Here is a 72,089-nt window from a genome sequence, read left to right as displayed (position 1 = left end):
AGGCCAGCCGAGGGGGCCAGACGCTAGGGCGGCGCGCCCCCTCCTGGGCCGCGCCGGCCTAGTGTCTGGGGGCCCTGGGCCTCCCCCAGGCTTGCCCTTCTGGCTCCGTGAGTCTTCTGGAAAAATAAGACCTTTCGCATAAATTCCAAGGATTTTCCTGAAAGTTGGATTTCTGCACAAAAACGAGACACCTGAACAGTTCTGCTGAAAACAGCGTTAGTCCGCGTTAGTTGTATCCAAAACACACAAATTAGAGGCAAAACAATAGCAAAAGTGTTTGGGAAAGTAGATACGTTTTGGACGTATCAACTCCCCCCAAGCTTAGCTTATTGCTTGTCCTCAAGCAATTCAGTTAACAACTAAGCGATAAAAGAACTTTCACGAACACATTTGTTCATATGATGTAAATATTCTCATGCTATGGCTAATACTTAGGCAGTTCATAATAAGATACATGCAAATAAGATCATCTAATAGCTATGTCAATCATGGGAAGGTACCAACAATTAATAATAAGCATCATGAATCATGTCTATAAGCAGGATTGCAATGCTCATAAAAGAGTATGATAGGGTGGTATCTCGCTTGCCCATATTTGATCAGCAAAACATAAATGCTCAGGCACCTCTGAAGTTCATAGAAAGACTAGAAATAGTGATTGTCAAAGATAAAAGCATCAAAGTTATACCACAATCAATCATATTTTGAGACAAGCATATTATACTAAGAATGACAGTTGTGCTCTCAAGAAAGTGCTCAAAGAAAGGATGGAGACACAACATAAAAGTAAAAGATTGACCCTTCGCAGAGGGAAGCAGGGATTAACATGCGCTAGAGCTTTTCATTTTTAAAACAGGAGTAAAATTATTTTGAGAGGTGTTTGTTGTTGTCAACGAATGGTAATGGGTACACCAACTACCTCGCCAACCGGATTTTCAAGAGCGGCTCCCATGAAGGACGTTATCTCTACCAGCAAGGTAGATCATCCCTCTTCTCTTTTGTTTACACACGTATTTTAGTTTTATTATGGGTGACACTCCCCCCAACCTTTGCTTACACAAGCCATGGCTAACCGAATCCTCGGGTGCCTTCCATCAATCACATACCATGGAGGAGTGTCTATTCGCAAAATTAAGTTGCTTACTGATGAATCAAAGCAAAACATGTGAAGAGAATTATTAATGAAGTTTGATTAATCGGGGCTGGGAACCCCATTGCCAGCTCTTTTTGCAAAATTATTGGATAAGCGGGTGTGCCACTAGTCCACATGAAAGTCCGTCAAGAGTAAATGACAAGGTTGAAATTTAAACACCACATACTTCCTCATGAGCTATGAAACATTAACACAAATTGAGAAGCATTTTGAAGGTTTTAAAGGTAGCGCATGAGAATTTACTTGGAATGGTTTGAAATGCCATGCATAGGTATTTATGGTGGACACTTTGGAACAACTTGGTTTTCAGGTGTTTGGAAGCACGAGCAGCGTTCCCGCTCAGTACAAGTGAAGGCTAGCAAAAGACTAGGGAGCGACAAATCAAGAGAGCAATAACTGTCATAATCATGCTTGCGGCAAAATAAATTAACGGAGGCATAAAAGTGATACGAGAACTCTGAAACAATGTAAATCATAGAGGCTTAATTGACTTTTGTTTAGTCATATGCATGCGTGAACATGTGCCAAGTTAATTCAAATGAATTATTCAGAGGAGGATACCACAATATCATACCTACTTATGAATAAAACAATGCAAGCAAACATCCATGACATGCTACTCATATTAATAAATTGGAGCTAAACATGAGAGATCATGAACTACTAGACTTTCTTAAATGACATATACCTCACATGAACCAACTAAGCATGCTCACATGGATGAGTATATGTACAAAAATGAAAACAAATAGAGTTCATACCAGCCTCTCACCACAATCCAATTGTCGTAGATCGTCATTATTGCCTTTCACTTGTGTAGATTGGATAATATGAAATGAAAACCACGCTCCAGCCACCGAAGACCATTGAACTCATAATGAACTTTACAAACCGAAGAAGAACAGCAAATATTTTTGGTGTTTTCGAATTGGAGACAAGAACAAAGGAAAACAAACAAACAAAGCAAAATCTTTTTGGGTTTTCTTGTAGCAAACTAACAATAGCAAATCAAGCAAAATAAATGCAAGAAACCAAAGCAAACAAATGATGAAGAGAAACAACAGAAATATTTTTGGTCTTTTTGTGTTTTGGGAAGGAAACTAAGCAAAAACAAGAAATGGCAAACTATAAAAGTCACATAAACACCAAGCAGCAGAAATTCGTAAAACTTGACAGCAGTACAATACTCGATTTTTAAGAAATTCTTCCACTGCTCAAATCGAAAAGTGTTAAACTAATGAAAGTTAGATAACAACCTGGGGAACATGCACAAATATTGGCTTCGCAAAATATCATTCTGGCTATTTTTGAGAATTGTTTTGGTAACAGCCCAGAATCTGTTTTCAGGCAGCACTTCCCCAAATATCATCCTCCTCTCATTAGAAAACCACTCAAAGAAACTAAACAAGTATATACAAGTATCCAGCAACCATAATATGCAAAGAATGAGTGATGCCGGTATACCTCCCCCCAAGCTTAGGCTTTTGGCCTAAGTGGAGTTCAATCCCATCGAGGCCATGAAGAAACACCTCCGCAGTACGAAGATGGATCATATTCCGGGTATGTGCTAGAAGAAGCACCCGGATACGTGACGGTGTAGTCGTAGGAGGGCTCGGCGTCCTCGGAGTCATGCTGCTGGTGGAAGCCTTGTATCTTCATTTTCTCTTCCACCTCCTCCTTAGAGCGCGACCATGGTTCCCTGTCAATACTGAACAACTCTGGCTGGGGAAGAGGGATTTCCTTCTCATCCCCGTCAACAAACAACATTCTATAGACTATATTATCTAAAGTGGAATCAGCGGTAACAAAATGATGGTTCTTCATAGCAGCAATGTCAAGCCTCCTAGGAGTTAATGGCACATCATTAGAGTCAAGAGGAAGTCTTAAATGTGCTAAAATGCGCGATGCAATGGTTCCTCCAAAAATAGGCCCCCTGTTAGACAAGCGGCGAGCAATAAGAGAACCAAGATGATTAAGTGTCCCTCCGGTGAGTGCAGCAATCAAGAAAGCAAGATGGTAGCTAGAAATATTGCTAGTGTTCTCCCTACCAAGAATGCTAGTAGCAATGTAATATGCAAAATACTTAATGGCGGGGAGTTGGATGTTCCTTATCTTGCCACGCTGAATGGTGCGACAATCATCATTGGTGATCCCTCGATAGAGCTCCAACAGGATCCGGGGGTTGTCATCAATCTTCCTTGATGTACCTACAGGGGCAATATCTAATGCAATACAAAATTCTTTCAATGTCATAGTAATAGGATCACCATAAATCTTGAATGCAACTGTCGGGCCATAGTGCTTGTTGTGGAACTTGAAGCTCTCAACAAAGATTTTGGTGAGCATGTAGTATTGCTCCCTTTCATCTCCCACGTAGGCGGCTAAGCCCGCCTTGTTAACGAGGGTAAAGAAATCATCCAGCAACCCTGCATTACCCAAGAAATCATAACATGGGAAAGATGTAGCGTTAGGAACCCCATTGTCTTCTTCGGGTTCAAAGCTTGGTGCGATGACATCCTCGTTGTAGGATCGCCTAAATCGGGTGGCGGTCCTAGAGGGCCTTCCGGTGCTCGTCGTCTCTCTCTCAAACACTTCTCCAAAGTTGAAATTATCCATCTTCCTTCTCTGAAATTTTTCAACAAATGATATAAAACTTGATTTGGTGACATATAATTGATGGAAACTACTATAGGAACTTGCTAGAGTACTAATCATGCATCAAAACTAGTTTATTCATCTTAGAACAAGCATGCAAGCTCACTAAACATGTTACCTACAGCAGCAAAATATTCAAGATATACTCAACCAAACAAAATTCTACTTGGATAATCGGAGGAGTCACATACCGGAGAGCAAATGTGCCAAATTTCAGACAGAAATCTGGGCTGAGCAAAGAGATCGAGAAATCCTGAGCTCTTGAGCAAAAACGCGAGTGAGAGAAAGCTGGTGTTGATTTTTCGGGAGAGAGAAGAGTGTGGGAGGAAGAGATGCTGAAGTGGGGTAAAGGGGGGGCCCACACACCAGGGTGGCGCGCCCCCCTTGCTGGCCGCGCCAGCCTATGGGGTGCCACCCTGGGGTGCCCCACTGGTCATCCCCAGGTGCTCCCAGGTGCATTTTCGAAAAATAGGACCAACGGTATAATTTTTGAGAAATTTTGAAAACTTTGAAAAATGCACATTTCTGGGCATTAAGTTTATTATTACTGGACAGGAAATTTTTTGAAATCTCTAATTAACTAAGGAACTTTGCAAATCAAAAGTGCTACAGCAAGTAAAACAAGTGGAGGAAAGAAAGAGATGTTTTTTTACCTCCTATATGCATATAAAAAGTATTCGTTAACAAGGTTGATCAAGTCTTGCCACCGAATAATTTTTACATAGCATAAGAAGAAATAAACCTCAAATCAATCATGTTACCTTGAATTGTATTGATATGGATCCAATCATAAGATTTTGATATCCTTCTTTAGGCTCATATATAGGACAATCGATAGTTCCAACTTTGATAGTTCTCACATTAGAAATAGTATTAACTCCACATACTTTATCAATCCTCTTGGGGAAATAGATGGTATGCTCCTTATCATCAACATTGAAAGTAACCTTTCCTTTATTGCAATCAATAACAGCCCCTGCGGTGTTAAGAAAAGGTCTCTGATACGTCTCCGACGTATCGATAATTTCTTATGTTCCATGCCACATTATTGATGTTATCTACATGTTTTATGCACACTTTATGTCATATTCGTGCATTTTCTGGAACTAACCTATTAACAAGATGCCGAAGTGCCAGTTCCTGTTTTCTGCTGTTTTTGGTTTCAGAAATCCTAGTAACGAAATATTCTCGGAATCGGACGAAATCAACGCCCAGGTTCCTATTTTCACCGGAAGCATCCAGAACACACGAGAAGGACCAGAGGGGGGGCACTGGGCCCCCAGACCATAGGCCGGCGCGGCCCAGGCCCTGGCTGCGCCGCCATATGGTGTGGTCGCCCCTTCGACCCTCTGACGCCGCCTCTTCGCCTATTTAAAGCCTCCGTCGCGAAAACCCTGATACGTTCGACGAAACCCACAGAAACCTTCCAGAGCCGCCGCCATCGCGAAGCCAAGATCTGGGGGACAGGAGTCTCTGTTCCGGCACGCCGCCAGAACGGGGAAGTGCCCCCGGAAGGCTTCTCCATCGACACCGCTGCCATCTCCACCGCCATCTTCATCACCGCTGCTGCTCCCATGAGGAGGGAGTAGTTCTCCATCGAGGCTCGGGGCTGTACCGGTAGCTATGTGGTTCATCTCTCTCCTATGTACTTCAATACAATAATCTCATGAGCTGCCTTACATGATTGAGATTCATATGATGATGCTTGTAATCTAGATGTCATTATGCTAGTGAAGTGAGTTTTACTTATGTGATCTCCGGAGACTCCTTGTCCCACGTGTGTAAAGGTGACAGTGTGTGCACCGTGTGGGTCTCTTAGGCTATATTTCACAGAATACTTATTCACTGATGAATGGCATAGTGAGGTGCTTATTTATATCTCTTTATGATTGCAATGTGTTTGTATCACAATTTATCTATGTGCTACTCTAGCAATGTTATTAAAGTAGTTCTATTCCTCCTGCACGATGTAATGGTGACAGTGTGTGCATCCGTGTTAGTACTTGGTTTATGCTATGATTATGATCTCTTGTAGATTATGAAGTTAATTATTGCTATGATAGTATTGATGTGATCTATTCCTCCTACATATGCATGAAGGTGACAGTGTGCATGCTATGTTAGTACTTGGTTTAGTCTTTTGATCTATCTTACACTATAAGGTTACTAAAATATGAACATTAATTGTGGAGCTTGTTAACTCCGGCATTGAGGGTTCGTGTAATCCTACGCAATGTGTTCATCATCCAACGAAAGTGTAGAGTATGCATTTATCTATTCTGTTATGTGATCAATGTTGAGAGTGTCTACTAGTGAAAGTCTAATCCCTAGGCCTTGTTCCTAAATACTGCTATCGCTGCTTGTTTACTGTTTTACTGTGTTACTACTGCTGCAATACTACCACCATCAACTACACGCCAGCAAGCTATTTTCTGGCACCGTTGCTACTGCTCATATATATTCATACCACCTGTATTTCACTATCTCTTCGCCGAACTAGTGCACCTATTAGGTGTGTTGGGGACACAAGAGACTTCTTGCTTTGTGGGTGCAGGGTTGCATGAGAGGGATATCTTTGACCTCTTCCTCCCTGAGTTCGATAAACCTTGGGTGATCCACTTAAGGGAAAACTTGCTGCTGTTCTACAAACCTCTGCTCTTGGAGGCCCAACACTGTCTACAGGAAAAGGAGGGGGAAGTAGACATCAAGCTATTTTCTGGCGCCGTTGCCGGGGAGGAAAGGTAAAAGGTACTCACACTCCGAACCTTGGCTACTAAGCTATTTTCCGCCGTTGTAAGTACTCGAAGCTATTTCCTTTAGATCCTGCAATTGCATCTTTTTGTTTCTTGTTTACACTAGTTTGGCATAATGGACAAGAATGAGCTTCTTATTCTATTTCCTGATTTAAAACATGGATTGTTTGATGCGAAAATTAAAAAACCTATGGAATCTTATTTACATGCTGGTAGTAATATTAGTATGAACGCTTTGAACACCATTGTTGATAATAATATAGAAAGTTCTAAGCTTGGGGAAGCTGGTTTTCATGATCTTTTTAGTCCCCCAAGCATTGAGGAGAAAATTTTCTTTGATGATACTTTGCCTCCTATTTATGATGATTATAATGATAGTGGTCTTTTGGTACCACCTACTATGGAGAGTAAATTTTGTTGTGATTATACTATGCCTCCTACACTTGATGAGAATAATAATGATAGCTACTTTGTTGAATTTCCTCCCACTATTACTAATAAAATTGATTATGCCTATGTGGAGAGTAATAATTTTATGCATGAGACTCATGATAAGAATGCTTTATGTGATGGTTATATTGTTGAGTTTGCTCATGTTGCTACTGAAAGTTATTATGAGAGAGGAAAATATGGTTGTAGAAATTTTCATGTTACTAAAATGCCTCTCTATGTGCTTAAATTTTTGAAGCTATACTTGTTTTATCTTCCTAATCTTGTCACTTTGCTCTTCATGAATTTATTTGTGTACAAGATTCCTCTTCATAGGAAGCATGTTAGACTTAAATGTGTTTTGTATTTGCCTCTTGATGCTCTCTTTTGCTTCAAATACTATTTCTTAGTTTACTACTGTAGCAACCTCTCCTTATCTTAGTTTTGTGTTTTCTTGTGCCAAGTGAAGCCTCTAATCGAAGGTTGATACTAGATTTGGATTTCTGCGCAGAAACAGATTTCTATCTGTCACGAATCTGGGCTGTTTTCTCTGTAGAAAAATCAGAAAAATATGCCAATTTACGTGCGTGTTCCTCAGATATGTACGCAACTTTCATTAGTTTTGAGTTTTCTGATCTGAGCAACGGAAGTATTTATTAAAAATTCGTCTTTACGGACTGTTCTGTTTTGACAGATTCTGCCTTTTATTTCGCATTGCTTCTTTCGCTGTGTTGGGTGGATTTCTTTGTTCCATTACCTTCCAGTAGCTTTGAGCAATGTCCAGAAGTGTTAAGAATGATTGTGTCACCTCTGAACATGTGAGTTTTTGATTATGTACTAACCCCTCTAATGAAGTTTATGAGAAGTTTGGTGTGAAGGAAGTTTTCAAGGGTCAAGAGAGGAGGATGATATACTATGATCAAGAAGAGTGAAAGCTCTAAGCTTGGGGATGCCCCGGTGGTTCACCCCTGCATATATCAAGAAGACTCAAGCGTCTAAGCTTGGGGATGCCCAAGGCATCCCCTTCTTCATCGACAAATTATCAGGTTCCTTCTCTTGAAACTATATTTTTATTCGGTCACATCTTATGTGCTTTACTTGGAGCGTCTGTATGCTTTTATTTTTGTTTGTGTTTGAATAAATTGGATTACATCATGCTTGTGTGGGAGAGAGACACGCTCCGCTGTTGCATATGAACACATGTGTTCTTAGCTTTTAGTATTCATGGCAAAGTTTCTTCTTCGTTAAATTGTTATATGGTTCGAATTGGAAAATAATACATGTAGTAATTGCTATAATGTCTTGGGTAATGTGATACTTGGCAATTGTTGTGCTCATGTTTAAGCTCTTTCATTATATACTTTGCACCCATTAATGAAGAAATACATAGAGCTTGCTAAAATTTGGTTTGCATAATTGGTCTCTCTAAGGTCTAGATAATTTCTAGTAAGGTGTTTGAACAACAAGGAAGACGATGTATAGTCCTATAATGCTTGTAATGTGTCTTTTATGTGAGTTTTGCTGTACTAGTTCATACTTGTGTTTGCTTTAAACAACCTTGCTAGCCTAAACCTTGTATCGAGAGGGAATACTTCTCATGCATCCAAATCCTTGAGTCAAACAACACTATGGCATTTGTGTCCACCATACCTACCTACTACATGGTATTTTCCGCCATTCCAAAGTAAATTGCTTGAGTGCTACCTTTAAAATTCCATCATTCACCTTTGCAATATATAGCTCATGGGACAAATAGCTTAAAAACTATTGTGGTATTGAATATGTAATTATGCACTTTATCTCTTATTAAGTTGCTTGTTGTGCGATAACCATGTTCACTGGGGACGCCATCAACTATTCTTTGTTGAATTTCATGTGAGTTGCTATGCATGTTCGTCTTGTCTGAAGTAAGAGCGATCTACCACCTTATGGTTAAGCATGCATATTGTTAGAGAAGAACATTGGGCCGCTAACTAAAGCCATGATCCATGGTGGAAGTTTCAGTTTTGGACATATATCCTCAATCTCATATGAGAAAATTATTAATTGTTGTTACATGCTTATGCATAAAAGAGGAGTCCATTATCTGTTGTCTATGTTGTCCCGGTATGGATGTCTAAGTTGAGAATAATCAATAGCGAGAAATCCAATGCGAGCTTTCTCCTTAGACCTTTGTACAGGCGGCATAGAGGTACCCCTTTGTGACACTTGGTTAAAACATGTGCATTGTGATGATCCGGTAGTCCAAGCTAATTAGGACAAGGTGCGGGCACTATTAGTATACTATGCATGAGGCTTGCAACTTGTAAGATATAATTTACATGATACATATGCTTTATTACTACCGTTGACAAAATTGTTTCATGTTTTCAAAATCAAAGCTCTAGCACAAATATAGCAATCGATGCTTTTCCTCTATGAGGACCATTCTTTTACTTTCATTGTTGAGTCAGTTCACCTATTTCTCTCCACCTCAAGAAGCAAACACTTGTGTGAACTGTGCATTGATTCCTACATATTTGCATATTGCACTTATTATATTACTCTATGTTGACAATATCCATGAGATATACATGTTACAAGTTGAAAGCAACCGCTGAAACTTAATCTTCTTTTGTGTTGCTTCAATACCTTTACTTTGAATTATTGCTTTATGAGTTAACTCTTATGCAAGACTTATTGATGCTTGTCTTGAAGTGCTATTCATGAAAAGTCTTTGCTTTATGATTCACTTGTTTACTCATGTCATATACATTGTTTTGATCGCTGCATTCACTACATATGCTTTACAAATAGTATGATCAAGATTATGATGGCATGTCACTCCAGAAATTATCTTTGTTATCATTTTACCTGCTGGACGACGAGAACTAAGCTTGGGGATGCTGATACGTCTCCGACGTATCGATAATTTCTTATGTTCCATGCCACATTATTGATGTTATCTACATGTTTTATGCACACTTTATGTCATATTCGTGCATTTTCTGGAACTAACCTATTAACAAGATGCCGAAGTGCCAGTTCCTGTTTTCTGCTGTTTTTGGTTTCAGAAATCCTAGTAACAAAATATTCTCGGAATCGGACGAAATCAACGCCCAGGTTCCTATTTTCACCGGAAGCATCCAGAACACACGAGAAGGACCAGAGGGGGGCACTGGGCCCCCAGACCATAGGCCGGCGCGGCCCAGGCCCTGGCCGCGCCGCCATATGGTGTGGTCGCCCCTTCGACCCTCTGACGCCGCCTCTTCGCCTATTTAAAGCCTCCGTCGCGAAAACCCTGATACGTTCGACGAAACCCACAGAAACCTTCCAGAGCCGCCGCCATCGCGAAGCCAAGATCTGGGGGACAGGAGTCTCTGTTCCGGCACGCCGCCGGAACGGGGAAGTGCCCCCGGAAGGCTTCTCCATCGACACCGCTGCCATCTCCACCGCCATCTTCATCACCGCTACTGCTCCCATGAGGAGGGAGTAGTTCTCCATCGAGGCTCGGGGCTGTACCGGTAGCTATGTGGTTCATCTCTCTCCTATGTACTTCAATACAATAATCTCATGAGCTGCCTTACATGATTGAGATTCATATGATGATGCTTGTAATCTAGATGTCATTATGCTAGTCAAGTGAGTTTTACTTATGTGATCTCCGGAGACTCCTTGTCCCACGTGTGTAAAGGTGACAGTGTGTGCACCGTGTGGGTCTCTTAGGCTATATTTCACAGAATACTTATTCACTGATGAATGGCATAGTGAGGTGCTTATTTATATCTCTTTATGATTGCAATGTGTTTGTATCACAATTTATCTATGTGCTACTCTAGCAATGTTATTAAAGTAGTTCTATTCCTCCTGCACGATGTAATGGTGACAGTGTGTGCATCCGTGTTAGTACTTGGTTTATGCTATGATTATGATCTCTTGTAGATTATGAAGTTAATTATTGCTATGATAGTATTGATGTGATCTATTCCTCCTACATATGCATGAAGGTGACAGTGTGCATGCTATGTTAGTACTTGGTTTAGTCTTTTGATCTATCTTACACTATAAGGTTACTAAAATATGAACATTAATTGTGGAGCTTGTTAACTCCGGCATTGAGGGTTCGTGTAATCCTACGCAATGTGTTCATCATCCAACGAAAGTGTAGAGTATGCATTTATCTATTCTGTTATGTGATCAATGTTGAGAGTGTCTACTAGTGAAAGTCTAATCCCTAGGCCGTGTTCCTAAATACTGCTATCGCTGCTTGTTTACTGTTTTACTGTGTTACTACTGCTGCAATACTACCACCATCAACTACACGCCAGCAAGCTATTTTCTGGCACCGTTGCTACTGCTCATATATATTCATACCACCTGTATTTCACTATCTCTTCGCCGAACTAGTGCACCTATTAGGTGTGTTGGGGACACAAGAGACTTCTTGCTTTGTGGGTGCAGGGTTGCATGAGAGGGATATCTTTGACCTCTTCCTCCCTGAGTTCGATAAACCTTGGGTGATCCACTTAAGGGAAAACTTGCTGCTGTTCTACAAACCTCTGCTCTTGGAGGCCCAACACTGTCTACAGGAAAAGGAGGGGGAAGTAGACATCAGTCTCCCAAGATTAATAGACATATTATCATCTTCAGGCATTTCCAACACAACAAAATCAGTTAATATCAAGCAGTTATTAGTAACTTGAACTGGAACATCCTCACATATACCAACAGGAATAGCAGTAGATTTATCAGCCATTTGCAAAGATATATCAGTAGGTATCAACTTATCTAAATAAAGTCTCTTATAAAGAGAAAAAGGCATAACACTAACACCGGCTCCCAAGTCACATAGAGCAGTTTTAAAATAATTATTCTTAATAGAACAAGGAATAGTAGGTATACCTGGGTCGCCCAACTTCTTTGGCACTTTGCCATTGAAAGAGTAATTAACAAGCATAGTGGAAATTTCCTCATTGGGGATTTTCCTTTCGTTAGTAACAATATCTTTCATATACTTTGAATAAGGAGGCAATTTAATAGCATCAGTCAAAGGGATTTGCAAGAATAAATGTTTCATCCAATCACAAAATTTATTATAGTGTTCTTCTTCCTTTGATTTTAGTTTCTTAGCAGGAAAAGGCATTTGCTTTTGCACCCAAGGTTCCCTTTCATTACCATGTTTCTTAGCAATAAAATCTTCTTTAGTATACTTTTTATTTTTAGCATGCTTTTCAGGTTCATCTCCAACTTCTTCTTTATCAGAAGCATCATTCTTATCATTATCATTATCATTATCATGTTCATTACCACTTTCGGTTTCAGCATCAGAAATAGAAATATTATTAGGATCATTAACAGGTTCAGAGGATTCTACAACATTTTTATGTTTCTTCTTCTTTTTATTAGAAGGAGCACTAGGTTCAATGCGTTGAGAATCTTGTTCAATTCTTTTGGGATGCCCTTCAGGATATAGAGGATCCTGGGTAGAGACACCACCTCTAGTTGTTACTTCATAAGCATGTTTCTCTTTATAATTATTTTTTAACAAGTCATTTTGCACTTTAGTGAGTTGATCAATTTGAGTTTGAACCATTTGAAAATGTTTAACAAGCATCTTAACATCATTGGAGGTTCTCTCCACAATATCATGCAAATTGCTAATAGCTTGAGAATTTTCCATTAGGTGATTCTCTACTCTCATATTAAAATTTTCTTGCTTAACAATATAATCATCAAACTCATCTAAGCATTGCGCAGGAGGTTTTGAATACGGAATATCTTCCCTAGTAAAGTGTTGAAGGGAGTTTACCTCAATCATGGATGAAGGGGTAATTATCTCACATATATCTTCTATGGGAGGTAGATTCTTCACAACTTCGGATTTAATACCTTTCTCCTTGAGAGACTTCTTGGCTTCCCTCATATCTTCATCATTCAATTTAATTAAACCCCTCTTCTTCAATATTGGCGTTGGAGTTGGTTCAGGTGTAGTCCAATCATCATAATTCGGGCCTATTTTAGCCAATAATTCTTCAGCTTCGTCTGGAGTTCTTTTCCTGAAAACACAACCAGCACAACTATCTAAATATGCCCTAGACTCAACGGTTAGTCCACTATAAAATATATCAAGTAGATCATTCTTTTCTAAATCATGTCCGGGTCGAGCTCTGATAAGAGAACAAAATCATGCCCAAGCCTCAGGCAATTTCTCTTCATCTCCCTGGTCAAATCTCTAAATTTTCTGTAAAGCAATATGTTGAGCACTAGCAGGAAAGTATTTTCGAAAGAAAACATCACGCAAATCAGTTGGACTTTTAATAGAACCAGGAGGCAAATTATTATACCAAGTTTTAGCATCATCTTTTAATGAGAAAGGAAAAAATTTAGCGAGGAAGTAAGTACGCATCTTGACATCATCAGAAAACAAGCTACTCATAGAAGAAAGTTCAATCATGTGTTCTACAGCACTTTCTTTTTCAGTACCACAAAAGGGTGTTTTCTCTACAATAGCTATATGAGATAGATCAAGAGAAAAATCATAATCTTTATCCTTAATGCATATAGGAGACGTGGCAAATTTAGGATCAGGAGATAGCTTATGTCTAACAGTATATTGTGTGAGAAACTTTTTAATTTTACTTGCATCAGCAGTAGCATTGCATCTATTAATAAAATCATCATTAAGCTCCACATAATCCTCATCAGGATCATCACTAGAATAATCAAGTTCAGCTGAATTAACAGGTGTAGTGGCATTAGGAGTTTCAGTATTTTCAATTTGTCTAGACCTAGCAATTGTAGCATCTAGAAAGGATCCCAATGAACCACTATCATCAAGCACAGCAGAAACATTATCAATATTATGAGAGTTTTCAGATTCAGCAGAAGTACCAGCAAGTGAAGCTTGCGGCGGTGAAACAAGTTGACTTATCACAGACGGTGAATCAAGAGTGGCAGAGGTACTCAGAGTTGTACCTTTTCTTGTAGTGGATGGTAATATGGCGACTTTAGGATCGCGAGGTTTACCCATGATGGAGAATTTGCAGCGAACAATATCAATCCAAGTGAACTTCCAAATAAAGCTATGCCTCCCCGGCAACGGCGCCAGAAAACGGTCTTGATAACCCACAAGTATAGGGGATCGCAGCAGTCTTCGCGGGTAGTAAAACCCAATTTATTGATTCGACGCAAGGGGAGACAAAGAATACTTGAAAGCCTTAACAGCGGAGTTGTCAATTCAGCTGCACCTGGAAACAGACTTGCTCGCAAGAGTTTATCAGTAGTAACAGTTTTATAGCAGTAGCAGTAGTGAAATAACAGCAGCAGAGTAACAAAGACAGCAGTAGTGGTTTTAGTAAACAGCAGGATTAAAATAATGTAGGCACGGGGACGGATAACGGGCGTTGCATGGATGAGAGAAACTCATGTAACAATCAAAGCAGGGCATTTGCAGATAATAATAAAACGGTGTCCAAGTACAAAGCAATCAATAGGCATGTGTTCCATATATAGTCGTACGTGCTCGCAATGAGAAACTTGCACAACATCTTTTGTCCTACCAGCCGGTGGCAGCCGGGCCTCAAGGGAATCTACTGGATATTAAGGTACTCCTTTTAATAGAGTACCGGAGCAAAGCATTAACACTCCATGAACACATGTGATCCTCACATCACTACCATCCCCTCCGGTTGTCCCGATTTCTGTCACTTCGGGGCCATTGGTTCCGGACAGCGACATGTGTATACAACTTGCAGGTAAGATCATAAACAATCAATATCATGATGAAACAATAACATGTTCAGATCTGAGATCATGGCACTCGGGCCCTAGTGACAAGCATTAAGCATAACAAGTTGCAACAATATCATCAAAGTACCAATTACGGACACTAGGCACTATGCCCTAACAATCTTATGCTATTACATGACCAATCTCATCCAATCCCTACCATCCCCTTCAGCCTACAGCGGGGGAATTACTCACACATGGATGGGGGAAACATTGCTGGTCGATGGAGAGGCGTCGGTGGTGATGATGGCGATGATCTCCTCCAATTCCCCGTCCCGGCGGAGTGCCAGAACGGAGACTTCTGGCTCCCGAGACGGAGTTTCGCGATGTGGCGGCGTTCTGGAGGGTTTCTGGCGACTTCGACTTCCTGGTCGCGATTTTTAGATCGAAACCCCTTAAGTAGTCCAGAGGAGGGCGTCGGAGGCCAGCCGAGGGGGCCAGACGCTAGGGCAGCGCGCCCCCCTCCTGGGCCGCGCCGGCCTAGTGTCTGGGGGCCCTGGGCCTCCCCCAGGCTTGCCCTTCTGGCTCCGTGAGTCTTCTGGAAAAATAAGACCTTTCGCATAAATTCCGAGGATTTTCCTGAAAGTTGGATTTCTGCACAAAAACGAGACACCAGAACAGTTCTGCTGAAAACAGCGTTAGTTCGCGTTAGTTGTATCCAAAACACACAAATTAGAGGCAAAACAATAGCAAAAGTGTTCGGGAAAGTAGATACGTTTTGGACGTATCAACCCCCCCTCTTGTTCGCTACGATCCATTCACTTGCTGCGTCCTGCTGGTGGCTGGCGACCAAGCAAGCGCGGACGACGGAGTCACGCATCCCTCCTAATAAGGTTCGCATCAGGAGTTTGGAGCTGGGGATCTTGGGCCAGTCCCTGCTCTGCGTGGCTGCTTTTCTCGTCGTGGTGGTGCTCCCATGGAGGGAGACGAAAGCTGCGGCGTTGAAGGCTTCAGCTACCTCCTTCAATAAGGCTCGTCTTGGCAGATGGGGCTTGGAAGCGGGCAAAGCTTCGTGGTGTTCTTCAAAGCGCCATGGTGGTGATACGAAGAAGGGGCAAGCTCTGTTTCGTGACCAAATCTTGTTTTGCCTTGGAGTCATGATGCTGCAGATTCACGAGGAACACTCTCGGTGGCCCAAGTTTTGGCCGTCGACTATGAAGACCAGCAGGTGGTCAAACTCGAAGCCGCCGACAATAGTTGCGGTTTATTTTACCTCCAGGTGGAGGCCCCTCTTCAAGCTCGCGGCAGCGTCTCTCGTCCTCGCGGTGTCAAGTGGTATCGTCCACGTCTCCGATGAGGATGGTTGCGGTTGGAGCTTGAGTTTTTCCGGCGAGTGCAAGGGACCCTGTAAAAGCTAGGGACCATGTTTTATTTTTCCTGTTCTTTCGAGTCCCTGTTGTAACTTGTACTTGCACCGTTTAATATAGCATCCTGGCCCTTCCGGGCCTCTCCATGTTCAAAAAAAAGGTTGTAGGAGACAGCGGCGAGTTCGGTGCACGGGGTCGAGAAGAGAAGGGCATTGACGGTGTATCGCTAGCTCTCATCAATCCAGAGCTCGAGGATAGGCACGATTGTGGTTTCCTTTTATTTTTCATGGAAGTACTGAACCGGTACATCTCATATACTCCCTCCGTACAAGTATAAGGGGACGTTTAGTCTCAAATTTTGCCCCATAAAAAGTGTACTTCTATCTCCTCAATACACCATAACCGTTTTTCCTCTTCCGCTCGTGAGCAGTGGCGGCGGAGGCGATCCAATCTTCCCAATCTCCGGCCAGGGCGTTGGGCCTGATTTCCTCTCCCTCCGCTTGCCGTTCTGGCGGTGGCATGAGGGAGGGGGAACCTCGTTCCTCCGTTCTGACCTAGTAGTTAGGCTTAGTTTTTGTCTCCTATGGTGCGTCGTTGGGGTGGTGGGAGCGGCGCCCGGGCAAATAAATCTGCCACAACTCCACTCCCACACCGGCGGCGACCTTCACGGCGGCGTCTCGGAGTTGTTGGCAACGTGTGCTAGTCGATCTTTCAGGTCGGTGGCTTGGTCTTCTCGCCGTTCTTTAGATCTGGCGAGATCTGTTTCTCAACGTGTCACTGGCGTTTGTCGTTGTCCACGACGGCGCTGGGGGCCGGGAAGAGGTGGTTCTTCTGGAGCGAAGATGTTGGTCCGGAGGTGGTGGTTATGTCGTTCTTCTCCGACTTCGTCGATGGGAGGCGGCGTATCTTGGTCCAAGACAGCACGGGGACATCCCCCGGTCGACGTGCCACAGCGACATGTGCCTCGCTGCTTGCAGCAGGCCTGTTCATCGACTCACAAAGCCTCGTTGGCGATGGTGCTTTTTTGGATTTTGCAATGGTGGAGGCTCGGCGTCTCTTCCCGCGTTCGTCTCGACGGCGTTGGAATTGGACGGCGGCCGCTGGCTACGGTGGTTGCAGGAAACCCTAGAGATCGTTTTGTATTTCTCGATCTTTTAGGTTTTTATCTGCAAATTCAGGATAATCATTTTATCCCGGTTTGTCTTTTAGTTTCCACATATGTTGCTTCATGTAACTTGGTGTTCGATTAATGAAATATGTGGTTTCTCTAAAAAAAATACATTTTAAAGGCACCCCCAGTCCACTAGAGTTCAAATCCCAGATTTGCCACTTTGGTGTCTCATAAAGACAGAATATTCTTCAGTGGGAGGTGACGTTCCCGTCGACAGCGAGGCACCTGTGGTGACTTCGTCAATCTCAAGACCCGTAGGATCAGTTCTTCGATGCACTATCTTGGAGGTGCTCATAGGGGTAGGGTGTGCGTGTGTGTTAATAGGGGTGAGTGTGTGCGCGTATGTATGAGCGTCTTTGATTGTACTGTGTTCCGAAAAAAAAATCTCAGCTATCGCACGGAAATCAAATCCAATAATATTCAATACATGCTATCTTAATTTTCTACAAGCACTTAGCTTATTGAAGGTAAAAAAATTAAAGAAGAAGAAATGTTGTTTTGCTTGTTTCCAGTGCAATTTTCTTTCTACTTGATAATTTGTTTTGAAAAACCCGCACGTCCATTTATTTATGGACGGAAGGAATAGCGGTGCTTGATAGAGTATTCCGTTCCTTGCAAACAGACAGCGACGACGCAGGAGGTAGAATTTTTTCACCTATTTACTAGTAAAATACTTGATTTTCTCAATAATTTAGCTTAATTACAACACTTGATACAAAGTTGGCCCAGGCTTTAACTAGATCCTGGATCCGCCACCGTAAACAGACGTGTCATGTTGGATGAAAGGCACCACCGGGATTTGTCCGGTCAAGACACTTTTTCACATGTGCCGGACATTATTTTCCCTAGAATTAGTACCCGAATATTTCCAATCCGCAACATGCCCTGGACTCTATTTCCCTAGAATTAGTTTTTTTACCATGAGGTTGTCGCTGGTCTTAATTGAACACGAATATTTGAACAAGCCCTTCTATACATGAAGCAAATAGTAGAAAAAAATGTATCAGCTTGCCCTGGGATCCATGGTGATAGTAGGACATGGTATCGTGTGTCCTTTTTTGTTCTTTTGTTTCTTTTCTCTTTTTAAATGCAAAAATATTTCCTAGCGATTGGAATGAGTCGCACGCCTGATGGATTTAGAAACATTTAATTTACAAACATTTAGTAGGAGTAGCATTTTAGTTGGACCTGGCCCGGGAACCCGTCGGTCGCTCAGATGGACCTAGCCTCAGTGTGCGTGTGGTTTTACTTGTCTGGCTTCGATGATTGTTTGAGATCCCAACCATACCTTCTTCCCCGTCCTCTTCTCTTCCCGATTTTTCCCCATCGCTGCCATGGACATCGATGACTCATGCCCCTGCAAGCCATTTTCCGGCATTTCCTCTTTAACGTTTCACCCGAACTTACCTGGCGACGCGAAGGTTGGATTCCTTCATCGAGCGATAGGTGGGCCGACCCAGTAGTATTCCAAGCATCCGGTTTGGGAATGTTCTAGAACCTTCCCAGCTCGGTTCAGTGGTCTGGCGGTTTAACGGTTGGGTTTGCAACGTTTTTTTCTTTTTTTTTCTATTTTTTTGTTTTTCTTTTCCTCTAGTTTTGAGTGTTTTCCAAATTATGAACATTTTCAAATTTTGAACTTTAATTTTTTTGAATATTTTCAGAATCAAACAATTTTTTAGATTTGAACAATTTTCGAATGTGAACATTTTAAAATCTGAACATTTTGTAAATTTTGAACAATTTTCAGGATTGAACAATTTTTGAATCGTAAATTTTTTCAGTTTTTGAAAATTTTACAAATTTTGAACTTTTTCGAATTTGAGCATTTTCTTCGCTTCCCGTGAATGGCTCCTAAATTCTCCAATCATATATAGTAAAAGACGTATTTTTTGATTGGTCACTGTTTAGTGTACGCTCAGTTGCTCGCTGCCATAATAGGTTTTCTGACCCGCAAAAAAATATTAGGTTTTCAGAATATATTAACAAACCAGTGCGTGGACAAATTGGCGGCCTCAGTTTGCAACCCTTTGCTTCGTCTAGCTAGAATTATTGGGCGAGTCGCACTCAGTTTGCAACCCTTGACTTGTTTGAACCTACAGTCGTCATCTCATCATGGAGGACCACGCATTCATGTACGGACAGGGACAGCCTCTTTCATCTTGTGGTGACAAGCCAAACCGAGAAAAGTCCAGATATGCATCTAGACTCAAAACGACTGCTAACATTCCATCAGATGGAAACTTCGTTCAGAGAGAGCCTGCTTCCCTAGCACAAGGAAATGAAGTGTACCGTACTGTACATGTACGTGCCCTCATCCCAGTAAGACACAGGCCAGGGCACGTTTTGTTGCCGACAGACAATAAGGGCACGTTTGGTCGCCCACAAATTTGCATACAGGCTATACATACGGAGCTAAACTGGGCATGTTTTTGGCCGTTTGTTTGTCCAGACTCCACACTAAAAGAAATCTTTGCATAACACATTTTTCAAAACAGCCCAGAGCCTGCATGAGGGGTTTTGAGGCGTCCTCTTCGTTTGCAAGGAGGGGAAATTAAAGCGGTGCCGAGCTCGTGAGAGGTAGAGATTGCGGGAGAGCACAAATGTTCACAAAAACCTGCAGGACATATTTGGCTATCTCCTCCTGAATCCTGATTTGCACCGTCTATTTACTCCACTTCACCTCACCATAAAATCACGCTCTCCATTTTAGAAAGCTTCTTGACCAACGAGCAGATAAGCATCACTATGGTCAGTGAATGTTATACTCTGATCTTTTCAACCCTGTGGGTTTCACCATCAAACAAGAAGACTTTTCCTGGTAGAGAATCGTAGTGCGCAGCTGGTATTTTTTATAAATTATAGAAATTGATATGTGACATTTATAATTAAATTATGGTTATGTAGGATAGGACGCAGCTCCGACACGTTTCCTGGTAGAGAACCACTGGCCGTGTGGAAAAATTTGCAGGTAGAAAATCGTTTAGTAGCGAGTACAAGTGGCAATTCACAAGTCGTCGTTTAGTCTTGCAGACTTTGGACTTGACTTGGAATCTGCGTTTTCATGTGGCTATGAGCAAGCAGCAAGCGTTAGGCATCTCCGGCGGGCTGACGTAAAGCAGATAGCAAGTCTGTTTGCCGCGGGCCGTGGACACCAAAATGGTTGTTCGATAAAGTTTTTCCGTTTAGGTTGAGGGTAGCCCAGCGGTCCGATGTAGTTTTTTAAAATAATATATTAATCGATAGAAAGAAATTACAAAGTGCAGAAAAAAGAAAAAATAGGTAACAATTAAAACCGTAGGTTAAGTAGGGTTGTTGTTGTCGTTGATGCCTAGTCGTCGCTGTCCTCGGTGACGACGAACACAAAAGGCACCCACGTTAACGGCACGTACAAGGTGCCATGTGTTGGCGGAGCCGGTACCGGAGGGGCCCTGCTGATGGCGCCGGTGCTGATGTTGTCGGGGGACGAGGTGGCGCACGCCGATTGCTGCTCAGGGGTGTCACCGGAGGGGTGACTCGCTCGGCTAGACGGCGAGGCCATTCCAGTGAGCGAGTTCTCGCTCAGTTGCTCTGCGCAATGGCCATCTCCAACGCCTCCTCCTCGGTGAAGTCCGGCGGCTGGACCTTTGGGTCGACGAGGGCGCATAGCCACCGCCATTGTCGTCGTCTCCACAGTCCTCATCCTCGTCGTCGATGGGGCCGCCTCCGAACTCTCGGGTGAAGAAGCAGACGTCGCCGAGTTAGCCTGCACGCCGGCGTCGGTTGAACTCCCAGGACCCAAAGGTGTCCTAGTTCGGGGAGCTCATCCCGTACACCGGATCATCCCGCATATCCAACGGGAGGAGTGACCGGCGGCAGCAAATCTCGTCGCACTTCCACGCCCTTCGCGCGGGACGGTATGGACCGACACCCTCATCAAATTGAGGAGCCATCCTAACGGAAGGTTGACGTTCGGCCATGTCACCGGGCGTCCCTCGTCGAAAAACTGGCGCGTGTAGTCCACCGACACGTACCGGCGCGGTCACACTGCCTGCTTCTGGTCGTTCTTCTTGCTCTGAAATGGCGACCCATTTCCCATGGTGGTGGCGGCGCTGGCACGGGCCTTGGCGCTGAGTGCGGGGAGAGGAAATGTCGTTGGGACAGAATGGCCGTGGCTTGCGACCCTTTTTCAATGCCTAGCGGCGGCCTCAGCGGAAGGTGAGACGCTCCATTAACGCGGTGCAGAAAGCCGCAACGACGCCTCCCCTGCCAATACTGGCACGCAGAAGGTGAAGCGGGGGTGGTCGCTGCCAGGCGGGCCCGAGGGAGAACTGCGCAGATGTGTACGCTGACTACTCTATGTCCGCGACAGCGCAATCCAAACATAAATTTAGAAAAAAATGCATCAGTGCGGATAAGTCGGTCACTTTACGGGCCGCTGGAGCAGATCTTTTTTATCCGCACCCGAGGCAAAGCGGAGACTGAGAGCATCTCCAGTCACGTCCCCCAAATGACGTTTGGGGACGGCGGACAAGAAATGGAGAAAAACGCGTTCTAGTCGCGTCTTCCAAAGCTAAATAACACCTCATTTTATGTCCGGCGTCCCGGTAGAGACTCTATGTACAGAGTCTCTACCGGGGACGCTGGACACAAAAATAGCGTCCGGACGCATGCATGCAGCCCCTTCTCCCCACATGTCATTCTCTTTTTCCACACTTTCTCTCACCTACTTTTCCCACATGGGGTGGTCCCCTCTATTAAAATGCATGCATCCGTACGCTATTTGAGGGACGCGGCTGAAAATGGTCTCTTTTTTGTACAGATTTTTAGTCTCTTTTTGTCCGGCGCGGTCCCAAACATGCTCCAAATCATTTGTGTGGGACGTTTTTTTAGGGACGCGACTGGAGATGCTCTGAGATTCCTTTAGCCTTTGAGCAACAACGACCATCACATCTGATGGGAATAGTGGCCCTGGAATTCCTAGCTACATTTACATTTTTTTGTTGGCGCTATAGTTGACTCGTAGCTGGGGTCTCCTTTTAAAGGCACCCCCAGTCCACTAGAGTTCAAATCCCAGATTTGCCACTTTGGTGTCTCATAAAGACAGAATATTCTTCAGTGGGAGGTGACGTTCCCGTCGACAGCGAGGCACCTGTGGTGACTTCGTCAATCTCAAGACCCGTAGGATCAGTTCTTCGATGCACTATCTTGGAGGTGCTCATAGGGGTAGGGTGTGCGTGTGTGTTAATAGGGGTGAGTGTGTGCGCGTATGTATGAGCGTCTTTGATTGTACTGTGTTCCGAAAAAAAAATCTCAGCTATCGCACGGAAATCAAATCCAATAATATTCAATACATGCTATCTTAATTTTCTACTAGCACTTAGCTTATTGAAGGTAAAAAAATTAAAGAAGAAGAAATGTTGTTTTGCTTGTTTCCAGTGCAATTTTCTTTCTACTTGATAATTTGTTTTGAAAAACCCGCACGTCCATTTATTTATGGACGGAAGGAATAGCGGTGCTTGATAGAGTATTCCGTTCCTTGCAAACAGACAGCGACGACGCAGGAGGTAGAATTTTTTCACCTATTTACTAGTAAAATACTTGATTTTCTCAATAATTTAGCTTAATTACAACACTTGATACAAAGTTGGCCCAGGCTTTAACTAGATCCTGGATCCGCCACCGTAAACAGACGTGTCATGTTGGATGAAAGGCACCACCGGGATTTGTCCGGTCAAGACACTTTTTCACATGTGCCGGACATTATTTTCCCTAGAATTAGTACCCGAATATTTCCAATCCGCAACATGCCCTGGACTCTATTTCCCTAGAATTAGTTTTTTTACCATGAGGTTGTCGCTGGTCTTAATTGAACACGAATATTTGAACAAGCCCTTCTATACATGAAGCAAATAGTAGAAAAAAATGTATCAGCTTGCCCTGGGATCCATGGTGATAGTAGGACATGGTATCGTGTGTCCTTTTTTGTTCTTTTGTTTCTTTTCTCTTTTTAAATGCAAAAATATTTCCTAGCGATTGGAATGAGTCGCACACCTGATGGATTTAGAAACATTTAATTTACAAACATTTAGTAGGAGTAGCATTTTAGTTGGACCTGGCCCGGGAACCCGTCGGTCGCTCAGATGGACCTAGCCTCAGTGTGCGTGTGGTTTTACTTGTCTGGCTTCGATGATTGTTTGAGATCCCAACCATACCTTCTTCCCCGTCCTCTTCTCTTCCCGATTTTTCCCCATCGCTGCCATGGACATCGATGACTCATGCCCCTGCAAGCCATTTTCCGGCATTTCCTCTTTAACGTTTCACCCGAACTTACCTGGCGACGCGAAGGTTGGATTCCTTCATCGAGCGATAGGTGGGCCGACCCAGTAGTATTCCAAGCATCCGGTTTGGGAATGTTCTAGAACCTTCCCAGCTCGGTTCAGTGGTCTGGCGGTTTAACGGTTGGGTTTGCAACGTTTTTTTCTTTTTTTTTCTATTTTTTTGTTTTTCTTTTCCTCTAGTTTTGAGTGTTTTCCAAATTATGAACATTTTCAAATTTTGAACTTTAATTTTTTTGAATATTTTCAGAATCAAACAATTTTTTAGATTTGAACAATTTTCGAATGTGAACATTTTAAAATCTGAACATTTTGTAAATTTTGAACAATTTTCAGGATTGAACAATTTTTGAATCGTAAATTTTTTCAGTTTTTGAAAATTTTACAAATTTTGAACTTTTTCGAATTTGAGCATTTTCTTCGCTTCCGTGAATGGCTCCTAAATTCTCCAATCATATATAGTAAAAGACGTATTTTTTGATTGGTCACTGTTTAGTGTACGCTCAGTTGCTCGCTGCCATAATAGGTTTTCTGACCCGCAAAAAAATATTAGGTTTTCAGAATATATTAACAAACCAGTGCGTGGACAAATTGGCGGCCTCAGTTTGCAACCCTTTGCTTCGTCTAGCTAGAATTATTGGGCGAGTCGCACTCAGTTTGCAACCCTTGACTTGTTTGAACCTACAGTCGTCATCTCATCATGGAGGACCACGCATTCATGTACGGACAGGGACAGCCTCTTTCATCTTGTGGTGACAAGCCAAACCGAGAAAAGTCCAGATATGCATCTAGACTCAAAACGACTGCTAACATTCCATCAGATGGAAACTTCGTTCAGAGAGAGCCTGCTTCCCTAGCACAAGGAAATGAAGTGTACCGTACTGTACATGTACGTGCCCTCATCCCAGTAAGACACAGGCCAGGGCACGTTTTGTTGCCGACAGACAATAAGGGCACGTTTGGTCGCCCACAAATTTGCATACAGGCTATACATACGGAGCTAAACTGGGCATGTTTTTGGCCGTTTGTTTGTCCAGACTCCACACTAAAAGAAATCTTTGCATAACACATTTTTCAAAACAGCCCAGAGCCTGCATGAGGGGTTTTGAGGCGTCCTCTTCGTTTGCAAGGAGGGGAAATTAAAGCGGTGCCGAGCTCGTGAGAGGTAGAGATTGCGGGAGAGCACAAATGTTCACAAAAACCTGCAGGACATATTTGGCTATCTCCTCCTGAATCCTGATTTGCACCGTCTATTTACTCCACTTCACCTCACCATAAAATCACGCTCTCCATTTTAGAAAGCTTCTTGACCAACGAGCAGATAAGCATCACTATGGTCAGTGAATGTTATACTCTGATCTTTTCAACCCTGTGGGTTTCACCAGTTGAAAAAGGTGATTAGGGTTTTCGTGGTAGACATACACGTCTCCACCTCTTCTATTTATATACACGGCAGCCATACAAGATTACAACACGTATGAGTCTCCGACTCGTATACAACATGGACTTCCAATCTAACACCGATTCTAACACACCCCCTCAATCTAAACTATCACATACAAGATTTAGATTGGTCCTGAATCGGTCTAACATCTGCCGTGTAGCTGGCTTTGTAAACACATCAGCCAATTGATCACTAGAAGAGATAAATCTCACGTCCAAAGCACCCTTTGCAACACGCTCTCGCACAAAATGAAAATCGATTTCAATGTGCTTTGTTCGAGCATGGAATACCGGATTTGCTGTGAGATAGGTTGCCCCTAAGTTATCACACCATAGAATAGGTGTACGCTGCCTGGGAACTCCAAGCTCCTTCATCAGAGAGCTGATCCATATAGCCTCTGCAGCACCATTAGCTAATGCCTTGTATTCTGCCTCGGTACTAGATCTCGAGACGGTAGGCTGCTTCTTCGAACTCCAGGAGATCAAGTTAGGTCCAACAAAAATAGCATAGCCACTTGTGGAGCGTCTATCATCCACACATCCAGCCCAATCAGCATCGGTGAAAATACTAACACCGGTGGAAGCCGACTTGCGAAAACACAGCCCGGTTTGCAATGTGCCTTTGACATATCTCAATATACGCTTGACAGCCTCCCAATGAACATCTGTAGGCTGAGACATAAACTGACACACCTTATTCACCGCAAAAGAAATATCTGGGCGTGTGAGCGTCAAATACTGTAATCCACCAACAACGCTACGGTACCGGAAGGAATCCTCAGAGCCAAGCATTGTACCTGAAACTCTGGACAAACTCTCTGAAGTGGACAATGGTGTGGAAGTGGACTTACAATTCTCCATATTTACTCTATGAAGTAGATCAAGTGCATACTTGCGCTGAGTTAGCATCATCCCCCCTGAATTGTAGGACGCTTCTAGTCCAAGAAAATAATCCAGTTTCCCCAAATCTTTAATAGGAAAGGTATCCATCAGAGACCGGACCAGGCGATCAACAACCTCAGGAGTAGAACCAGCAATAACAATATCATCAACATAGACTAGCATATAAATCTGCACACCAGCTCTGGAGAATATGAAGAGTGATGTGTCTGCTTTGGAGGAGACAAAACCAAGCTCATGAAGCCACTGACTTAACCGGGCATACCACGCCCGAGGAGACTGCTTCAGTCCATAGATAGACCGCTGCAACTTGCACACATAAGAGGGATAACGAGCATCCTCAAAACCAGGCGGTTGCTGCATATAAACATCCTCAGACAGAAACCCGTGAAGAAAGGCGTTACTCACATCAACCTGACGCAGACACCAGCCACGAGACACGGCTAGAGATAGCACCAGACGCACAGTAGCAGGCTTTACAACAGGGCTGAACGTGTCACCATAATCAATCCCATGCTGTTGAGTAAATCCACGAGCCACCAGTCGTGCTTTGTGCTTGTCAATAGATCCATCAGGTCGATGCTTCGTTTTAAAAATCCATTTGCTTCCAACAATATTGACACCCGGAGGTCTAGGAACCAATGTCCACGTATGCGTCTGACACAAAGCAGCGAACTCATCTGCCATAGCAGCTTTCCAGGCAGGTTCTGTCAAAGCGACATGATGAGAAGTGGGTGCAGCGAAGAAAGCCCGGCGTCGAGGATCATAGCGCACAGTACCGTCCTTGTATTCTTTCTCCTTACGCGTGTTGTCTCGATGACGCGTCACCATGGGATGTGCCATAGCTGGCGCGGTGCACGTCTCAGCCGAGGACGATGCGGCCGAGGACTCACAAGTCACGGCTGAAGGCATCGTGGGCTGAGGGGCCGCACGCTCGGCAGGCGCTGGAGCCGCGCTGGCGACGGGAGCCGGAGCCGTGCTCACGGCAGAAGCAGGGGCCATGTGCATGGCTGGAGCGGGAGCCGCATCGGGCAAAGCGCCATGCAAGGCTTCCCCATGCACGTCGATCTGGAGCCGCGGAGAGGTGCTTGGAGCGGCGTCAGTAACCTGAAACGGAGGAACTTCGTCTGACAAAGACGGATTAGTGGACAGGTAAGATGTGTCATATTTACGCACAGGTGCACTCGTAACCGGTTCATTATCAGGAAAAGTGATAGCCTGTGCTAAGGTAGAGACATCAACAGAGACACCGGGTGTGGCATAAGGAAAAACTGACTCGTCGAAAACGACGTCACGAGAGATATAGATGCGACCCGTAGACCGGTCTAAACACTTATACCCTTTGTGCATCGGACTATAGCCAAGGAAAACACAAAGCTTAGAACGAAACTCTAATTTGTGGGAGTTATATTTCCGAAGGCTAGGCCAACACGCACAACCAAAAATACGGAGAAACTCGTAATTGGGTTGTATGCGGAGAAGACGAAAGAGAGGAGTTTCCTTGTTAAGCACCGGTGTGGGCATGCGATTTATAAGATAGCACGCTGTAAGAAACGCTTCATCCCAATAGCGAAGAGGGAGAGATGACTGAGCAAGAAGTGCAAGACCTGTTTCAACCAAGTGCCGGTGTTTGCGCTCAGCAACACCGTTTTGTTGGGAAGTGTGAGGACAAGACACGCGATGCACAACACCGGTACGCTCAAAATAATGGTGGAGTCTGTGATACTCTCCCCCCCAATCAGACTGGACAGCCTTAATTTTCGAACCTAGGAGGAGCTCTACATGGGCCTGAAAAGCATGAAACACTTGCTCAACATCAGATTTATTTTTGATAAGATAGATCCAGCAAAAACGAGAATAATCATCGATAAAGCTAACATAATACTTGTACCCCCCAGAGGAGGCACATGCTGGACCCCAGACATCAGAGTGAACAAGCTCAAGAGGCATAGTAGACACACGAGAGGAGGATGTATAAGGTAACTGGCGGCTCTTGGCACGCTGACAGGCATCACAAACTGACGAAGTGGAATCTAAGGAACACACAAGTTTATTTGAGCCAACAATATCTTTGACTACATTATTTGTAGGATGACCAAGACGCTGATGCCACCGGGAAGCGGTGACCTTGACACTAGCAGAAGCATGACGACTGGATGTTGAAGACGCATGAGCAAGCGGGACGGGGTAGAGTCCTCCCTTGCTCCTACCGTGAAGAAGAATTCTCCTCGTGGCTTTGTCCTTGACAAGGAAAAAATTACGGTGAAATTCAACAAACACATAGTTATCAGCAACAAGGCGAGAAACTGAAAGAAGATGTTGGCTAATGCGTGGAACATGGAGGATATTTTTCAGTTTTAGGGATGAACCGGCTAAGTTTGAATGACCAATGTGCGAAATAGACAAACCCATACCATTAGCCACCTGGACTTGATCAGTTCCTCCATAGCGCTCGTGCATGTGTAGGCGTTCCAGATCACTTGTGAGATGATCCGTTGCACCAGTATCCATGTACCAGTGCGGGTTGTTGTTGTTGCTTGTGGAAGCCGAGTTTCCCGCTCGTGAATTGTTGCCGCGGTAGTCACGATCAAAGCGGTTGCGGCAATCAGCTGCGGCGTGCCCCCAGTACCCGCAGAGTTGACAGCGGGGCCGGTTGCGACGGCCATTGCCGCCGTTGCCGCCACCATTGCGGCCATTGCCGCCGTTGCCGCCACCATTACGGCCTCCGCCGTTGCCTCCACCGCGGCCGCCACCATTGCGACCTCCGCCGTTGTCAGGGCGATAGTAGTTCCCGCCTCCATTGCCACCGTTATGGCCTTGGGATTGGTGACCGTAATTGGTCATGTAAGAGCCCCCGCTAAGCTGCACGGGGCGATCGGCGACGGATGTAGGGCGTGTCGCTGCGTTTGCCGAGGAAGACCACTCGGCGTCCAGGCCCTGCGATGCCTGCAGGGACTCAAAAGAAAGCACGGCGGAGTAAAATTCCGCGTAGGGCACCGACCGGTTAGCCAAGGTGAGGTTCCCGGCGAGAGGATTGTAAGCCTTCCCGAGGCCGGCGATGATGTAGTCGACCAGTTCATCGTCGGAGATAGGAGCTCCGGCAGCCGCCATTGCATCAGCGAAGGATTTCATCTTGTGCATATACTGGGAGGCGGACAGATCCTCCTTGCGCAAGGTCTGGAGCTGGCGACGAAGATGGCGGACGTTGGCACGACTTTGTGCACCAAACATGGTGTGCACAGCGCCCCAGACTTCGGCCGCCGACTTGTAGGCGATGAGTTGGCACGCCACGTCCGGCTCCATAGAGCCGAGAAGGAGCCCGACGACGCGCTGGTCTTGCGTCCACCAGGCTGTGTACGCAGGGTTCGGGACGTCGACGGCATCGGCATCCGTCCCTTGCTTGATCGTCGTCGGGGGAGCGACGGTAGAGCCGTCGAGGTGGCCATGGAGCCCTGCGCCTGAGAGGTTCGGCAGGGTGAGGCCCTTCCAGAGCATGAAGTTTCCATGATCTAGGCGGACCGCCGGCGCCGGTGCGATACCGACGGGGGTCGAGGAGACAGGGGAAGCGATGATAGCGCCGGCAGAGTGGGACACCTGGATTGCTCCGGTTTGTGCCATGGCGACGGATCGGAAGAGGGCTCGCGACGCGGACGGGGACTCGCGTGCGGACGGTGATCCTCACAGCAGCGGCGACGGCGCGGATGAGGCTCGCGGCGGTGCGGCGGCTGTGGGAGCGATGTGCTCTGATACCAAGTTGAAAAAGGTGATTAGGGTTTTCGTGGTAGACATACACGTCTCCACCTCTTCTATTTATATACACGGCAGCCATACAAGATTACAACACGTATGAGTCTCCGACTCGTATACAACATGGACTTCCAATCTAACACCGATTCTAACATCACCATCAAACAAGAAGACTTTTCCTGGTAGAGAATCGTAGTGCGCAGCTGGTATTTTTTATAAATTATAGAAATTGATATGTGACATTTATAATTAAATTATGGTTATGTAGGATAGGACGCAGCTCCGACACGTTTCCTGGTAGAGAACCACTGGCCGTGTGGAAAAATTTGCAGGTAGAAAATCGTTTAGTAGCGAGTACAAGTGGCAATTCACAAGTCGTCGTTTAGTCTTGCAGACTTTGGACTTGACTTGGAATCTGCGTTTTCATGTGGCTATGAGCAAGCAGCAAGCGTTAGGCATCTCCGGCGGGCTGACGTAAAGCAGATAGCAAGTCTGTTTGCCGCGGGCCGTGGACACCAAAATGGTTGTTCGATAAAGTTTTTCCGTTTAGGTTGAGGGTAGCCCAGCGGCCCGATGTAGTTTTTTAAAATAATATATTAATCGATAGAAAGAAATTACAAAGTGCAGAAAAAAGAAAAAATAGGTAACAATTAAAACCGTAGGTTAAGTAGGGTTGTTGTTGTCGTTGATGCCTAGTCGTCGCTGTCCTCGGTGACGACGAACACAAAAGGCACCCACGTTAACGGCACGTACAAGGTGCCATGTGTTGGCGGAGCCGGTACCGGAGGGGCCCTGCTGATGGCGCCGGTGCTGATGTTGTCGGGGGACGAGGTGGCGCACGCCGATTGCTGCTCAGGGGTGTCACCGGAGGGGTGACTCGCTCGGCTAGACGGCGAGGCCATTCCAGTGAGCGAGTTCTCGCTCAGTTGCTCTGCGCAATGGCCATCTCCAACGCCTCCTCCTCGGTGAAGTCCGGCGGCTGGACCTTTGGGTCGACGAGGGCGCATAGCCACCGCCATTGTCGTCGTCTCCACAGTCCTCATCCTCGTCGTCGATGGGGCCGCCTCCGAACTCTCGGGTGAAGAAGCAGACGTCGCCGAGTTAGCCTGCACGCCGGCGTCGGTTGAACTCCCAGGACCCAAAGGTGTCCTAGTTCGGGGAGCTCATCCCGTACACCGGATCATCCCGCATATCCAACGGGAGGAGTGACCGGCGGCAGCAAATCTCGTCGCACTTCCACGCCCTTCGCGCGGGACGGTATGGACCGACACCCTCATCAAATTGAGGAGCCATCCTAACGGAAGGTTGACGTTCGGCCATGTCACCGGGCGTCCCTCGTCGAAAAACTGGCGCGTGTAGTCCACCGACACGTACCGGCGCGGTCACACTGCCTGCTTCTGGTCGTTCTTCTTGCTCTGAAATGGCGACCCATTTCCCATGGTGGTGGCGGCGCTGGCACGGGCCTTGGCGCTGAGTGCGGGGAGAGGAAATGTCGTTGGGACAGAATGGCCGTGGCTTGCGACCCTTTTTCAATGCCTAGCGGCGGCCTCAGCGGAAGGTGAGACGCTCCATTAACGCGGTGCAGAAAGCCGCAACGACGCCTCCCCTGCCAATACTGGCACGCAGAAGGTGAAGCGGGGGTGGTCGCTGCCAGGCGGGCCCGAGGGAGAACTGCGCAGATGTGTACGCTGACTACTCTATGTCCGCGACAGCGCAATCCAAACATAAATTTAGAAAAAAATGCATCAGTGCGGATAAGTCGGTCACTTTACGGGCCGCTGGGGCAGATCTTTTTTATCCGCACCCGAGGCAAAGCGGAGACTGAGAGCATCTCCAGTCACGTCCCCCAAATGACGTTTGGGGACGGCGGACAAGAAATGGAGAAAAACGCGTTCTAGTCGCGTCTTCCAAAGCTAAATAACACCTCATTTTATGTCCGGCGTCCCGGTAGAGACTCTATGTACAGAGTCTCTACCGGGGACGCTGGACACAAAAATAGCGTCCGGACGCATGCATGCAGCCCCTTCTCCCCACATGTCATTCTCTTTTTCCACACTTTCTCTCACCTACTTTTCCCACATGGGGTGGTCCCCTCTATTAAAATGCATGCATCCGTACGCTGTTTGAGGGACGCGGCTGAAAATGGTCTCTTTTTTGTACAGATTTTTAGTCTCTTTTTATCCGGCGCGGTCCCAAACATGCCCCAAATCATTTGTGTGGTACGTTTTTTTAGGGACGCGACTGGAGATGCTCTGAGATTCCTTTAGCCTTTGAGCAACAACGACCATCACATCTGATGGGAATAGTGGCCCTGGAATTCCTAGCTACATTTACATTTTTTTGTTGGCGCTATAGTTGACTCGTAGCTGGGGTCTCCTTTATACAACCAATATAAACCGAGCCAAACAAAGAAAAAACACGGAACCCCATCCCCAACACCAACACTAGGCAGACCACAGCTTAGTGGCGCCGCGCAACGATGAGCATGATACTCACCGCCATGTCTTTGGTGCTGATGTTCTCGGCAGGAGCTGCCGGAGGGATCTTGCACATCCCTTCTAACGACTCCTTGGCTCACTGCATCCCAAGGTGCGGGGACGTCGACATCAGCTATCCCTTCGGTATAGGGTCCGGCTGCTTCCGTCAGGGCTTCGAGCTCACCTGCGACCACTCCACCAAGCCTCCCAAGCTTCTTTTAGGAAACAGCACGATCGTGCTCACTGACGTGTACTACGACGAAGCTTTTACCCCTATATTCTTCAACCTTACAACGAGGCCAGGTACAAATACATACAACATGTCATGGGAAGCCCCTACTGAAGGTATTACTCTCAGCAGTGATAACACTTTGTTCGTAGCGGGTTGTGACTTCGATGTCACCTTGTTCGAGTATGGTACGGGAGACATCGTTGGTTCTTGTATGAGTAGATGCGCTGGCAAGAAGGCACCAACTGGAGTCCCTTGTAATGGAATAGGCTGCTGCCTCATCCCGTTACCAAGGGACCTGCCAGGCTTTCGGGCAAAACTTGTCAGCACTAATGCTACTGCAACACAATCAGATTGGTTACACCCTGGCATTATGGCTTTCGTGACATATACTGATTATCCTTACAGAAGTAATACAACCGCTGTTTTCTCAACTTGGTCAAATAATGCAAGTGATTATTTTGTTTATGGTGCGGAGATTAGTGTTACAATCATGGACCAACCAAGCTGTCAAAGTGCACAAAAGAACAACGCAATCTATGCCTGTAGCAACGGTAGCAGTTGCCAAGATTCCTCGTCTGGTGGTTACCAGTGTTCCTGCTCTTCTAATGCACAAGGCAACCCATACATTTTAGATGGATGCGGGAAAGGTCTGCATCCGACCCTACTGAGCTGAAATTCCCTTCTATAAATTTAGCCTTGATCCTCTTGTTCTTACTTTTTTTGCATATGTCTATCTACTGTGGAGCAGATTATAACCCCAAGCCCAAAGGACACTGTCCCGCATCATGTGGAAGCATTGTTGTTCCCTTCCCCTTTGGGCTCCAAGAAGGGTGTTCTGCAAACGAAAAATTTCTTCTGAATTGTACATCTGGTAATCTCACACTTTCTATCTTAGAAGAGATACAATATCATGTGGCTAATATATCAGTGGACGATGGGACTGTGACTGTTACCAACATGGTGAGCGGAAGTAATGCAAAAGAGGTAATATTAATCGAGCAGACTCGCAATGTTGATGGTCGTGCTGCAATGAATTCAGCGATCTTTATGGAAGATCAATTTGATTTATCTATGGAATACAACATTGTTATAAAGTGGGCGGTTGCCAATTTAACTTGTCAACCAGCTAAGCAGAAGGAGACTACGTATGCATGCCGCAGTTCCCACAGCGATTGCCTAAACGTCACCCACGGGGAAATATTTATGGGATATCGTTGCAAGTGTTCGTCAGGCTTTCAAGGAAATCCATACGTCCAGGATGGCTGCACAGGTCAGATCCTCCTCAGCACCCTTCATCTTTCTCTAACATCTACAAATATTTAGAAAATCTATCAACATATCTATTAGTTAATTATATAGTAAAAATAACAACATGGAAGAATATAGCAAAATAACTATAAATTTAGAAAATCTATCAATCTATCTATTAATCAAGGACAATGCTACACAGCTGGGCCACACATATGTCAATGTGTCGAAGCGTGCGGCGCCAGCTCCCTATAAAAAAAATCTACCATCACTTAGAGAGGCCCACCACCACTAGTACTACAGTGATTCGCGTCAGGATCACACCGAGGTCCCGATGCTACATCACTAGTACTACAGTGATTTACTTTTGCAATTTCGTGTGGCAACCGACGATCCGCTGTGGTCGAGTAAAAGTTAACTTGTGGCAAAAAGAAATTACCTTCATCAGAGCATCTCCACCGGCAGCCCTCAAATAGGCGCCGGTAGGTGGTGCCGGCACAAAATCCTCTATTTGGGGATGCTGCTCCCACACCGTTGTCCCCAAATCGGCGGCCCCGATAGATTTAGAAAATCAAATTTAGATTTTAAAAACGATATTCATATGAAGTTCGAATGAAATTTGTACAAATTTAACACGAATTCAAACTAAAAAAAACATCTAGCGGCGCTGGGAGTAGAAGGCGCTGAAGTCCAGGTCATCACCGTCGGCGCTGGATGACCCGAAGGACCAGCTGTCGACGTTGTCGGCCTCCTTCTCGTCAGCCTTCTCCTCCTTTGGCGCCGGTAGCTCGGAGGGTCCGGCGAGGTCGACATAGTTGGCGCTATGGTCCCTGGCGGACCACACCGCCGCCTGCGGGTCGATCGCGTTATGCCGGTAGTCTTCATCGACGGAGCGGCCGAGGATGAAGTTCTGGCCGGGGAACTCCTCCTCGTCGCTGTCGCCACGGAGGGCCGCCTGCGCCTCGGCCTCCTTCCCCCACCATTGCTTCTTCGCCGGCGGAAGTGGTAGCGAGGCATCCTCCTCCTTGACGCGGGAGCAGCGGCCTGACCCCGTCGTCCGACGAGCCGAAGCAGAGGACGCGCGCCTCGCCTCGTCGCGGATGACGACGCCTCCGGAAGGAGGCGCGGGCGGTGGCCGAGCGCGTGCGCGCGACGGTAGACGACGATCTGGTGCGCGAGCTTTCGGACGCTGCGGTCCTTTCCGGCGCCCTCTGCAGGGTCGGCGCCGACGCCATGCTCACCGCCTGCGGGAAGTACACCGGCTCCCGTTGCCCGTGGACGCGCGGACGGAAGCCGTACTGGCGGAGCGTGTCGTTGACGTCGCGGCCGTACCACCAGGCACGGCGGCCGACGTTGTTGAAGTGGCCGCCCGAGTGGTTGTCCGTCCGCGCGATCTCGACGGCTCTCTCGTCTTCGAAACGCCGTGCCTAGGCCGGGTTGTCGATGGCGTTACCCGGCAGGCTCCTCTGCTCCGGCGTCATCTGGCCCCGCCGTTCCCTAGCGATGGCCCACGTCTGTGGTCCTGGCGGTGGCGGTGGCGGCACGACAAAGCCACCATTGGAGACGTGCCAGCCGTGCGGCAACTTGTACTGTACTGGAACGGGGATGCGGTGCTAGTACAGTACGTTGGCCTCATCGTAGGTTAGCTGCGTCGAGCAGAGCACGCTGCCGCCGGCCTAGTCGTTGTGCGCCATCGTCGGCGGGGTGCGTGGGAGGTTCGCGCGGAGGTTGGACGGCGGGGAAAAGAGAGAAGTATGCGCCGGTGGGGTTTTAAGGGAGGCGGTGGACGCGCATTGAAGGCGCGTGGGTAAGGTAGGTGGACGCCGCGTGGCCAGTCGCCGCCCTTGCCATTTGGGTTTCCGCACGGGAGGCCATTAACGCCGATGACCAACCTCCCCGCGTCGTTTTCAATGCGAACCGCCACGTCCTCTCGCTGACAAGGCGCCCCCACCCGCGAAAACCGTCGTTCCGCGAGGCGCCGGCGCGTCCGATTCGCGCCCTTAGCGAAGGGGCCGACACGGGGTTGCCGGGGATTCTATTGGGCTAGAAAAATAGCCGACGCCGTTTCGGGCGCACCGGTGCGAGCCCATTTTCACTCTCGGCCCTCAAAACGCTATCGGGGCCGCTATCGGAGCCGCCGGTAGAGATGCTCTCATTAGAAACTAATTTTCATTATAAGAATGTGAAAATTTTCTACTAGCCATTACCATAGTATTAGATAAGATTGCCAAGTTAATTTTTTTTGACAATAATGAGTGTTTTAACTGTTAAACAAGTTAAAGAGACATCACCTAGAAAAGCCTGGATGCAAAAAGCTGAGAAGCACACAGTTTCCAGGTTCATCCACTACGTCACCTACCCACAATGGAGGCACCAAAAAGTGCCGGCAAAACCACCAAAAATGCCAGAAAAATGTTTTCAAGGCACAAAAAAAGTGCTGCATTTACTGCAGTCGTTAAAAACTATTGCTGCCATTTCAGTAAAAGTGCCAGCGAAAATATTTACAGGCACATTAAAAAGTGTCGGCATATGGAATTGTTGGCACTTTTCAAATATGCCTGTAAATATTTTTGCACGCATTTTTCAGCAGTGCCACAAATTACTTTTGGAGGCACAGTTGAATAATGCCAACGATTTAATTTGGAGGCATGTTCAAAAGTGCCAGGAATATGAATTCAAGGCATTCGTCACAGTGCCAGCAAATTAAATTCAAGGCACATTCATAGCGACTCCAAATGAAAATTGAGGCACCAGATTCTCCAACAAAATATAACAATCAGGACAATATAATATTATTCAACAAACATGATCCAACATGATCCGTCAATACACTGTAATGTTTAACCTTAACATGTTCTGCAACCAACGTTGCAAAACACAATGTCATGCATCTAAGTTACATTGATCTTCGACAAATATTGACTATCCTCTACTTGGCTATCATGTACCTGCTTATCTGATTTGGTGTTCCTCTTCCTCTTCTCACTGTCAGCATTTGCTTCCTTGATATTTTTCTTCCTCTTCATACTTGCTCAGAGGATCAACTGAAGTATTAGTGTGTATTAAGAACATATGATCTCTAAGTTATCTTTTATCTACTAATAACTACTGGATGCCAAACAGTCCATACCTAAAACTAAAACAACAGAACTAAAACAACAGAGCTCAACAATTCGTGTGACAACAATCTACAGAAAGAAGAGATACACAGGGAAGGCACAAAATGGTGTAAGTTCGAGCTTCCACAATTCCAGATAAGGTATCTGCATAGTCCATCTCTAATGGAGACCCCTCATCCAAATATGGCATCTATGTCAAACAATTTCTATCACATTTTAAGAATTATAGAAAATGATAATGAACTTAATCTATTACTGTTGTCAGCAGAAAGATTATGGTATGGAGTGGCATCTAGATTACATTACAAAGGGATTGATTTGGTTCAGCAATGTTTCTGAGAGTTTTCAATACAGAACTGAGCAACAACAAAAGATAAAAATGTCCCATGTTACCTCCATGTCTGGAACTTCCCTCAAAGGCCTGTCGCCAAAATACGAGTACAGCGCTCGCAGTACGGCCTATAAATAGGGTAAGCAATTCAAGAAAGTGTTTCTACGCAGGACCTGTTTCATCAACTATAGCAATTTACCTGGTGGGATATAACAACCACTGCTGCTCGCTGGCGCTCCAGCTCTATGATGACAGATTCCAACCTGAGGATAGTTAAATAGTACAGCACATGAGTTAGGTTGGAGCCGTGAAGATAATAGTAGAACATGTTTTTTTTCCATAGTTTTCTGTTTTCAAATTCTAGTAATAGTAAAGCAGAACTTCTGAACAATGCAGTGAGATTTTTTAACCTCTGAATCATATATCATATTTATAGTGTAAGCAACTAAGCATTGAAGTACATACCAAGAAAAGGACAATACGACCAGGGAGACAGCCACTGATATTGTTCACCTGGAACAAGGTGACAAAAAGTTAAGAAATTCAAAGAAGTACTAAACAAATCTTGCATGACGAGTTCAAAAGCTAGAAGCCCACAAGAACATAACTCAACGAAAATGCTCGGTTTGGTGTAATGAATGAACCCTAGTACAGTTTGAGATATAATAGGTCAGAACCTATCTTGTGCCTTGTAAATATAAGACTTAGTAACCGAATACCCCTTTTACAGGGCAGAAGGATAACCAGGAAGATAATGTGTGTTACCTGTAACTGACCACCCTCCCCTTTAACCATATCAATCATTTTGATATAACAACCTTCCTCCACTGGCTCGTAGACCTGCAATATGAATCCTACTTGATTCAACATTATATAGTTACAGAGCTCAAAATTTTCATTTCGCATGCAACACTACACCAGAATATAGCTTGTTTAGTATTGAGAGTTTGAGACCTTCTCATAGTTTGTCAAACGCTCAAGGAAATCCTGCAATCCAGCTTCATAGTCTGGCCTACAAAATTGCATGGGAATAAGTTCACGAATATTATCTTTCTAGCGAGGGAAAATTGAGGGGTTGCCGGTTCCTAACTGATCAGCATAGTCAGAACTTTGCTGAATTTTCAGGCGCATATGCATTACCGTTGAAGCTCCCTTTACTTAACAGTAAGCATATGCATTACCGTTCAAGTTCACAAAAGGTAGAAATTCCCAGATCAACAACCAAAATCGTTTTCCCAGATAGAACAGTATCCTAAACAGTCTAACAATTTCAGAATCCTAACACGACAGAGAAATGAAGAAGGATTAACTCTTGTCACAAATCATTCCAGAATAAACACAAAGAATTCGTTCTGAAATCCCTAACAAGCAGGTCAGCACATATCCTCCTACTCCGCAGATCCGAATTAGCAGGAGATCATAATCACGCAGCCCATATCAATTCATCATAGAGCACATAAGAGAGATGGCATGATGAACCAAAGCTCACCTGAATCGGGCGCGCAGCCGTGGCTGTAGCCGAGGCCGTGGTAGATGGAGACGGCGAGGTAGTCGAAGTAGTGCCAGGGCAGCCAAGCCTACCACCAAACCGGCGTAGCCGAGGGGCCGAGGAGGCAGAGGAGCACGGACCCAAGGTAGGACTCGTAGGCGTCGTCGGGAGGACGCGGCGGAGGCGTGCTCGACATAGGTAAGTACCAGGAGGTGGGGCGGCGCGGGAATGGCGCCAGCGAACGAGACAAACACCACGGCTAGGAAAGGCAGCCTGAAGCACGACGGCGCGACGGGCGAGACCCCGGCGACGGCCTCCACGTCCGCCGCCGCCTCGCCCCCGTCCGCGGCTGGGACGGTCGCCGCCGCCGCCGACTTGGTGGCGCCGTCATGCTCCTCCACCTCCACCGCCGCGACCTGCGAGCAACGATAACAGCGACACCGTCAGACAGATCAAGGCGGACGGGGAGCGGGGGCGGCGCATGCAGGGGGAGATCCGGACCTTGGCGCGCTTGCCGCGGCCGCCCGACGACTGCGTCTGCGCCTCCGCCGGCTGGGCCAACGGCGCCTGGTCCGGGGACGGCGGCGGCGAGGCCTTGCCCTCCTCGTCGTCCGCCGCCGGGCGCTCCGCCTGGTGTCGACTATCCGGATCGGCGGTGGCACGCGAGAGAGACGCGGGGGGGGGGTGGGAAGGGAAGGGTACGTGTACGTGGTATAGTACAATATCTATCCGGCTGGACCATATGTACTGTACGTGTACGTGGTATAGTGGAGCTGTGTAGGCCACGGCGCAGTCGTACGAACGCATAGCCATTGCCGGCACATTTAGGAAAGTGCCTTAAATGGATTAATTTTTTTGGAGGCATATCGACAAGTGCCGTGTATTGCCGATATTTTAAGGCACTTTCAGTTTTAGTGCCGGGGATTAATCGATATTTTGAGGCACTTAACCGAACTACCGTTGATTAAGGCTAGATTATCGGCATTAGAGCATCTCCAGTCGCGTCCCCCAAAGCGTCCGCCAAACCGCGCCGGATTGAGCGTTTGGGGGACGTGTTTTGTTCGTGCCGCCTTTGGGGGACGTCGCTCCCCAGCCGCGTTCCCCAAACGCCGCCCCCAAACATTTAAATTACTTTTTTAACACATAAACCATTTATCAAATGTAGCATATGAATAAAAATGTTTGCGAGGATTGTTTTCAAATTAAATTACAACAAACAATAAAACAAGTAATCAAATATAATAAATAGGGCTAGATGCTACATCAAGGTGCCACAGTATTTCCTTTGATCCTCCATAAATGCTCAACGAGATCAGCTTGAAGTTGCTCATGCACATTGCTGTCACGGATCTCTGCGTGCATGGCGAGAAAATCAGCAAAATCTGCAGGCAACTCATGATCAACCTCCGCAAGAGGGCCTTGACACTCATAGGGACCAACATGTGACCTAACATGATTCTTGCGGTCATCCTCGATGATCATGTTGTGCATGATCACACAAGCCTGCATCACCTCCCACATTTGGTCGTGAGACCAGCTTAGAGCAGGGTACCGGACAATGGCAAATTGTGCTTGAAGCACACCAAATGCCCGCTCGACATCCTTCCTGCAAGCCTCCTGTCGTGTAGCAAATTGGGAATTCTTCAGACCTGATGGATTCGAGATTGTTTTGACAAAAGTGGCCAATTTTGGATATATACCATCGGCTAGATAATAGCCTTTGGTATATTGGTGGCCATTGATCTCATAGTTGCATGGTGGAGCATGCCCTTCCACTAGTCTGCTGAACACCGGAGACCGCTGCAACACGTTGATGTCATTGTGTGATCCCGCCATGCCAAAGAAAGAATGCCAAATCCACAGGTCATAATCTGCCACAGCTTCAAGCACCACCCTGCAATATCCATGACGGCCTTTGTATATACCTTGCCAAGCAAACGGGCAGTTCTTCCATGCCCAGTGCATGCAATCGATGCTTCCAAGCATTCCAGGAAATCCTCTGGCAGCATTTTGTGCCATGATCCTTGCAGTCTCTTCCTCAGTTGGCCCTCTCAAGTAGTATTTGCCAAACTTTCCCACCACAGCTCGGCAAAACTTGTACATGCACTCAATGGCAGTAGACTCACTCATGCGAAGGTAGTCGTCCTGTGTATCGGCAGGTGCTCCGTATGCAAGCATCCTCATGGCGGCGGTGCACTTCTGAATCGACGAGAACCCGAGGACGCCTACAGCGTCGAGCTTGAGCTTGAAGTAGGGGTCGAACTCTCGAACGCCGTGGAGGATATTCATGAACAGCCCCTTGCTCATCCTGTACCGGCGCCGAAAATTGTCGGCATGTGTTGCGTCGTCGGCGAAGTAGTCGTTGTGCAGCATGGCATGCCCCTCCATCCTCTGCCGGGGCTTCGACTTCCTTCTTCCCGGCCTTGATCCTCCGCGGCGCGGCCTCTTCCTCTTCTCCGCCTCAGCGTCAAGCATGTCCTGGAGAGACGCGATGATCAGCATTAGCAAATGCTCCCGCACGTCGTCGTCGAAGGCTTGCTCGTCCTCCAGCAGCAGGGCAAGCATCTCATCGTCGCTGTCCATGGCTAAAGCAAAATCAATGGTTAAAATTGCGCCGACGCAGACGACGGAACAAACAGCGGCCAATCGCGCCTACCTGGCAAGTCGTCGAGCACCTTCTGTGCGTGGAGGTGGGCCGGATTTGACGGCGTGTTCTGGGACGCGCTGGCGATGCGGCGGCGGCGCCACGACCGGCGGGAGCCCCAGCCGCGACAACGGTGCCGACTCTCAGCAGAGATCAGGCGCCCAAACGGCCGGGAAATCCAGCGGCGGCGATGGGGTGGGAGGCGCGGGAAGGAAGGAGCGACGAGAAAAGAGGCGCGAACCAACGGTTTATGCAAATAGTCGCCGACATGTGGGAGCCCGCCTCGCTTTTCGTTGTGTCCGGCGTCCCCGGTGCGTCCCCTGTGGGACAGGGACGGGCTCGGGGCGCCGGACACCGTATCGGGACGCGCCAGACAAAAAGGGGCTTTGGGGACGCGGCTGGAACACATTTTCTATCCGGCGCGCCCCAAATCGTTTTGGGGGACGCGACTGGAGATGCTCTTAAATTGTAATACACAGTTAAATGAAAGATGCCGCACCAAAAGTGCCGGCAATATGGGAACGTGGCGTAGTGATCGTACCAGCTTGCCGAATTCTACCTAGCTGCCAGATTCATAGTGCATGCCTGCCAAATTGTCAGTGCCTCTAGTTTCCGAGCTCAAGTGCTTAATTATCAGGTATCATCTAGCTGTCAAATTTACTGTTCTTAGCTATCAAATTAATAGTTCTTAGCAACCCGATTCATAGTTCCTAGCTGCTAAATTCACAGTTCTTAGCTATCAAATTAACAGTTCCTAGCTGCCAGATTCATAGTTCCTAGCGGGCAAATTCCGTCTAGCTGCCAAATTCAAAGTTCCTAGCTAACAAATTAACAGTTTCTAGCTGCCAGATTCATAGCTTCTAGCTACAAAATTTCGGCTGGCTGCTTGCCAATATCAAGGACACATGCAACTAGCAGATGCAAATAAAATGCAATCAGCTTCACGGAAAAATCAAAGAGATAAAGATTGAGGTGTGGGGGAGAGGAAAAATTCAAGGAAGCACCCTGCCGCGTGCTCATCAGCAGCCTCCCTGATGCGTGCTCCGCGGCGGCGTCGCCGGCGTGCCCGCCGTCCGTGTCCTGCGGCTCCTTCTCGCGCTCTTCGGCGGCGGCAGAGACTTCGTCGTGACGCGCCACCAATCGCGCTCGTCGGCGGCGGCGGAGCCATCCACACAATGTGCCTCCTCCTCGCGCTCACAAGGGCGGCGGCAGCCTCCTGCTGCGTCTCGGCGTCGCGCCGCAGACTCCCTTGATGCGTGCTCCGCGGTGGCCCCGCTCGTCGTCCGTGTCCTGCGGCTCCTCCTCGCGCTCGTCGGTGGCGACAGAGATTTCGCCGTGAAGCGCCACCCCCTCGCGCTCGTCGTCGGCGGCGAAGCTGTCCCTGCGACGAGCCTCCTGATCGCGCTCATCGGCGGCTCCCCCTGCAACACACCACCTCTCTATGCTCCCATGGCGATCTCGATTTTAGAGAGAGTAGAGGAAATGAGTGGGCAGGAGGCCAGGACGCACCCGTCCGGAATAGGGATTTTTTTGAGTTGATAAATCTTAGAGCATCTCCACTCGTCTCCCCCGAGAAGCCCCCCACGAGCCGTTTTTTACATCCGGACGGCGAAATCCGGCCCAGTCGCGCCCCCGGTTCCTCGATTTCGTCCGGATTTGGGCCTAAATTCATCCGGCGATCCCACGCCATCCCCGGCCCCCCGGGGAGCGCTCGGGGACTCCGGATGGAGCAAAACCAACCGCCCACGCCCACGTGTCTCCTCTTTCGTCCGAACTCCCCGGGCCATCCTCTTTTTCCCCGAGAAACGCCGCTTGGGGAGCACACGACTGGAAATATACTGCCCCCCATGCCAAAAATTGATCCAATCCGGACGAAAATTTCGCCGGATTTGGACGTGGGGAGCGCCAACGAGTGGGGATGCTCTTAGAGATTGTGGAGCTACGATGTTGTTTCCGACTCTTGATGGACCGTCGCACACGGAGCTAGCCGTGGGGCGCCTCTTCGTATATTTTCCCATTAATCAATTATATATAGTAAAAAATAACAACATGGAAGGAATGTTCAAAAAACAACAACATGGAAGGATATAGCAAAATAACTATAAATTCCAAAGAAAAAATATGAACCATATGGTCGTCAATCTAGTGGACCATCCATTTATTAGTAGATCACAAAGATCCACATATTGTACTTTAACATACCGCATCTGTTAGAGCATGTACAATAGGGTGATGTTAGTTTTCCCTTCGGCTTGCCACATCTGATGTTTGTTTAGTTGGTGGAGACATAATAAAAAAAAGAAGGTTGCAGAGATGATCTCTTATAAAATAGGAAAAGATTATTTTTCATGTTGTACCATTTGTCTTTTCTAAGCCACAGAATTTTCTATTAAAATTTAATTAGTTCTTATTCATTTCTTGGGATTGCAATAAAATATAATTCATAGATTGTGCATTCTAGGGCACGTTTCCCAGATTAGCTTTCCATGGGAACATAATTATTCATTTCTAGGGATTGCAATAAAGTTTTCCTTTTTAGCTAGATGGTGTGTTCTGGCAAATGTGCCACATAATTGTAATGGTACCTGGCAAAGACACAATCGAGCGGTGTGTTTCAGCAAACGTCAAAAAATAACGGTGTCATGTGGCAAATTTTCCCTAATTATTAAGGAAACCCAACCATGCATCCCTGCCACGTGATATTTCTTTTGGTTTTAAAACTTTATATAAGGTTTAATCTCTTAAACAGTATGTCAAAACTCGGACCCGCTTTCACGGTGAGCTTTAAAGCGATGAGATCTTCGAAATTAGATCTCATGTTGATATGTTTTAACAATATTTTTTTGATTCTAGTTGCCATATTATACTCATTTGGTCACTAGGTTTGCGAAAGTTGATTGCCAGGTTAACAATCCTATGATTGCTAGCTTTTGTTTTAACTTCCCTCATCACTCATGTAACCTTGCATCATGACAATGTCATATTTTACATGCCTAGATGGCACCATGCACACTTCCAATACATGTAGATCATTTCCATGACAAAAAAAAACATGTAAAAATCATCTAGTAACTATGTACAGTTGAGTGGTAGCACTTGTTAGCTGCTATAGTACTATAACTTGATAACTGACATTGAAAAAATATTTCATCAGAACATATTAAGACGCTTGTTTTAAACCCCTCGTAGGTATGCACCTAACAATGAAAATGATCATCTATTGGATTAACAGTTTAAGAGAAAAAATATTTTAATTTTCCGGATCATGGAAATATTTTGTGCATGAATATGGGTGTTGGATCATCTGCCCCCCTATAGGCTTAGATGCTAACGACATGAATCGTATGAGAGCCACTCCTGAAACACGTTCACATGTTAGAAAGATCGATAATTCACTGTACCGCATATATTCATTGTCTTCTCTAAGAGAAGACGTGATCCCCCTACCATTATACATGGCCTTAGATCTTCATAATTATAAAAAAAATCACAACGATTAGATCCACCGTCTACATACGAAAAGTTACTGAAATGATAGACATGTATACTATACCTATTCAAATTAAATCCATTATATCTACATACTTATACTTTAAAAATATCATACATTTGGTCTTTGTAACTGTGTCTAAACATATCATAATTAGTTGGTCTTGCTATCTCAGAAAAATCATAGTCGATAGACATCACGATTGCATCGATAAAGATCTCACACATTTTTTCAAATGCACATGTTACTTATTAATTGAACTATGAATGCCATGTTACGGCTTATTCAAATCATCGTAGTCCTTACCGCATACACCAATGACGATCTAACACAATTGGTGGATATTCCATTGGAGTTCTAGAAAATATATAGCCCGTGCAGTTTTATTTTTTTTGAAGGAAAGACAAAAGATTTTTCCTAGTTCATAGAATAAGAAGAAGATAGTTTACAAGCTAAACGCCTACTCTCCTGGTATAAAAATATCCAAGTGCTTCCACACGCAAGGAACCGAGATTTAGCTTCAAGCTTAACTTTAATGAAAACAACTATAGGGATGGTGGTTTTGTTTTTAAAGATCCTCACGTTTCACTACAACTCGATATGTGGGTCTTGACGTTTTTAAACACCGAGGAACGCTCGTAATTGCCTCGCTCGCGCTAGCCCAGCAAAATAAATTGTCAGGAAAAATTGCAGGAAGAAAGTTATCATGCGCACATGCTAGGATTTAAAAGGAACAACATATTTAGAACCTGGAACGAAGGTGGAGGACTGCGACATGGTGGATGCACCACATCAGGATATAGGACCCGACATGACAACCATCATCTCTCCAACCTTGTCTTAATGTCCTTGCCACGATCGAGAGTTGGGAGGAGAGTTAGTAACACATATAGGAGTTGGTGAGTTGGTAAGATCTAATTTTTCTGACTCGATCTAGGGTTAATGGGGGTCGATTACTGTAAGTGCGGCGATGTACAAATAGGGGAGTGAGAGTGGACAATGGGGGCTAAGTGTTCTTTGTATTATATTGAAAACAGGACTGTGAAGTGTGGGTTAGGGTTTGTAGCTTCAAAAAAAGTGGGGCCACCTATTTGATCAAATACCCATACGAATACAATACACGGCTCAATAGTAGAAGGCCGCACTAGTCAGCGAGACATTCTTTAAATGCATCTCTTAATGCACTGTGGCATTATCGGGTGATGGGCTTTCCTTCCACCTTCCATGGTGTATATGTCCGCCAACATGGGATCTAGCATGGAGAATTTTTATGTGCCGGCATTGCTTGGCGCCAGCCAAAAAGCTTTTGCAGATGACTACGGCTTGTGCCGTCCGAAAAATCCGCCGGGTAAGGGGGAGGTTTTTTTTGTAGTGTTCCACCAGTTCCATGTTTGCCACTAGACGAGCATAACAACAGACTCTGATGCCTTCCTCCTACCATTGTTGGTGAGAGCCACACTACTCCACCAAGAGAGCGCATTGTTGAAGGCAATCAAAGCTGAATGATCCAAGATTTTTAGGCCAAGCTGGTCTTTCACCATGTTCTAAATATAAATGGAGTAGCATCATCTAAAAAGCACGTGGCACGCCGAATCATGATCACGACGACAAAGTGTAAAAAACCTTGCATTCGGCAATCCCCTTCTATAAATGCGGTGCGCCATCCCGAAACGTGATTTTGAGTGATAAACCAAGAATGTTTACACTTTTGGGGGGGGGGGGGGGGGCGCACTTTTACCAAACTAGGGAGTCCATTGGTGAACGAATCGTCCCCGCGAGTTACGCTTTTTTAAAAGAGGATCAAGAGTATTATCTGGATGCCGGATGTGGTGAATTTCCAACAAATAGAGCCGAGTGTAATGAGCCAAATAAAGTTGCAAAGTGAAAGCCCATGAAAATATTCATCTTTGTAGACAATTAGTACTACTAACAGCTTACAAAATTACTCGGGACGATACGTAAAAGAAAATAGCCGAGGGTGTGATAGGCAACAATAATAAGCATCGATGGAGGCGGAAATGCCAAACAGAACCTGGGTGCGCGCGCACCCAGTTATGAATAATTCAAAAAAAACTATTTAAAAGTTTTAGAAAATTGAATTAAATTTTTGCATGTATGTTGATAATTACTCGTGTAAGTTTTCACGGAAAAAATGATTGTATGTGACCTACACAAAAATAATAAAATGCAAATTCCTATTCCCGTGAATAGTACAAATCCAAACATAGTGTCATTTGAACATTTTGTCATTTTCGTGTAGGCCACATATAATAGTATATTTTCGTGAAACTTACACGAGTAAGTATCAACATAATATGTACATCATCTTCAAAAAAAAACATAATATGTACATGCAAAAATTTATTTCAATTTTTTTTGAAACTTTTATATAACGTTTTTTTATTTTTTTGTGGAAAACTGGGTGCACTCTCACCCAGGTTCCAAACGTGCCTATCGTCGATGGAGGGGCACATAAATGAACATTGATTACTGAAACCGAAGGCTTGAGGACGTGCTGGTCATTTATTTGTTATCTTTTTAATAATAAAATATGAAATGAATTGTTTATGAACCAATAAATATGCAAGGAGGGTGGATATGAACAAAATTAGATACTCTATAGAGCAGTGCAGAAAATGACAAAGGGGTCTGGAAATTCAAGTTCTACGATCGAAAGCATATGACAACTGACCTGGCGGTCGTGCAGATTGCAGGTCAGTTTAGTTTGTGTTCTCGCGGCTCAGTGACTAACTGAATAAATATATTACAACTACCAAGAAGAACTATATTAGATTTTCCGTAAATATTATTTTAAGGTCCTCTTTTTACTAGCAACATGGTCATATATTTATATACAATATAAACGTTAGATATATACCTTTTAGATTTGTATCGGTGAATATACCTTTTAGATTTGTTTCAGTGTGAAGGGGGTAAAAATGAGTTTATAAAATCTACATAAGATAAAATGAAAACTTAACACTTTCAACAAACTTAGGATGATGTCCTCGCATTTGTGAAGGTCGTCACCTTGCTAGTTTAAGAAAAATCACATAAACCTAAAGGAGCTTCAATTGATAAACAGAGATCATACGAATTTAATCTGTCAGTTTTTTTAGCAAGTTGTAATACATTTGCCACGAATGTATAATCATTTAGAATTTTCTACAGATATCAATGAATGCGCACTACCACTTTACTGCAACGGGACATGTCAAAACTTTCCTGGAGGCTACACATGCAGGAGTTGCCCTCATAGAAAAGAGTTTGATCCGATAAAAAGGAAGTGTGTTATGTCAGCAAAGCAACACAATCTTCTTTTGGGTAAGTCGTATACTAGCTATTAGCAAAATATCCTCGGTGCAATTACAGTTAACCAAATGTAGAGTGACTCAGTGAGCGATGATTAAATGTGTAGGTATCGCAACGGGAACTGCATGTGGCCTTGCGTCCATAATTATTGCGGTATGTGTAACTGTATTCGCCAACAAGTGGAAGAAAGGCATCCAGAAGAGAATCCGACGAGCACACTTCAAAAAAAATCAAGGCTTACTCTTGGAGCAACTGATCTCAGATGAAAGCACCACAAACAAAACAAAGATATTCTCCTTGCAGGAGCTAGAGAAGGCAACCAACAACTTCGATGCTACTCGTGTTCTAGGTCGTGGAGGACACGGTACAGTTTATAAAGGGATTCTATCTGACCAACGGGTGGTGGCTATTAAAAAATCCAGAATTGTGGAGCAAATCGAGATAGACCAGTTTATCAACGAGGTTGCTATCTTGTCTCAAATCATTCATCGCAATGTGGTAAAGCTATTTGGTTGTTGCCTAGAATCTGAGGTTCCTTTGCTGGTGTACGAGTTCATATCCAATGGTACACTGCATGACCTTCTTCACACTGATGTCAATGTTAACTGCTTTTTGTCATGGGATGACCGCATTAGGATTGCAGTAGAAACAGCAGGGGCACTGGCTTATCTGCACTCGGCTGCTGCAATCCCAATTTTCCACAGAGATGTGAAATCTTCTAACATACTATTGGATGGCAGCTTCTCTACAAAGATTTCCGACTTTGGTGCTTCAAGGTCTGTTTCACTCGATGAAACTCATGTGGTGACTATTGTCCAAGGAACATTTGGTTACCTAGATCCAGAGTATTACCATACTGGGACACTAACAGAAAAGAGTGATGTGTATAGTTTTGGGGTAATACTTGTGGAACTTTTGACAAGAAAAAAGCCAATTTTTATCAATGATCTAGGTGGAAAACAAAACTTGTCCCATTATTTCGTGGAAGGATTGCAAGAGGGAGCTGTCATGGAAATAATGGATTATCAGGTTGTCAAGGATGCAAACGCAGAAGAGATTGATGATATTTGCTCACTTACAGAAGCATGCTTGAGGCTCAGAGGAAGGGACAGACCTACTATGAGAGAAGTGGATATGAGGTTACAATTCTTGAGAAGTAAGAGGCTAAGAGAATGCAAAAATTTCCCAGCTAGTGATGAGATTGAACATTTTTTATTCCCAAATGTTGGTAATTCCGATGCACCGATGAATGTTGCCAATGCTGGCAATTTAACATCTAAAGGCATCTCTTGCTACAGTCTAGAGCAAGAACATTCATCCTCACTCACTTTGCCACGATAAGTATATAATTGCAATACCACAATCTTGTCGTTCCTACTATTCATTTGAAGTATCATTTATTTTCCATGGAGTTGTAATATACTACATTGTTCACTTTAGACAAGAGTATGTCATGTGGTTTTGCTTCCTATATACTATTTGTAGCCCATGTCAGTTGTGTAAAATTATATTACAATTATTCGCAGCGAATTGCAGTGAATACCTTAAGAAACATCATTGTAGTTATGTTACGGTGGAGGGGAAAACCATATATTATGGTGTTGTCAATAAAATGGAAATTCGTACATTCCACTCCCATTATCTTACTTAAATTTGTGGGTAAAAATAAGCAACATTGATTGCATATGCTTGTAACCCAAACCGAGCTATAGGAAACTCTTCGCTTTGTTCTTGCATATTTTGCCAGACAGTTGTTAGAATAAGAATAAATATATGGACTAGAAATAGATTAGGAGTGTCTTTCTCTTTTCTATTTTTTGCATTTCTCCTTTCTTTTCTGTGCTACTCCCCAAATCGCGCACGAGCTAGCTTTTCGCCATTTGATTCGGACTCAAAGGGACGCGCATGTTCTGCAAATTCAATCCCGGCGTCGCGGTTGTTCAGGAGGAAGGAGGAGGAGAAGCTCGAAGTAGGCCCTCACTACCGGCGTAGCTCCTCTCCCACTCCCCGGCAGCTGGCGCCGCCCCTCCTCACCCTCGCCTGTGTATGCCGATAGAGGCCCGCACAAGCATTGCAGCCCACGACCGCCTCCCTTACGGTCGCCGGCGCTGCCCCTCCCCACCCCCATCTCCATCCCTGGCGGCCGTCCTCTACCGCCGTCCTCGCCAGCCGGGGAGGTCACGGAGGCACCCGAGAGCAACTCTCCTCCCGGTCGCTCCCTTCCTCCCTCCTCGGCCCGCCTCGCCCCTTCTTCCCAAAGCCGGTAGCACTCGCGAGGTTCCCGTCGGTGGATGTCCAGCCCGCCTAACTTCATGACACCCGGTCCCGCCACCATATGCCACCACCGGCCACAACTACCTCTGCGCCACTCGTCGTCCTCGACCCCAGAAGTGCTCTGCGTCCACTCCGTCTCAGCCATGGCGTGAGCTAGGCGGCGTGCTCGGGGCAGGCGCAGGCGAGGCGGCAGCGTATCCAGGCTCCACCCTCCGATTTCAGCGCCACATATTAGAAAAATAAAGCTGTGAGAAAAAAGAATAGAAAAGGAAAATAATAGGAATAAGCTGAGAGCTATGGTCCACCGAAGAATTACAAAACACCTCACGAGTCACGATTTAGGTCTATCTAATATTTATACCATACACTCGTGCCTCCTTTGCCATGTTATAGTGGGCACCGAATTAGTGAACATCTATGGTCTATTTGGTTCCCAGCCACACTTTGTCAAGCTAAAGTTTGGTAATTTGGCATGTATTTCGTTCTTGCTACACTTTAGAGCCGCCACACTTCACTATTCATATGGTCTACTTGTCATAGAGTAAAATTTTCCCAACTTATACCACACTTTATGGCTTCCAAAATCTTAGCCACACTTTTGTGGCTGCCACACTAGCCAAAATTAGGCTTGGCAAAGTGTGGCTGGAACCAAACAAGCCTAAATCAAATTCTTCCAATAACGATAGGTTTTTGCAATTTTGATGAATAGCGGTGGGTTTTCAAACGTTTTGCGGTAATGTGGTGTTTTTCTTTTTGGAATTAATTAAATTCATTGCTAACTTCACATTAACTTAACGCTTTGGATGCCGAGCTATAAGTAACTTTTTTATTTATGACAATGTACGATACAATGGTAACCAATAATGTACGATACAATGGTGCAAAATCTCGATTCAAAATTAGTAGTCTTAAATCACGTGTGCTATTCACTATAAAAATTTGTAAAATTTGTTATTTTCCTGTAGCCTATAATATAAAGTAGTTTGCATTGAGATTTACACCATTGTAGTATACATCATTGGTTATCTCTGGAATTTTGATTCAGATTTTTTTAAAATTTTGAAATGATAATTTTGAGTGTTTGAAAATAAAGAATTACGTGTAGATCGACCTCCATTTAAAGTTTTCATGCATTAGCGCCAATGCTGAGTTACAAGAATGTTACATCGCTGGTAACTTCTACGACTACAGATGCATTTCACTCGGTCGCGCGTGCACCCATTTTTTGAATATTGAAAAAATGCTATTTGTTTTTTTTAAATACATAATTCTTTTCATGTATAATATTTGCTTGTGTAAGTTTTCACGAGAAAATATGATTGTGTGTGGCCTGCACTAAGATGATAAAATGTCCAAATTACACTATAATGATTGGTTTTGTAACTTTCACAGGAATAGAACTTTCTATTGTCACGTTTATGTGTAGGTCACACGCGGTCGTTTTTATTCCAAAATATGCACAAGTGTCAAACATAATATACATGGGTTCTTTTTCCAAAGAAAAATGAAACTTTAAAATAGCATTTTTTTGGAATTTTTCATTATGGGGTGCACGTGCACCCGTGTTCACATCATCCGCCTCCCATTACACTCTCGTTATAAGCGTTCTGTAGTCGGCCGGGCCAAGGTCCATGCATGCACACCACATATCATTCTCATTCTCAGTGCATTTTTTAAATGTTACTACTATTTTTTAATTTTACAAATATTGCATGTTTTTGATAAATTTTGAAAATATTGTGGCATCGGGCTTGAGAATCCTGAAAGGGGCTGGTCACATCGCCATCCCACCTGCCAACCGACATGGTTGTTGCCACGGGAGGAGAACCTCTCGGCCACGCAAACACCAAAATCCTAGTCGGCCAGCTCCACGCCGAAAGATACCTGGACAGGGAATAAAGCGTGTCGCCCCACTCCGCTTCTTCATCCTCTCGTCCGGTTCGTTTCCTTCCTCTCTCTCTCTCTCTCTCTCTCTCTCTCTCTCTCTCACAGTTTCGAAAAACAACACACAACCGTCATTTCCAGCCAATTTCGAGGCTATTTTCCACCAAAATTTTACCCTGGGGCTAGTAGGGATCAAGGGGAATCCATGGGTTAGCTGGAGGAGGCGATTTGGTGTTGTTGTTTTGGAGTTATGGTGGCAGTAGTGGAGGCTGTTGTTGGGTATGGTGTGCTGCGTGGTGGTCGTGGTGCTGGTGGTGGTGCTCATCTAGTGATTCGAGGCTGGTGGGCGGAGGTGCTTTTCACGCTTCAAGGAAAAACCTTAATACCGCGCTAATTACAATGTATTGTATACTAGTAATGTGTGTATGCTATGGCTAGTTAGCAATGTGAACTTTATTTCAGTGGATTAGTTAGATTTTTAGGTAGCATCCTGTACTGCGATATTATTTTTTTAGATGGTCCGATAGTAATTTGTGTTTAATTTAGAAGGTGTATTTTTCAGGGTATTATGTAGTTCTACATAGTATTTGACGGTTGTAAATATATTTTCAGACCATCAAAGCAATGTCCGAGTTAGTGAAATTTGTTGTGCACTATGGTGGCGGTACACTGTCCGAACAAATCAGATGGGAATGGATCTTAGTGAGTTTCGGTTTATGGAGTTGGTGGCCCCTAAAACATGGACCGTTAATCAGTTGAAGATTGATTGACAGTAAGTTTTGGGCTAAATCCTGAAACATACACTATCGATGTGCATGCATTATGGACAAAGTCAAGATTAAACATTTTCTAGCATTTGAGGTCGATAGATCGGACTTCTTAGTGGGTGCACTGGTTAGAAGGATGCGAAAACATGGGAAATCGCCCCATAACCTTACTTGTTCCAATAGTGAAGGACCTCTCTTCCTATAAAGGCAGGGGTGGGAACGATCCTAGACAGGGAAGTGAACCAACGGAGGTGGCGGTTATGAATCAGGACATGGCAGCCATGCACAAGCTAGAGGTGGTGGTTATGAATACACACTGGGCAGAGCAACGAAGCATACACAAAAAGCGATGGCATCCATGACGCAGAGGATCCATGTCCCCTTCACTGACTCGCAAGAAGGTACCAGTATCGGCACCAGATTTATCCTCGTAGTAGGTAAGACACTATTAATCACCACATATGGATAATGTGTCATTAAGGAAATTATTAGGAAAGAAATAGTAGATAATTTCGTATGTATGAGTTATCTCTGAGTTATTATTTTATATGAATTATGTATGTATTAGACTAACCATAATAATGGGTGCTATAGGTAGTATTATGCATGCAAAATACTAATGTGTTACTACAACTAATGATGAGAGAGATCTTGTGGTAGCATAGATAGGTAGATACCGTATTATAGCAAATATAACTAAAAAAAATCAAATATATCGTGTACACTATTTTGCATTGAGATTCTACAAATAAAAAAATTAATATAAAGATTACGATACTACATACGGAGTACCATTCATTATGAAGATTTTTTTCGATAAAATTCATTAGGAAGATAGTATCATATACAAGATACTGCTAATTAATGTGTTTTTCTCTTCTATATGAGTGGGGCGGCAAACCAAACTTTCCGAGACAAACACATCTCGTCTATCATGGCGCTTCCCAGGGGCTCCATGGCGCTTCTCTTTGCAGCCATCGTGGTGATCGCGATGGTCACACCGTCCTGTCATGCAGTACAAGGTGCATAGTAGTAAAACCTCTGACACACATCATTTTTACATGCATATTTTGAGTTCCTTTAATTAAACATAAGTGTTGTGATACGTCTCCAACGTATCTATAATTTCTGATGTTCCATGCTAGTTTTATGAAAATACCTACATGTTTTGCTCACACTTTATAATGATTTTATGTATTTTCCGGGACTAACCTATTAACAAAATGCCGAGGTGCCAGTTCTTGTTTTCTGCTGTTTTTTGTTCCAGAAAAGCTGTTCGGGCAATATCCTCGGAATTCGACGAAACAAAAGCCAAACCTCTTATTTCACCGAGACGGACCCAGAACACCGAAGGAGAGACAGAGAGGAGGCCCACAACCTCCAGACCATACTGGGGCGCGGCCTAGGAGGGGGCGCGCCGCCAGGTGGTGTGGGCCCCTCGGGACCCCTCCGACGTCGCCCTTTCGCCTATATATTCCTCGCGACGCGAAAACCCTACAACAATCGATCATATTCCAGAAAGACTCCAGGGGCACCACCGCCATCGCGAAACTCCATTTCGAGGGACAGAATCTCTGTTCCGGCACGCCGCCGGGACGGGGAAGTGCCCCCGGAAGCCATCTCCATCGACGCCACCGCCTCCATCATGCTCCGTGAGTATTTCCCCCATGGACTACGGGTTCTAGCAGTAGCTAGTTGGTACTCTCTCTCCCATGTACTTCAATGCAATGATCTCATGAGCTGCCTTACATGATTGAGATCCATCTGATGTAATCGGTGTTGTGTTTGTTGGGATCCGATGAATTGTTACATTATGATCAGTCTATCTATAAGTTTGTGAAGTTATTGTTGCTGCAATCTTGTTGTGTTTAATGCTTGTCACTGGTGCACGAGTGGCATGATCTTAGATTTAAGCTCTACACTAATTGCTTAAATTGTATCTACAAGTTGTTTTCACATGTCTATGTCCGGAACCCGAGGCCCCAGAGTGATAGCAACTGTGATAACCGGACGGGAAGACTTAGGTATGAGGATCACATGTTTTCACCAAGTGTTAATGCTTTGCTCTAGCGCCATTGCCGGGGAGGCATAGCTGTACTCATAAGTTCACCTGAGGAGTACACTCTACCTCTCTCTCTCTCTGTTTTTATTTTATTTTATTTTATTTTGTTTTGCTTAGTTTACTTTTGTCTAGTTTATTTATGCTTAGTTTATTTCTATCCAGTATTATTTTGCTTAGTTTACTTTTGTCTAGTTTGTTTTTGTCTTGTTTTATTTTTCTTATACCCAAAAATCCATAAAAATTTGAAAAACCGAAAAATTAAAAACTGTTGTTATGGAAGAACCCATAACCATGTTGAAGCCTATAGAATTATATAATAATTATAGAGAATCAAGAAAGGGTGAAGTCATGAGTGATGTGTTAAAAAAATTGAATATAATTGCTAAAATCTTGCTTAAACGCCATGATATAAACTGTTGCTCTCAACAGGATACTAAACATCTTAAATTCCAATGTTGCTTTAGTGAAGAAGTTTTAATTATGAACTACAATTGGAATAACTATATTCATTTTGGGTTCGAAGAGGTAGAACAATTTGTTTTATTTATGGGAGCCTCTGAGATAGAATCCTTCATGTCTAAAAATTATGAAACTTGTGTTGCTTGTAAGGACCTTAAACATTACTCCCTCCGTTCCTTTCTATAGTGCCTATAGTTTTTTGGCACGGAAATTAGCGCAATAGTATTTTTTACACAAGACCCCCTAGCTGAACGATTTGAGATCAACGTAAAATTTGGGAAATCTATATCTTCCTAACTTACCATAACAAATCCCACAAATCTCTCTTATTGATTCTCCATATATGTGCAGCCAAGTTCAATTAAGGAAAGTAAAACATTGCACCCTAATTTTAAGGAATCGTTGGGCCATGCATTAGGAATCTCAATTAATTGTTTCCAATTTTGTATGGATTTTTTCTCACGAATATTGTGTGGGAGCTGAACGGGGGAGGGGGTAATTGAAAAAAAAACCAAGCTACAACCTTATATTCTGAAACAAATTCCAAAAATCTATAGGCACTATAGAAAGGAACGGAGGGAGTATGTCTCTTCTATCCTTAATTTTTGCATAGAAAGTTACAGTGATAATCCTTATATCATTGATTATAAAATAGAGACTCATTAATGCACAAGAATGCACTCACAATTTGCAGGAACCTATGAAAGAGGAAATTGATGAACCTGAAAGCTCATTGGATGAAAAAGAGGAGGAAATTGATGAACCTGAAAGCTCATTGGATGAAAAAGAGGAGGAGAGTGATGAACAAAAGGAGGAAGAATGGATTAGCTACCCATGCCAACCTTCTAATGAGAGTAACTCTTTATCTGTTACACTATTTGATTGTCCTCCATGCTTACCAAAGGAGGATGAATGTTATGTTCCTATGGATTCTCTTGAAATATTCCCTATGAGTAAAACTTGTGAGAATAATTATGCTACTATTATCTATGATAATCCATGCTATTTTGATAAATCTTATGATAATGCTTTGTTTGTGCCTGATATCGAAATGCATGGTACTAAAGAGTTTTGCTTGGCAAATGTTTATGATAAAGCTCTAGATGATGGTCCTATGTTACTTGATAATATTAATTGTACTACTAATGAAAATGGGATTGGAGAAGTCTTGACTTTATCTAGGAGTCTCATATCTCTTGAGATTGATCAATCATCTTGTTATATTATTAATAAAAGTGGGTTTGAAAGTTTTAATCCTACTATTTTTGAGCTTTATAAAAATTATGTGTTTGTGGATCATGAAAAACATGCTTTATGTGATAGTTATATTGTTGAGTTTATTCATGAAGCTATTGAAAATTATTATGAGAGAGGAAAATATGGTTGTAGAAATTTGCATGGTACTAAAACACCTCTCTATATGCTGAAACTTTTGAAGTTACTCTTGTTTTATCTTCCTATGCTTGTCACTTTATTCTTCATGAATTTATTTGTGTACAAGATTCCTATGCATAGGAAGTGGGTTAGACTTAAATGTGTTTTGAATTTGCTTCTTGATGCTCTCTTTTGCTTCAACTCTTATTTCTTGCGAGAGCATCATTAAAATTACTGAGCCCATCTTAATGGCTATAAAGAAAGCACTTCTTGGGAGATAACCCATGTTTTTTGATTTTGCTACTGTTTTGTTGTGTCTTGGAAGTTGTTACTACTGTAGCAACCTCTCCTTATCTTTATTTTATTGCATTGTTGTTCCAAGTAAAGTCTCTAATAGGAAGTTGATACTAGATTTGGATTTCTGCGCAGAAACAGATTTTGAGCTGTCACGAATTTGAGTAGGTCTCTCTGTAGGAGAACCTAAAAAGTCTGCCAAAATTCATGTGTGTTCCTAAGATATGTACGCAACTTTCATTAGTTTTGAGTTTTCTGATTTGAGCAACGGAAGTACCTCTAAAAATTTCGTCTTTACTGGTTGTTCTGTTTTGACAGATTCTGTCTCTGTTTTTTGCATTGTCTCTTGTGGACTTTAAGTAAGGCTTTCTAGACGTGGAGAGCTGTAGCTAATGTTTTATTGAGTTCTTTCAATGTGTCACTACAGTACTAAAGTGGATTAAAGTTTTTTGAGTACTAACCCCTCTAATGAAGTTTATGAGAAATTTGGTGTGGCAGAAGTTTTCAAGGGTCAAGAGAGGAGGATGATATATGATCAAGAAGAGTGTAAAGTCTAAACTTGGGGATGCCCCCGTGGTTCATTGATGACCCACAAGTATAGGGGATCGCAACAGTCTTCGAGGGAAGTAAAACCCAATTTATTGATTCGACACAAGGGGAGACAAAGAACACTTGGAAGCCTTAACAGCGGAGTTGTCAATTCAGCTGCACCTGGAAACAGACTTGCTCGCAAGAGTTTATCAGTAGTAATAGTTTTATAGCAGTAGCAGTAGTGAAATAACAGCAGCAGAGTAACAAAGATAGCAGTAGTGATTTTAGTAAACAGCAGGATTAAAATACTGTAGGCACGGGGACGGATGACGGGCGTTGCATGGATGAGAGAAACTCATGTAACAATCATAGCAGGGCATTTGCAGATAATAATAAAACGGTGTCCAAGTACAAAGCAATCAATAGGCATGTGTTCCATATATAGTCGTGCGTGCTCGCAATGAGAAACTTGCACAACATCTTTTGTCCTACCAGCCGGTGGCAGCCGGGCCTCAAGGGAAACTACTGGATATTAAGGTACTCCTTTTAATAGAGTACCGGAGCAAAGCATTAACACTCCGTGAACACATGTGATCCTCACATCGCTACCATCCCCTCCGGTTGTCCCAATTCTTGTCACTTCGGGGCCATTGGTTCCGGACAGCGATATGTGTATACAACTTATAGGTAAGACCATAAACAATGAATATCTAGATGAAGCAATAACATGTTCAGATCTGAGATCATGGCACTCGGGCCCTAGTGACAAGCATTAAGCATAACAAGTTGCAACAATATCATCAAAGTACCAATTACGGACACTAGGCACTATGCCCTAACAATCTTATGCTATTACATGACCAATCTCATCCAATCTCTACCATCCCCTTCGGCCTACAGCGGGGGAATTACTCACACATGGATGGGGGAAACATGGCTGGTTGATGTAGAGGCGTTGGCGGTGATGGCGGCGATGATCTCCTCCAATTCCCCGTCCCGGCGGAGTGCCAGAACGGAGACTTCTGGCTCCCGTGACGGAGTTTCGCGATGTGGCGGCGTTCTGGAGGGTTTCTGGCGACTTCGACTTCTCTCGTCCGTTTTTAGGTCGAGGCCGATAAATAGTCCGAAGGAGGGCGTCGGAGGCCGACCGAGGGGGCCACACCACATGGCTGCGCGGGCCCCCCTGGGCCGCGCCGCCCTATGGTGTGGGGCCCTCGGGCCTCCACCTGACTTGTCCTTCAAGCTCCGTCAGTATTCTGGGAAAATAGGGCCTTCTGCATAAATTCCGAGGATTTTCCCGAAAGTTGGATTTCTGCACAAAAACGAGACACCAGAGCAGTTCTGCTAAAAACAGCGTTAGTCCGTGTTAGTTGTATCCAAAATACACAAATTAGAGGCAAAACAATAGCAAAAGTGTTCGGGAAAGTAGATACGTTTTGGACGTATCAACTCCCCCCAAGCTTAGCTTATTGCTTGTCCTCAAGCAATTCAGTTAACAACTGAGCGATAAAAGAACTTTCACGAACACATTTGCTCATATGATGTATATATTCTCATGCTATGGCTAATACTTAAGCAATTCATAATGAGACACATGCAAATAAGATCATCTAACAGCTATGTCAATCATGGAGAGGTACCAACAATTAATAATAAGCATCATGAATCATGTATATAAGCAGGATTGCAACGTTCATAAGAGAGTATGATAAAGTGGTATCTCGCTTGCCTGTATTTGATTGGCAAAACATAAATGCCCGGGCACCTCTGGAGTTCATAGAAAGACTAGAAGTAGTGATTGTCAAAGATAAAAGCATCAAAGTTATACCACAATCAATCATATTTTGAGACAAGCATATTATACTAAGAATGACAGTTGTGCTCTCAAGATAGTGCTCAAAGAAATAATGGAGACACAACATAAAAGTAAAAGATTGACCCTTCGCAGAGGGAAGCAGGGATTAACATGCGCTAGAGCTTTTCATTTGTAAAGCAGGAGTAAAATTATTTTGAGAGGTGTTTGTTGTTGTCAACGAATGGTAATGGGTACACCAACTACCTCGCCAACTGGACTTTCAAGAGCGGCTCCCATGAATTTTTATTTTTGGGTGGCACTCCTTCCAACCTTTCTTTCACAAACCATGGCTAACCGAATCCTCGGGTGCCTGCCAACAATCTCATACCATGAAGGAGTGCCTTTTTATTTTAGTTTTATTATAATGATGACACTCCCCCCAACCTTTGCTTACACAAGCCATGGCTAACCGAATCCTTCGGGTGCCGTCCAACAATCACAAACCATGGAGGAGTGTCTATTTAAGTTAATTAATTCGGGACTGGGAATCCCATTGCCAGCTCTTTTTGCAAAATTATTGGATAAGCGGATGTGCCACTAGTCCATATGAGAGTCCGTCAAAAGTAAATGACAAGGTTGAAAGCTAAACACCACATACTTCCTCATGAGCTATGAAACATAAACACAAATTGAGAAATATTTTGAAGGTTTTAAAGGTAGCGCATGAGAATTTACTTGGAATGGTTTGAAATGCCATGCATAGGTATTTATGGTGGACACTCTGGAATAACTTGGTTTTCATGTGTTTGGAAGCACAAGCAGTGTTCCCGCTCAGTACAAGTGAAGGCTAGCAATAGACTAGGGAGCGACAAATCAAGAGAGCAAAGAATCGTCATAATCATGCTTGCGGCAAAATAAATTAACGGAGGCATAAAAGTGATACAAGAACTCTGAAGCAATATAAATCATCGAGGCTTAATTGACTTTTTGTTCAGTCATATGCATGCGTGAGCATGTGCCAAGTCGATATAAGTGAATTATTCAGAGGAGGATACCACAATGCCATACTTACTTATGAATAAAACAATGCAAGCAAACATCCATGACATGCTACTCATATTAATAGATTGGAGCTAAACATGAGAGATCATGAACTACTAGACTTTCTTAAATGACATATACCTCACATGAACCAACTAAGCATGCTCACATGGATGAGTATATGTACAAAAATGAAAACAAATAGAGTTCATACCAGCCTCTCACCACAATCAGATTGTCGTAGATCGTCATTATTGCCCTTTTCACTTGTGCAGCTTGGATAATATGAAATGAAAACCATGCTCCAGCCACCGAAGACCATTGAACTCAAGATGAACTTTACAAACCAAAGAAGAATAGCAAATATTTTTGGTGTTTTCGAATTTGAGAACAAGAACAAAAGGAAACAAGCAAACAAAGCAAAATCTTTTTGGGTTTTCTTATAGCAAACTAGCAATAGCAAATAAAGCGAAACAAATGCAAGAAACCAAAGCAAACAAATTATGAAGAGAAACAACAGAAATATTTTTGGTCTTTTTGTGTTTTGGGAAAGAAACAAAGCAAAAACAAGAAATAGCAAACTAGAAGAAACACAGAAAAGCGAGATGGCAGAAATCTGCCAAAACCTGACAGCAGTACAGAAATCGATTTTTACAAAAATCTTACATTGCTCAGCTCGAAAAGTGTTCAACTAATGAAAGTTAGATAACAACCTGGGGAACCTGCACAAAAATTGGCAGCTCAAAATAACGTTCTGGCTGTGCGCACGAATTTTTCTAGTAACAGCCCAGAATCTGTTTTCAGGCATCACTTCCCCAAATATCATCTCCCTCTCATTAGAAAACCACTCAAAGAGACTAAACAAGTATGTACAAGTATCCAGCAACCATAATATGCAAAGAATGAGTGATGCCGGTATACCTCCCCCCAAGCTTAGGCTTTTGGCCTAAGTGGAGTTCAATCCCATCGATCCCATGAGGTAGTATCTCCGTAGTACGACGAAGATGGATCATCTTCCGGGTATGTGCTACAAGAAGCACCCGGATACGTGACGGTGTAATCGTGGGAGGCCTCGGCGTCCTCGGAGTCATGCCGCTGGTGGAAGTCCTGTATCTTCATATGTTCATCCACCTCCTCCTTAGTGCACGACCATGATTGCCTGTCAATACTGAACAAACCTGGTTGGGGAAGAGGGATTTCCTTCTCATCCCCGTCAGCAAACAACATTCTATAGACCATATTATCTAAAGTAGAATCAGTGGTAACAAAATGATGACTCTTCATAGCAGCAATATCGAGTCTCCTAGGGATCAATGGCACATCATTAGGATCAAGAGGAAGTCTTAAATATGTTAAAACGCGCAGTGCAATAGTTCCTCCAAAAATAGGCCCCCTATTAGACAGGCGGCGAGCAATAAGAGAACCAAGGTGATAAGATGTCTGACCAGTAAGTGCAATATTCAAGAAAGCAAGATGGAAACTAGAAATATTGCTAGTGTTCTCCCTACCAAGAATGCTAGTAGCAATATAATATGCAAAATACTTAATGGCGGGGAGTTGAATGTTCCTTATCTTGCCACGCTGAATGGTGCGACAATCATCATCGGTGATCCCTCGATAGAGCTCCAACAAGTCCCGGGGGTTGTCATCAATCCTACTTGCTGTACCTACAGGGGCAATATCCAATGCATGACAAAATTCTTTCAATTCCATAGTAACAGGATTACCATAGATCTTGAATGCAACTGTTGTCTCATATTGCGTATTGTTGAACTGGAAGCTCTCGACGAAAATTTTGGTGAGCATGTAGTATTGCTCCCTTTCGTCTCCCACGTAGGTGGTTAAGCCCGCCTTGTTGACAAGGGTGAAGAAATCATCCAATATCCCTGCATTTGTCAGAAAATCATAACATGGGAAGGATGAAGCATTAGGAGCCCCGTTGTCCTCTTCGGGCGCGAAGCTAGGCACGATGATATCCTCATTGTACGATCGCCTAAGCCGGGTGGCGGCCCTAGAAGGCCTCCCGGTGCTGGTTGTTCCTTTCTTGAACAACTCTCCAAAGTTGAACTTCTTCATCTCTTCTCTGAAATTTTCAACAAGTGATATAAAATTTGATTTGGTGACATATAATCAAGGGGAACTACTATAGGAACTTGCTAGAGTACTAATCATGCATCAAAACTAGTTTATACAACTTAGAACAAGCATGCAAGCTCACTAAACATGTTACCTACTGCAGCAAAATATTCAAGATATACTCAACCAAACAAAATTCTACTTGGATAGGTGGAGGAGTCACATACCGGAGAGCAAATGTGCCAATTCTCAGACAGAAATCTGGGCTGAGCAAAGAGATCGAAAAATTCTGAGCTCTTGAGCAAAAACGCGAGTGAGAGGAACCTGGTGCGAGTTTTTTCGGGAGAGAGAAGATGCTGGGAGAAAGAGATGAAGTAGTGGGGCAAGGAGGGGCCCACACCACAGGGTGGCGCGCCCCACTCCTTGGCCGCGCCGGCCTGTGGTGTGGCACCCTGGGGTGCCCCACAGGTCATCCTCTGGTGCTCCCAGGTGCCTCGTCGAAAAATAGGACCAACGGTATAATTTTTGCGAATTTTTGAAAACTTTGAAAAATGCACATTTCTGGGTATTTAGTTTATTATTACTGGCCATGAAATTTTTTGAAATCTCCAATTAACTAAAGAACTTTGCAAAACAAAAGTGCTACAGCAAGTAGAGCAAATGGAGGAAGAAAGAGATGTTGTTTACCTCCTCTATGCATATAAAAAGTATTTGTTAACAAGGTTGATCAAGTCTTGCCACCAAATAAATTTTACATAGCATAAGAAGAAATAAACCTCAAATCAATCATGTTACCTTGAATTGTATTGATATGGATCCAATCACGAGAGTTTGATATTCTTCTTTAGGCTCATATATAGGACAATCAATAGTTCCCACTTTGATAGTTCTCACATTAAAAATAGTATTGACTCCACATACTTTATCAATCTTCTTGGGGAAATAGACGGTATGCTCTTTATCATCAACATTGAAAGTAACCTTTCCTTTATTGCAATCAATAACAGCCCCTGCGGTGTTAAGAAAAGATCTCCCAAGAATAATAGACATATTATCATCTTCAGGCATTTCCAACACAACAAAATCAGTTAATATCAAGCAGTTAGTAGTAACTTGAACAGGAACATCCTCACATATACCAACAGGAATAGCAGTATATTTATCAGCCATTTGCAAAGATATATCAGTAGGTATCAACTTATCTAAGTAAAGTCTCTTATAAAGAGAAAAAGGCATAACACTAACACCGGCTCCCAAATCACATAGAGCAGTTTTAACATAATTATTCTTAATAGAACAAGGAATAGTAGGTATACCTGGGTCGCCCAACTTCTTTGGAACTTTGCCATTGAAAGAGTAATTAGCAAGCATAGTGGAAATTTCCTCATTGGGGATTTTCCTTTTGTTAGTAACAATATCTTTCATATACTTTGAATAAGGAGGCAATTTAATAGCATCAGTCAAAGGGATTTGCAAGAATAAAGGATTCATCCAATCACAAAATTTATTATAGTGTTCTTCTTCCTTTGATTTTAGTTTCTTAGCAGGAAAAGGCATTTGCTTTTGAACCCAAGGTTCTCTTTCATTACCATGTTTCTCAGCAATAAAATCTTCTTTAGTATACTTTTTATTTTTAGCATGCTTTTCAGGTTCTTCTTCAACCTCTTCTTTATAAGGAGTATCATTCTTATCATTATCTTTGTCATGTTCATTACCACTTTCAGTTTCAGCATCAGAAATAGAAATACTATTAGGATCATTAACAGGTTCAGAGGATTCTACAACATTTTTATGTTTCTTCTTCTTTTTCTTCTTAGAATGAGCACTAGGTTCAATGCGTTGAGAATCTTGTTCAATTCTTTTGGGATGCCCTTCAGGATATAGAGGATCCTGGGTAGAGACACCACCTCTAGTTGTTACTTCATAAGCATGTTTCTCTTTAGAATTATTTCCCAACAAGTCATTTTGCACTTTAGTGAGTTGATCAATTTGAGTTTGAACCATATGAAAATGTTTAACAAGCATCTTAACATCATTGGAGGTTCTCTCTACAATATCATGCAATTCACTAATAGCTCGAGAATTTTCCATTAAATGATTCTCTACTCTCATATTAAAATTTTCTTGCTTAACAATATAATTATCAAACTCATCTAAGCATTGTGCAGGAGGTTTCGAATGCGGAATATCTTCCCTAGTAAAGCGTTGAAGGGAGTTTACCTCAATCATGGATGAAGGGGAAATTATCTCACATATATCTTCTATGGGAGGAAGATTCTTCACATCTTCAGATTTAATACCTTTCTCCTTGAGAGACTTCTTGGCTTCCCTCATATCTTCATCATTTAATTTAATCATACCCCTCTTCTTTAATATTGGCGTTGGAGTTGGTTCAGGCGTAGTCCAATCATCATGATTCCGGCCTATTTTAGCCAATAATTCTTCAGCCCTGGAGTTCTTTTCCTGAAAACACAACCAGCACAACTATCCAGGTATGCCCTAGACTCAATGGTTAGTCCACTATAAAATATATCAAGTAAATCATGCTTTTCCAAATCATGATCAGGCCGAGCTCTAATAAGAGAGCAAAATCTCGCCCAAGCCTCAGGCAATTTCTCTCCATCTCCCTGGTCAAAATTATAAATTCTCTGCAAAGCGATATGTTGAGCACTAGCAGGAAAGTATTTACGGAAGAAAACATCAAGCAATTCTTTTGGACTTTTGATAGAATTAGGTGGCAAACTATTATACCAAGTTTTAGCATCATCTTTTAATGAGAATGGAAAGATTTTAGCAACAAAGTAAGTACGCATCTTGACATCATCGGAAAACAAGCTACTTAGAGTAGATAACTCAGTCATATGTTCAACAGCACTTTCCTTTTCAGTACCACAAAAGGGTGTTTTCTCAACAATAGCTATATGAGATAGATCAAGAGAAAAATCATAATCTTTATCCTTAATGTTTATAGGAGATGTGGCAAATTTAGGATCAGGAGACAGTTTATATCTAACAACATGTTCTGCAAGCAACTTTTTAATTTTTCTTGCATCAGTAGTAGCATTGCATTTTTCAATAAAATCATCATTAAGCTCCACATAATCTTCATTAGGATCATCACTAGAATAATCAAGTTCAGGTGAATTAACAGGTGTAGTAGCATTAGGAGTTTCAGTATTTTCAATTTGTCTAGACCTAGCAATCGTAGCATCTAGAAAGGATCCCAATGAACCACCATCATCAAGCACAGCAGAAATATTATCAATATTATGAGAGTTTTCAGATTCAGCAGAAGTACCCGCATGCGAAGCATGTGGCGGTGAAACAAGTTTATCAATCACAGATGGTGAATCAAGTGTAGCGGAGGTACTCAGAATTGTACCTTTTCTTGTAGTGGATGGCAATATGGCGATCTTAGTATCGCGAGGTTTACCCATGATGGAGAATTTGCAGCGAACAATATCAATCCAAGTGAACTTCCAAATAAAGCTATGCTCCCCGGCAACGGCGCCAGAAAATAGTCTTGATGACCCACAAGTATAGGGGATCGCAACAGTCTTCGAGGGAAGTAAAACCCAATTTATTGATTCGACACAAGGGGAGACAAAGAACACTTGGAAGCCTTAACAGCGGAGTTGTCAATTCAGCTGCACCTGGAAACAGACTTGCTCGCAAGAGTTTATCAGTAGTAACAGTTTTATAGCAGTAGCAGTAGTGAAATAACAGCAGCAGAGTAACATAGACAGCAGTAGTGAATTTAGTAAACGACGAGATTAAAATACGTAGGCACGGGGACGGATGATGGGCGTTGCATGGATGAGAGAAACTCATGTAACAATCATAGCAGGGCATTTGCAGATAATAATAAAACGGTGTCCAAGTACAAAGCAATCAATAGGCATGTGTTCCATATATAGTCGTGCGTGCTCGCAATGAGAAACTTGCACAACATCTTTTGTCCTACCAGCCGGTGGCAGCCGGGCCTCAAGGGAAACTACTGGATATTAAGGTACTCCTTTTAATAGAGTACCGGAGCAAAGCATTAACACTCCGTGAACACATGTGATCCTCACATCGCTACCATCCCCTCCGGTTGTCCCAATTCTTGTCACTTCGGGGCCATTGGTTCCGGACAGCGATATGTGTATACAACTTATAGGTAAGACCATAAACAATGAATATCTTGATGAAGCAATAACATGTTCAGATCTGAGATCATGGCACTCGGGCCCTAGTGACAAGCATTAAGCATAACAAGTTGCAATAATATCATCAAAGTACCAATTACGGACACTAGGCACTATGCCCTAACAATCTTATGCTATTACATGACCAATCTCATCCAATCCCTACCATCCCCTTCGGCCTACAGCGGGGGAATTACTCACACATGGATGGGGGAAACATGGCTGGTTGATGTAGAGGCGTTGGCGGTGATGGCGGCGATGATCTCCTCCAATTCCCCGTCCGTGAGTGCCGGAACGGAGACTTCTGGCTCCCGCGACGGAGTTTCGCGATGTGGCGGCGTTCTGGAGGGTTTCTGGCGACTTCGACTTCTCTCGTGCGTTTTTAGGTCGAGGCCGATAAATAGTCCGAAGGAGGGCGTCGGAGGCCGACCGAGGGGGCCACACCACATGGCCGCGCGGGCCCCCCTGGGCCGCGCCGCCCTATGGTGTGGGGCCCTCGGGCCTCCACCTGACTTGTCCTTCTGGCTCCGTCAGTATTCTGGGAAAATAGGGCCTTCTGCATAAATTCCGAGGATTTTCCCGAAAGTTGGATTTCTGCACAAAAACGAGACACCAGAGCAGTTCTGCTGAAAACAGCGTTAGTCCGTGTTAGTTGTATCCAAAATACACAAATTAGAGGCAAAACAATAGCAAAAGTGTTCGGGAAAGTAGATACGTTTTGGACGTATCATTCATCCCTGCATATTTCAAGAAGTCTCAAGCGTCTAACCTTGGGGATGCCCAAGGCATCCCCTTCTTCATCGACAACTTGTCAGGTCACCTCTAGTGAAACTATATTTTTATTCAGTCACATCTTATGTGCTTTACTTGGAGCGTCTGTATGTTTTTATTTTTGTTTGTGTTTGAATAAAATCGGATCTTAGCAATCCTTGTGTGGGAGAGAGACACGCTCCGCTTTTTCATATGAACACTGGTGTTCTTCGTTTTACTTTTAATGTTCATGACAAAAGTTGGAAGCTACAACACTTATTGTTATTTTGTTGGAAACAGAAAATGCTTCATATTGTCTTGAATAATTTGATGTTTGGCAATTGTTTTGAGCTCTCAGGTAGATCATGTTTAAGCTCTTGCATCATGTAGTTTAAACCTATTAGTGGAGAACTACCGTAGAGCTTGTTGAAATTTGGTTTGCATGACTGGTCTCTCTAAGGTCTAGATATTTTCTGGTAAAAGTATTTGAGCAACAAGAAAGACAGTGTAGAGTCTTATAATGCTTGCAATATGTTCTTATGTAACTTTTGCTGTACCGGTTCATACTTGTGTTTGCTTCAAACAACCTTGCTAGCCAAAGCCTTGTACTGAGAGGGAATGCTTCTCGTGCATCCAAAATCTTGAGCCAAAACCTATGCCATGTGTGTCCACCATACCTACCTACTATGTGGTATTTCTCTGCCATTCCAAGTAAATACTTCATGTGCTACCTTTAAACAATTTAAAAGTTATTATCTCTTATTTGTGTCAATGTTTTATAGCTCATGAGGAAGTATGTGGTGTTTTATCTTTCAATCTTGTTGGGCAGACTTTCACCAATGGACTAGTGGCTTCATCCGCTTATCCAATAATTTTGCAAAAAGAGTTGGCAACGGGGTTACCAGCCCCAATTAATTAACTTTCATTAATAATTCTCTTCACATGTTTTGCCCTGATTCATCAGTAAGCAACTTAATTTTGCAAATAGACACTCCTTCATGGTATGTGCAATGTTGGAAGGCACCCGAGGATTCGGTTAGCCATGGCTTGTGAAAGCAAAAGGTTGGGAGGAGTGTCAACCATAAATAAAACTAAAGTACATGTGTAAACAAAAGAGAAGAGGGATGATCTACTTTGCTGGTAGAGATAACGTCCTTCATGGAAGCCGCTCTTTGAAGGTCTGTCTGATGAGGGGGTTAGAGTGCCCGCTACCATTCATTGACAACAACAAACACCTCTCAAAAATTTACTTTTATGCTCTCTATATGATTTCAAAACATAAAAAGCTCTAGCACATGATTTAATCCCTGCTTCCCTCTGCGAAGGGCCTTTCTTTTACTTTATGTTGAGTCAGTTTACCTACTTCCTTCTATCTTAGAAGCAAACACTTGTGTCAACTGTGCATTGATTCTTACCTACTTGCTTATTGCACTTATTATTTTACTTTGTGTTGACAATTATCCATGAGATATGCATTTTGATAGTTGAAGCAATTGCTGAAACTTAATCATCCTTTGTGTTACTTCAATGCCTTTTACTTTGAATCTATTGCTTTATGGGTTAACTCTTATGCAAGACTTTTTGATGCTTGTCTTGAAAGTACTATTCATGAAAAGTTTTGCTATATGTTATCTATTTGTTAGCAAACTACAGATCGTTGCCTTGAGTCACTTCATTCATCTAATATGCTTTACAATAGTATGATCAAGATTATGTAAGTAGCATGTCACTTCAGAAATTATTCTTTTTATCGTTTACCTACTCGAGGGCGAGTAGGAACTAAGCTTGAGGATGCTTGATACGTCTCCAACGTATCTATAATTTCTGATGTTCCATGCTAGTTTTATGACAATACCTTCATGTTTTTCTCACACTTTATAACGATTTTATGCATTTTCCGGGACTAACCTATTAACAAGATGCCGAGGTGCCAGTTCATGTTTTCTGCTGTTTTTGGTTCCAGAAAAGCTGTTCGGGCAATATCCTCGGAATTCGACGAAACAAAAGCCAAACCTCTCATTTCACCGAGACGGACCCAGAACACCGAAGGAGAGACGGAGAGGAGGCCCACAGCCTCCAGACCATACTGGGGCGCGGCCTAGGAGGGGGGCGCGCCGCCAGGTGGTGTGGGCCCCTCGGGACCCCTCCGACGCCGCCCTTTCGCCTATATATTCCCCGCGACGCGAAAACCCTACAACAGTCGATCATATTCCAGAAAGACTCCAGGGGCGCCGCCGCCATCGCGAAACTCCGTTTCGGGGGACAGAATCTCTGTTTCGGCATGCCGCCGGGACGGGGAAGTGCCCCCGGAAGCCATCTCCATCGATGCCACCACCTCCATCATGCTCCTTGAGTAGTTCCCTGATGCGTGTAGTTGACACGTCCGTTGGGAACCCCAAGAGGAAGGTGTGATGAGCACAGCGGCAAGTTTCCCTCAGTAAGAAACCAAGGTTTAATCGAACCAGTAGGAGTCAAGAAGCACGTTGAAGGTTGATGGCGGCGGGATGTAGTGCGGCGCAACACCAGAGATTCCGGCGCCAACGTGGAACCTGCACAACACAACCAAAGTACTTTGCCCCAACGAAACAAATGAGGTTGTCAATCTCACCGGCTTGCTGTAACAAAGGATTAGATGTATAGTGTGGATGATGATTGTTTGCAGAAAACAAGAGAACAAAGATTGCAAGAGATTGTATTTCAGTACAGAGAATTGGACCGGGGTCCACAGTTCACTAGAGGTGTCTCTCCCATAAGATAAACAGCATGTTGGGTGAACAAATTACAGTTGGGCAATTGACAAATAAAGAGGGCATGACCATGCACATACATATTATGATGAGTATTGTGAGATTTAATTGGGCATTACGACAAAGTACATAGACCGCTATCCAGCATGCATCTATGCCTAAAAAGTCCACCTTCAGGTTATCATCCGAACCCCCTCCAGTATTAAGTTGCTAACAACAGACAATTGCATTAAGTATTGTGCGTAATGTAATCAGTGACTACATCCTTGAACATAGCACCAATGTTTTATCCCTAGTGGCAACAGCACATCCATAACCTTAGAGGTTCTTGTCACCCCTCCAGATTCACGGAGACATGAACCCACTATCGAGCATAAATACTCCCTCTTGGAGTTACTAGCATCAACTTCGCCAGAGCATCTACTAATAACGGAGAGCATGCAAGATCATAAACAACACATAGACATGAATATGATAATCAACATAACAAGTATTCTCTATTCATCGGATCCCAACAAACGCAACATATAGAATTACAGATAGATGATCTTGATCATGTTAGGCAGCTCACAAGACCCGACAATGAAGCACAATGAGGAGAAGACAACCATCTAGCTACAGCTATGGACCCATAGTCCAGGGGTAGACTACTCACACATCACTCCGGAGGCGACCATGGCGGCGTAGAGTCCTCCGGGAGATGAATCCCCTCTCCGGCAGGGTGCCGGAGGCGATCTCCTGAATCCCCCGAGATGGGATTGGCGGCGGCGGCGTCTCAGTAAGGTTTTCCGTATCGTGGCTCTCGGTACTGGGGGTTTCGCGACGGAGGCTTTAAGTAGGCGGAAGGGCAAGTCAGGGGGCCACACGAGGGCCCCACACCACAGGTCGGCGCGGCCAAGGGCCAGGCCGCGCCGCCCTAGGGTTTGGCCACCTCGTGGCCCCACTTCGTCTCCTCTTCGGTCTTCTGGAAGCTTCGTGGCAAAATAGGACCCTGGGCGTTGATTTCGTCCAATTCCGAGAATATTTCGTTACTAGGATTTCTGAAACCAAAAACAGCAGAAAACAAAGAATCGGCACTTGACATCTTGTTAATAGGTTAGTTCTAGAAAATGCACGAATATGACATAAAGTGTGCATAAAACATGTAGATAACATCAATAATGTGGCATGGAACATAAGAAATTATCGATATGTCGGAGACGTATCAGCATCCCCAAGCTTAGTTCTGCTCGTCCCGAGCAGGTAAAACGATAACAAAGATAATTTCTGGAGTGACATGCCATCATAACCTTGATCATACTATTTGTAAAGCATATGTAGTGAATGCAGCGATCAAAACAATGTATATGACATGAGTAAACAAGTGAATCATATAGCAAAGACTTTTCATGAATAGTACTTCAAGACAAGCATCAATAAGTCTTGCATAAGAGTTAACTCATAAAGCAATAATTCAAAGTAAAGGCATTGAAGCAACACAAAGGAAGATTAAGTTTCAGCGGTTGCTTTCAACTTATAACATGTATATCGCATGGATATTGTCAACATAGAGTAATATAATAAGTGCAATATGCAAGTATGTAGGAATCAATGCACAGTTCACACAAGTGTTTGCTTCTTGAGGTGGAGAGAAATAGGTGAACTGACTCAACATAAAAATAAAAAGAATGGTCCTTCAAAGAGGAAAGCATCGATTGCTATATTTGTGCTAGAGCTTTTATTTTGAAAACATGAAATAATTTTGTCAACGGTAGTAATAAAGCATATGTATCATGTAAATTATATCTTACAAGTTGCAAGCCTCATGCATAGTATACTAATAGTGCCCGCACCTTGTCCTAATTAGCTTGGACTACCGGATCATCGC

At 44.0% G+C, this 72,089-nt stretch overlaps 2 protein-coding genes across 3 annotated transcripts; one reads left to right on the top strand and one right to left on the bottom strand.

Annotated features, from left to right (window-relative positions):
* Positions 1 to 32,034: 32,034 nt before the first annotated feature.
* Positions 32,035 to 49,506, top strand: LOC127291734 (wall-associated receptor kinase 5). Of its 2 annotated transcripts, XM_071818451.1 has the most exons (5): positions 32,035 to 32,995; positions 33,097 to 33,618; positions 47,841 to 47,912; positions 47,967 to 47,993; positions 48,088 to 49,506. In XM_071818451.1, exons 1-5 carry the CDS (start codon positions 32,119 to 32,121, stop codon positions 49,320 to 49,322), a joined length of 2,733 nt encoding a protein of 910 aa, XP_071674552.1. In that variant the 5' UTR covers positions 32,035 to 32,118; the 3' UTR covers positions 49,323 to 49,506. The 2 variants fall into 2 exon arrangements, with proteins under 2 accessions (XP_071674552.1, XP_071674551.1); XM_071818450.1 differs by having other exon boundaries at positions 32,036 to 32,995; positions 47,841 to 47,993.
* LOC127346549 (uncharacterized) lies at positions 36,367 to 39,348 on the bottom strand. The gene is made up of 7 exons (XM_051372839.1): positions 39,037 to 39,348; positions 38,536 to 38,951; positions 38,001 to 38,058; positions 37,812 to 37,886; positions 37,512 to 37,559; positions 37,246 to 37,309; positions 36,367 to 37,174 (listed from the first exon to the last, which is right to left on the bottom strand). The coding sequence occupies exons 1-7, from the start codon at positions 39,346 to 39,348 to the stop codon at positions 37,008 to 37,010; spliced, it is 1,140 nt and encodes a 379-aa protein (XP_051228799.1). The 3' UTR covers positions 36,367 to 37,007.
* Positions 49,507 to 72,089: the final 22,583 nt, after the last annotated feature.

Source organism: Lolium perenne, chromosome 4, assembly GCF_019359855.2.
Source record: "Lolium perenne isolate Kyuss_39 chromosome 4, Kyuss_2.0, whole genome shotgun sequence".
NCBI lineage: Eukaryota > Viridiplantae > Streptophyta > Magnoliopsida > Poales > Poaceae > Lolium > Lolium perenne.
The sequence above is the reverse complement of the archived record's forward strand: the minus strand, read 5'-3'. Positions and strand labels throughout refer to the sequence as shown.

What these genes read in the sequence shown, in the direction of transcription:
- LOC127291734 (XM_071818450.1), top strand. Translation starts at nt 32,119, where the DNA reads ATGAGCATGATACTCACCGCCATGTCTTTGGTGCTGATGTTCTCGGCA. An exon ending in TTTAGATGGATGCGGGAAAG is followed by an intron (nt 32,996 to 33,096) that starts GTCTGCATCCGA and finishes ACTGTGGAGCAG; the next exon opens with ATTATAACCCCAAGCCCAAA. An exon ending in CGTCCAGGATGGCTGCACAG is followed by an intron (nt 33,619 to 47,840) that starts GTCAGATCCTCC and finishes AATTTTCTACAG; the next exon opens with ATATCAATGAATGCGCACTA.
- LOC127346549 (XM_051372839.1), bottom strand. Translation starts at nt 39,348, where the DNA reads ATGGCTATGCGTTCGTACGACTGCGCCGTGGCCTACACAGCTCCACTA. An exon ending in CGGCTGCGCGCCCGATTCAG is followed by an intron (nt 38,059 to 38,535) that starts GTGAGCTTTGGT and finishes GCAATTTTGTAG; the next exon opens with GCCAGACTATGAAGCTGGAT. An exon ending in GTTTGACAAACTATGAGAAG is followed by an intron (nt 37,887 to 38,000) that starts GTCTCAAACTCT and finishes TTCATATTGCAG; the next exon opens with GTCTACGAGCCAGTGGAGGA.